Source organism: Dryas octopetala, chromosome 9, assembly GCF_963921425.1.
Source record: "Dryas octopetala chromosome 9, drDryOcto1.1, whole genome shotgun sequence".
Taxonomy (NCBI): domain Eukaryota; kingdom Viridiplantae; phylum Streptophyta; class Magnoliopsida; order Rosales; family Rosaceae; genus Dryas; species Dryas octopetala.
The window spans coordinates 5,436,894-5,508,982 of NC_141374.1; the positions used below are offsets into that span (position 1 = coordinate 5,436,894).

Consider the following 72,089-nt stretch of genomic DNA (forward strand, 5'->3'; position numbering starts at 1 on the left):
GCCGACACGAAACTGAGTTTGTGTTTACTTGTGATAATACAAGCAAAATCATGGTGATCTACCAAACAAACAGTGGTTGCTACGCCATCAAGTCACACAAGAATTTTCCGCCTTCCACAAAACAAGCCAAGAATAATGTTGCATGCACTACTCAAAATCAAAGGAGGCTTTATCAATGTTTTACCACTAGAATAATCGTGTACACAAGAAATTCATAAAGTAACAAAGTCAATTAAACAAAGTTGTTCTAGTGATTATTTTGTGGACCTATGATACCAGAAGATGATCTATGATATTCATTTTCCCTTGCCTTGCTAACATTTAGATTGAAGCTTGCAGTTATCAGGGGGAGACATTCACGAGGGGGAGCATCTAGCTATATCACACATATATGCACAGTACTCTTTTTCCTTCGACTAGGTTTTTGTCCCACATGGTTTTTCCTAACAAGGTTTTAACGGGGCATCATTATGCACGTCCAACACCATATTAGTCATTTATAAATGTTGTACTCTAAAAGATTGTGTAGATAATATACAGAGAGTTTCAATCCCATATAAAATAGGAAACTTTGGGAGCATAATCCTAGTCATCCTAGCTAGTACTTATAAATATAGGCCTTATGTTAATGAAAAGATAGAATATGAATTCTATCATCTCTCCCTTATTTTATCCTCTGTCTTTTTTCCTCTCCCTTATCCCCTGTCTTATTTTCTCACTCACCTTATTTTTACATTCACTATTAAATTTGAAAAATATATAAAAACATTATTCCTATAATAACCTTTAATATACCAATTCAAACACCCACCTACTAAATAATACTCTTCCCACCCTCCTTAACTATTATCCCACCCACCCATTTTTTTTTTCCATAATGAAGGCTAACTTATACACCCTAAATTAACCCACCAAGAAGCAGCACACAAAAAACCTAGCCCATAGGGGCTTGATTACACAGATAGCCCTACGCCTAGCCACACATGCTAGGTCATCCACTAACATAACTAAAATAACAGAAGGAGGAGGATATGTACTCAAGGATATAGGAGCCCCAAGATCAAAGTTGAAACTAAGCTTAATTGGCTAGGCTGTCAGCAAAACATATATATTATATGTTTCTCTCTCCCTGTAAATGTGAACCAAATTATATTAATCAACCCTTTCAAAGTGTTGATTCAGAAGGCATATATGTAATCTTTAATCTATAATCAAGCATATATATACAATTAATCTTTCATTAATCAAACATGAATCATTAAGACAATGACCTAGGGGTGTGTTTCGGCCAGATCGGATCGGAAATAAGGTGTTCCAATTCCAATCCAAAAAATTTTGGAATGGAATTTATGTTCCAATTTCCATTCCAAAAAATCGGAATTTCAACATCTCATTCCGATTTGGAATTTTTCGGATTTCTCGGAATTTTTCGAAATATAACATTTTCGGAACTTTCGGATAAACATTTGAAATTTTTGAATAAAAAATCAGAATTTTCACATTTTCATAATATTTTTTAGAACATGTTCGGATTTTTTTCATAATAGTTTGGTCTCCCAAAGCGCATCAACGAAACTCTCTGCCGACAAAATTCTACATTTTGTCGGTTTAACTCACTTGTTAGAAAAAAGCTTTCGTCGGCCACCTCAATCGGCTATTAGCTATTGTATCTTTTCGTCGGCATCAAATTTTTAGGCGTGAACTAATCCCATTAATGTATGGTATATATTATGTATGTTATAAGAGAAATATATTATGTATGTTATAAGCGAAATAAATTATGTATGGTATATATTATGTATGTTATAAGAGAAATAAATTATGTATGATATATATTGTGTATGTTTAATGGTATATATTATATATTATAACACACATAATATATAAGAGAAATAAATGTCACTATGAATGTATAATAGGCTTAATAGCACATATCTTAGAGGTGGGGGATTAATCTTTGGACCTCATCCAACATTGTTAGAATAAATGTCACTAGTAGATATATGTTACTCATATATATATCATGTTTGAAATTTTGAATATAATAAGCTTAAATATTTAGTAATTAGTAATTACAATTGGTGGGATATACCAGTTGGAACAACTGTAGAATTGTCCCATATCTTCAATTCCCCTCCCTAATAAAAAAAAATAGTAATTACATGTACGGAAAAATGTGGGTGTTTGTGTTACCAACTTACCATTTATGTTATTATGATACACATATATTTATAATGTACATATATTTATATTAATAGTATTAGTCATCTTTTTAAAAATATATGTTATATGTATCATACTAAATTAATGATAAAATATATAATATTAATATAAATATGAAATAAATTGGCATAATTTCGGAAATATCGGATCGGAATGCCTTCGGAACATTTCGGAATATTTCGGATCGGAATTAGAATTTACATAAACATTCCAATTCCAATCCAATTTTTTTCGAAATTTTTGGATTTCGGCATTTTCGGATTTGGAATAAAATTGGAAATTTTTGGATAGGAATCAGTCGGATTCGGATTTTCCAATCCAAATCACACCCCTACAATGACCTGATGAACAAATTAATTTTAGAAGCAATGGGAACTGAGAGTTGTTGCTTACATGAAATTAAACTAGCTGCAGCCTGCGGATCATAATTAAACAAAGCAAATCTATCTGATGATGATGATGAAGATGAATGGGTGGAATGATAATTAAGGAGGTGAGAAGAGTGTTTCGTAGGTGAATGTTTGAGTTGGTATATCAAAAGGTATTATACAAATAATTGGAGGTAGGAAGAATTTTTTAATATTTTTTTTCAAATTTAATAGAGGGTGTAAAAATATAAGGTGGGTAGAGAAATATGACATGAATGAAAATATAAATGCTCTTTTATAACAATATTTTGTTTTTTGTTTTTGTTTTTTCTATGAATTGATGTTCGTGATAATAAAGAGGGTGTATTCAATCCCAACTTTTAAAAACTTTAAAAGACTTTTGTTGAATTAAAAAGTCTGGGGTATTCAATCATGTATTCAATCAAGACTTTTATAGACTTTTAAAAAGTCAGGGTGTATTCAAAATGCCAATGATGATATAGACTTTTGTAAACTTTTAGCTGTGAAGTATAAGAGAAAAAAGTCATTATTTCTCTCTCATTCCCTCCAAAGACTTTTGTAGACTTTCATAAAAGAAAAAAAATGAACAGACTTTTCCTCCTTCTCTCTCTCTCTCTCTCCCCACTTGTACGACCCTCTGAAGTCTCTCAAAGTATATATATATATTTTTTCTTTTGATTAATCTTTCATATATGTATATATATATATATATATATATTTATGGATGGATTTAGCAAAGTTCTCTCTTCCTCACTAAGAGCATGTACACAATGACTTTTTGTTATATGCTATGCTATATGTTATATTTAGCATGATTTTTAGTATTTAGCAATAGTTTTTGTGTTTTTTGCTCCAATGGCACAAAAGCTATAGAGCTATATGTTAGTATGTTCATACTCACCAAAAAAATTTGTCTAAACCCCCACCCATCTAGAAACTCTTTCAAAACCCCCTAAAACTTATAATCCTAAATTACCCTTCTGACGCATGCTGACGCGCGCTGACGCATGCTGACGTCATTGTAACTGTATTTTGGTGAAACAGTTTTTTTTTTTTTTTTTGAATTGAAGTTTTTGCTAAAACTCAATATTTCACTAAAACTAAAATCAAACACTGAAATTGAATTTCATTACACTAAAACTGAATTTCAAAAATTCAGTTACACTGAAATTGAATTTCAAGAATTCAGTTACACTGAAACTGAATTTCAAGAATTCAGTTACACTGAAACTGAATTTCAGAAATTCAGTTGCACTAAATTGAAGAATTCAGTTATGAATTCACTTACTGAAACTGAATTAAGTGATGAAACAATTACACATCGACTAAAATGCAGTTACACCTTAATTAAAAAACAATTACACCTTTACTAAAACAATTACACTTCACTAAAACAGTTACACCTTTACTGAATTCTGTTTCACTAAAAAGAACACAGCAACCTTATCAAAAAAAAAACCAACAATACAACAAGTCATTGAGATGAGAGGAGTAGCCAACAATACAACGTCGTCCGATCACCTCACGCGCGACGAGTACACGACAGCCGCCACTGCCTCGATCTGTTTCTACCTACAAATTTGATTCATCATATTTCAGAACCATAATTTCATTCAAAATTCATGTTTCACGAACTGAAACTGTTTCACGAACTGAAACTGTTTCACGAAATGAAACTGTTTCACGAACTGAAACTGTTTAATCAATAAATGAAGTAAATTTGTATATACTTATAAATCAATTAAAAACCACATTTCTATCTGATTTATAACAAATTCAAGTAAAACAGATTCACAAATTATACATTTCACAGACAGATTCACAAATCAATTTCAAATTAGGGTTTTCAAATCATGGCTTTTGAAATTCAATGCAATTGAACCAAAATTTGTATACCAATAGAGAGAGACTGTCAAAGGGAGAAGAATGAGACCGGAACCACTTCAATCCGCCACCGGAATCGCCGGCAACGGCGGCGATAAGTCTCAGACTTTCTCGGCGTCGATTCGCCGTCCACGGTGGTCAGTTGGAGAATCAGAGACCACCATCACACTCACCACGTCGAGAGGAAGCTTCTGGAAGTGGAGAGAGGCTGCGACGTCGCCGGAATCTCGAAGTCACCGCCGGAGATGACGATCGGACTTCGGGCTATATTTGGGTTTCTGTGGATTTTATGGGAAAGAAAAGGCCATGGATAGATAGAGGAAGAAGAGGCGAGAAGAACCCAACCAGTCCGACACCTCGTCGTCGTCGGAATTGATGGATCGCCGGTGAGGGAGCTCGGGTTTGCCTAGACCGATCCGGCGTCGATGTTATGTTTCGTGGAGAGTGGAGGGCAAGGAGAGGAAGAGGAAGGAGAGGCGAGTGTGATGGGACCGGTCTCGCCGGCAACCGTCGCCAGACGATGGCGCACGCGCTGGCGACAGCAGCGGGGAGAAAGAGAACGCAGAGGGGAAGAGAGGCATCTGATGGGAGAGAGAGAGTGAGAGAGAGAGAGCACCCATAAATTGAAAATGAAAATAAATAAAAAGGGTAAAACTGGAAAATTAAAAGATGGGGAGTCAAACTTGACTGGGTATTAGTTGACTAGGGGGTTTAGGAAAATATTAAGTATAAGATTGGGGGTTATAGGAGAGGTAGATTTTGGATGGAGGTTATAAAAGATTTTATCTCTAACTAGGGGGTTTATAATTATTAACATTTATATTTTTAATATATTCATATATATCCTTATAAATTAAATTAAATTTAATATATTAAATTATTTTAATAATTATATCATTGTAAATATTTTAATGAGATTTTTAATATGAGCTCAATATTAAATATATTTAAATATTATTATTTTAATACCCAAATTAATATTTTAGTATTTTTCATGTCAAAGTCAAATTTATGAATTGTAAAATTTGAATACATAGCCAATCAACCCATGAGAGCTGTCCATCCTCATGTCTCTTGCTACAACATTTTCTATCCATGTGAATATCATTTTCTCTCTCTCTCTCTCTCTCCTCGTAGGACCCATCACTTTTTTTCATTTGGTTTTTTATTCTTTCTTTACCCATACTTTTTAGATGATGGACCAACTTTTTTTTTGAGTTTCTCAATAGTAATTGTTAAATTTTCTGCTATATATAGCAGAAAATAGTAGAACTCAATAGCTATATATAGCAGTCACTTTCTTTATCCATGTTTTGGGTTTATCGTTTACCAAAGCATAACAGCAGTAAAGGATCAATGAAATCTTGTACAAAAAAAAAAAAAAAAATCCAACACAAAATCTGTACCATAATAAGATTATTGGTTAGAACGGCCTTGCAAAATGGTTGGGGATTAGAAGTTTTCCCTTGATTTGTTTGATTTAAATTTAAAATAAAAGTGAGTTGCTGACATCTTTCTAGGAAAATAGAAAAAATTGTAGTGCAAATAAACGTTTGTGGTATACTGGTATATATAAAAAAAAGATATTATAAGAAAAAAATTTGTTGTTGACATTTTTTTGTACTCTATGACAACCATGTAAGTTTATCATAATTCTGTAAACTTTATGAAAATTTATAAAGTGCATAAAAATCTGTCATTTAAAAAATTCTTTAATAAAATGAATAGGGACCCTAAGTATATGTTTTTTTGCCAGATACAGTTAATAAGGTCAAAAGACTCAAAACCCTAGAATATATCCCCCTCCTCCCTAAAACCCTTCGGCCTCGGTTCGCTAACTTCGCTTTGCTTCCGCAGTTATCAGCTCAGTAGAGCTCTGTTCGGCTTCAACAATGGGTCGAAAGCTCAAAGAACCCTCAACTGTCAACGAAGCGGAAGCCCAAGAAACCCAAACCCACCACGAAGCCAAAGCTGAGAAGAAGAAAAAGAAGCAGAAAAACAAAGACAAAGACCCCAATAGCCATCAACGAGAAGAATGCCAACAAACCCAATTCAGTCCCAAGAGAAAGCTGGAAGAGATTGCACTTCAAGAAGAACACTCAGATTCTAATAAGAAGAAGAAGAAGCACAAAAAATCGAAAGGGAAGGAGCAAGGAAGCGAAAACAATGAAGCAATACAGGAGCTAAAGAGAAATGGTGATGTCGGAGAAAGTGAATCGGGAGATGGGGTTGTGGTGGTTACTGGGAAAGATGCGAAGGAAGCCAAATACAAGCCATTGACGTCCTTTTCGGAATCGAAGCTTCCCAAAGAGGTTTTACAGTGCTGTGAGAATTTCAAGAGCCCTTCTCCGATTCAATCTCGGGCGTGGCCGTTCTTATTGGAAGGCCGCGATTTTATTGGGATTGCAAAAACTGGGTCAGGTACTTAATGTGATTTGGATTATGGGAATTGGAGTATGGTTTGTTTTGTGATCTGTTTTGTTTGTTCGAGCTAATTCTGTGGTTTTTTGTGCAGGTAAGACTTTGGCGTTTGGTGTACCAGCCATTATGCAAGTTTTAAATAAGAGGAAGGGTAAGTTTTCGAAGGGGCGGAATCCTCTTTGCCTTGTACTGTCACCTACGAGGGAGCTAGCTCAACAAGTATGTGCTTATTGACCCAAGTTGCATTGTTGGAGTTGAATTACCATTTTTATTTTTGTGTATGGGTCATAGAATTGAAATTGTGTGCTATATGGTGAATTTTATCTCTGAGGTGGAGTACGAGAAAGGAATATAAGAGAAGGAATATAAGAGAGATCCGGTCACTCTAGCCTTTGGCATCAATAAAAATTCCAGGCCTTCACACTGAAGTGACTTGGAATCTCTCCAGGTCAACTCATGCTTCACACCCGAGCGGAAACTTTAATTCCTTTCACCAGTAACTTAATTTCAAAGTTTACAAAGCAGCTGTTCTCTTTTATATAGCCGTTGGTACATAAATCATTGAAAAGACCCAAATTAATACACTTAAATCCTAAAAGACATAGTCATGTCACCTAATGCATTCATCATGTGACATAGAGAGAACTTAAAGACAATGAATATATGACTTTAAAGCAATGAACCTAAAATACATGTGTAAATTTCATTTATTCTAGAAAATGGCTCAAAGACTATGGTGCTTGGTACTTGGATGGGTTATTTATTATACTTTGAGTTTGGCTCCTGCATCACATTTATTATCATGAATATGTTGGTGATTCGACGAAGAATTTGGAACTTCACTACCAAGTTCCTCTCCCCCCTAAATGGGTTCAGAAGAAAAGGAAAGGTGTTGAGTAATGCCTATTTATTGGTATAGTAGTCTTTGATAGGTCCTATGATGGAAGGCCATGTGATTGGTATAGGAAAAATTTGTTTCTATCTCCTATTGGCTGTTGGAGTTGTAGAGTTGTGATACTGAGGTTTATATCCAATGCTGATGGGCTGTTTTGCAATCACACTCGACCTAAAGCAAACCTTACAAAATAGAAAATTTGAAAACTGAGATATCATTATGTTATAACTTCAAAGAAAAAGATAGATTATGTGACAATATATGATCAAGTCTCTCAAATGTCTTAAGAATTTCATTACATAAATTAGAATACTTTCCAATAAGAGTGAAATGGGGGGGAGGGGAATATTGCTCACATACATGGGGAGTATGCAGCATTGATTTTCACTTTATGTTTTGGGTATTTGGTCATGTATTTCATTATAATAGTCAATATATCAGTTTTTAACAAAGTTACTGCAAATAGCACCTTTACTTACCAGAAAATAGAATGAAGAAGTGAACCATTCTTTTGGATTGTTGCTTATGAAGAACCAATAAGAGTGATAATGCTATTCTTATATTCACATTTTTAGGTCAAACCTGGAAGGAAAAGAAAAAAAGAGAGCAATGTAAAACTCTAAAACTATACAAGTGCTTGCAATTTTGTTCCGTATTAATTTAGAAGGTACAGTTCACTTAAACAGAGCCTATGATCTATGGACATTGACACAGGTGTCATCCCTCACCACAGATGTGGGGTGTCTAGCACGGAATCCTCCAAAAGACTTGACATGAGGACTCTAAGACACAGTAATTTGCATGTGTATTTATTGATTTACATGGACATCTATCTAGTTTGATTGGACAAGAACCATGTACAAAAGATTATGAAAATGGTAATCATGTGTACGTCTCTTGACAAAGATGCACAATACGTTGATAGTTCTGCACTCAGTAAATGAAAAGTGAATTCTTTTTTAGCATACAAAGGAGACTTTGACATGGGTGGACAAAAGTATCATGCCCTTATGTGTCAAACACCCCAAATTTTTTATGTATGAAGTGTGTCTACAAATAATAGAACAAAATCATTTTGGTTGTACAGATGTTTTTGTTGTTTTTGCATGCATTCCTCTTTCACCTGCTGCTTGGGTGGTGTATGTTTTGTCCCTTGGATTATTTGAAGCTTATCTCTTGAAAAGATAACCAACCATTGGCTTTATCTTCTGATGGCAGATTTCAGATGTTCTGTTTGATGCTGGGAAACCGTGTGGTGTAATATCAGTTTGTTTGTATGGAGGAACATCTAAAGGACCTCAAATATCTTCTCTGAAGTCTGGTGTTGTAAGATATTCCATTATTTATTATCATTATATATTGCACAAATTTGATTTAATTTTATCCTTTAATTTTTTCTTCCTTCCCTTTTACTATTTAGACTTCACATTGTTCTACAATTGGCACTATGGTAGCTTGTTTTGCGGGAATAAGGATTGGGCAATGGGTATGAGACTCTCATTCCCATCTTTGGTATGCACATTTTGGGAATATGTCACCTTTTAGATGAGAATGAGATGCCATGAAATGGGGGAATGTGAAATCCATGATCCCTTGGGTTTGCCATTCCCATTATCCAGAAGGCCTTTATCATGAATTTTATGACTAGATTACCCTTTTAATAAAATTGAAATACTATTTATGTCATAAAAAATATTTTGCAAGTACAGAGTAATTTTAATATATTCAATAGATAAGGGTATTATTAGAAAACTGAACAAATTTTGATTCGTATTACTATACAAACCAAACATAGGAATGAGAAGAAACATTGTGTACTGATTACCATTTTCAGCATTTCCAAACAATGGGGTGGGAATCATTGATTCCCGTTTCCCTGAAATAGGACGGGGAATGACATTTTTATAAAGAACCCATTCTGCAGGAGCTTAGAATTCATTTTGCCTTCCATTTCAGGTCAAAACACTGGGACAAACAGCTCCATTGCCTCTACCCCTCCTTCCCCTTCCCCCTGTCAACCTCTGTTGCCTGCCATGTCTCTCCATAGTCCTCAACCAAACAATTCTCCGATAATCACCATAAACCTATCACATAGTTGTAACCCAATTCCTATTTGCGACACTAAGAACCTTATCCGTCGTCTTTATGCCATAACCATTTCTGTCAGATTGATAACAGAGATCCAGTGAGTTTGGGCCAGTTGGTGTGGAGCAGTTTGGGTGTTTTTTGTTTGAACAATACTTGCAAATCAAGTAAACCCAAATCTGAAAACCAGATCTCCAAAATCACCACAAACCCATATATGACTAGTTTGCAATCCCACATTTTCATACCTTCACAAGCATAAATTGGAATCAATATTTATATTTAGATCAAAGAAGGAGACCCAATTGCTGTTTTTCTCCTAGTTGGTGTATCATGTGCAAGATGAAGGGGAGACTGCGGATCACTTGTTCGTTCATTGCCCGTTAATAATTCAACTGTGGCACATTCTGTTTAAAGAAGCTGGAGTGAGTTGGGAGATTTCAGCTGGCTGCTATTATTTCTTAGCGAAAAACATGCTGCTTTTGGTAGAGGATAGAAAGCCAAAGTTCTTTGGGGCTGCTGCATTCTGGTTGTTCTTTGGGTGGTTTGGACGGAAAGGAATAGAAGAATTTTTGATAATTATAAAGGGTGGGATTGGTGGATCTTTGGGAAAGGGTGAGCTGTTTGTCCTCTCTTTGGGCCCCGGTCTCAACAGAGTTCAAGGATCTATCCCTTTCAACTATTTTGCTTGATGGGAAAGCAATTCTTAGATAATTTCTAAGTTGCTGGTGTTTAGCTCAACTATTATGTAGTTAGTTTTTTCCTTTCTTTCAGTGGACTTCTTGCCTTCTGCTGGTGTACCTTTTGTTTGTTTGATCAATAAATTATGTTTCTTTTCAAAAAAAAAAAAGACCCAAGAGATTTGAGGAAAGCTCTTGAATTCACTAAACCTCTCTCTGTCTCTCATTTGTTGGGTGGGTGACCAAGAGATAGGACTTGATAACATATTAGCATTTTGATATATTTTCCGACGTACTTAGTTCATATAACGGTATTAGCAAAAATAAGATATAACAGATTTGTTTGTAAATGTAGAAATACAGTAGGGAGGAGGTGGGTATAGTCAACAAGCTGCCATGGCTTCAAGAGCTTTTAAATTGGTGACTTTTTTTCTTAATATTTGTGTTTTGAGCCTTTATATTTATGAGCTGATAGTGACTAGTTTTGCAGAGATTCCCACTTTTTTGTATAGTATAGCTAAATATGCATGTATGAATTTAGGATTATATTTTTCAATGGTTTTATAATATCTATGCATTCTGCCTGTTTGCATCTATTTATTCTGCAGAGATAATATGTTTGCATTGGTTTTGTGATTAGTTTTCATATAATTGGTTCTCATTCAGTTTTCTGTGTGCTCTTAGGACATCGTAATTGGAACTCCTGGTCGTCTGAAGGATCTCATCCAAATGGGTGTGTGTTGCCTCAAGGAAGTATGTTTTACGGTAAGTAGACAAATCCCCAGCAAAACCTGTTTCTTAACTATCATGTCTTGCTTTTGACAACTAGGGACTGCTTCTTGTTGATTCAATCATATTCCTATTCCTTTTCTTATGTTGATTAATGTTGCTGGAATGTCATGAAATTGAATTTGGCTTTATAATTGCACAACCCTTTGGAAGGGAACCAATTTGTTGAAATCAGGCTGTCCAGTGTCCACTATAAGAATTTATTTAAACATCTTGGAATGTTTTCAATGTCTCTTGGTATGAAAGCTCTGGAGATGATCATAATAGTAAACCTATTGTCCCCAATGCCCCATCTTAGATTGATGGACCTGAACTATTTAAATCAACCCCTGCAGCATCAGGAATGAAGTGACTGTCTGCTAATGCCATCTAATTAGAAGTGTAGCGATAAAGCCAAGCATGAAGTGACTATCTTCTGATGCACTCTATTTTAGAGGTCTAGTGAAAAAGCTGTGACATTGTTGGGGTGGCAATTTATCATATGACTGTGAACACAACTTGAAACCAAACTGATCCACTATCAGAAGAGTGAGTCATGATGGTGCAATGGATTTGGAGATTTTATTCTCAGTTTGTCCTGTCATAATGATTATCTTGACATCCAGAATGAGGACGATTAAATGCTTCTCTTATGGCTGCAATCTTGAGGCTTCAAAATTCTGGGCTTGTACAATTGTCTTTTACCATTCTTCTAAAATGTGATTACACTAGTGCTCTAGTACATCATTTTATTTTACTTTGTTTTATTTCTACTATGAGACACTAGTACATTGATTTTGATGCTTTACTTGCAATTTTTCTTTTAATTTCTATTTTTGTATTGTTTCTTCGCAAGATTTCATTGTATACTTTAGATTGGATGTGAAATTTTTGATAAATTGTATATTGTAGTAGCATTAGAGATCTCAGGAAAAAGAAATGAGCAGTAATTTTCTGTAGGTCCTTGATGAAGCAGATCGAATGCTTGACATGGGATTTGAACCAGAAGTTCGCTTTATATTGGGCCAAACATGCTTGGGTATGTCATATATTATCAATAGTTACCTCTTTATCATCTTTCTCTGTGTAATATATATGCATTGGATCTCTCTTTGCGGGATTTGTTGTCATTTGAATGACCTTTATAATTTTTTTTTTTGTTTTGTTTAAGGCTTAGAGTTTAGGGCTTTGTCATCATAACCAAGTTCTACAATTTAAGCTCACTTTGCTTGTTCTGTAATGTTTTTGTTTTTGGTTTTCAGCTTTCTTCTTTTTTCAGTTAAAGAAATAGAGAGGAAAGATAAGGAAAAAATGAAAGAGAATATATAAAACTAAAACTTACAAAATAAACTCTTTGAAGTTGTTTATAGTTTTTGGTTTTTGGTTTTTAGCTCTTCAATCTCTATATATTTTCACTTATCTCCTTCACATCATCTCCTCACTTTTCTCTCTTTTTGAATCTCAATGTTTAATTAAAGACTAAAAAAAAACGTTACCCAACCGAGCCCTTAATTATTCCTACTTTATTTTCTTCCATTTCAATATATAGTAAAACTTTCTTTTTGGCCTGACAACGGAAAAAGAACTTCTGGAATTGAAACCTTTATTAGAGTGAGGAGCCCTATGGATGACTAGTACTCTATCTTTAAATTTGATTCAAATGTATCATGATTTTGGGTACGAGTTTGGCTGAATAGGATATCTTTCTACTTTCAACTCCTGTTATTTGTTTGATAGGACTCTATTAGAAACACAATTTTTTTTTATAAGAGACACAATTTTATTAGAAACAGAGTGAACTACAAACAACACGGACGATAATTTTGTTACAAACATTTGCTTGTTAAAATAATTTATTAACCAATATTTCTTTTGGATACTGTTGATTGCAATTGCATAATCATATGGAGAAATTACGTGCAGAGTTATTTTTTTTTTTCAGTATATGTTACTTAGATTGTTTCTTCACTTTTGTGGAAACGACCACTGACCTCTACTTATTAAGTAGTACTGACTATTGAGTAGTACCTGTGCATAGAGAGATCAATGCCATTGATTTTGACTTTCAGCCTTCTATAAGATAAATGTTTTTATAAGAGAAATTATATAACTTAAAATGAAGTTAAATTAAAGTGGCCTGGAGGTTGGCAAGAGACCTATTGATTTGGCTTTAATAGATGTTTTCAAGCAATAGATTACGGGGGAAAAGATGTTAGGTCGTTGATAGTGTATGGAAATCTAAACTTTTACTTATCTAAAAGTGAAATAAGAAGCAATGCCTTATTCCCCCAGCCTGTTCTTGGGAGTTGTCACGTAAATGGAGTATCATGAGTAGTTAGAGTCCATGGCATGATTATTTTGGAAAATCAAAACTCTAGACTACAAAGTAGGGGAATGCACTTAAGTTCTCTGCTAGGATTTTGGGTGATGTGGGGACTCCCACACTTAAATCTTTATACTTCAATATGTTCAGATCTTTTTAATTGGCTGGGTAAGTTTTAGTGGATTATTTTAGTCTGCTGATATATATCTCTTGAATCTGTGCAGCTCGCCAAATGGTAATGTTCAGTGCTACATGGCCTCTATCAGTTCATCAATTAGCTCAGGAGTTCATGGATCCTAATCCAGTTAAGGTATGAATTCTCAATTATCGTGACCTTTAAACAATTTCTTATTCACCTTCTTTCGAAAACTAATAACATTGTTTCAGGTAGTTGTTGGTTCAGAAGATTTAGCTGCCAACCATGATGTTATGCAGATAGTTGAGGTATAAGTTCTCAACACCAATGAAGCCTATGTGACCATCAGATGTTAATTTTTGGGGATTTCTGGGTATCAAAAAATGAATTAAAATAAAGAGAATTGTTAATTAAAGTATATGCTTACTGCAATTAACACCTTCTCTTTCATGTTCATAGGTCATGGATGATCATTCACGTGATGGGCGTTTGGTTGCTTTGCTAGAAAAGTACCACAAGTCCCAAGAGTAAGTGTTGGTACATTATTCCCATTATTATATTTCTAAGTTGTTCCTTAGCAAAGTCCTGGAGGATTGCATTGCCAGAAAATACCACAAATCCCAAGGGTATATGATGTCGGTTTATTTAGGACCCATTATTATATATCTAAATCTTTGCCTTGTCCAAACCCTGGAGTATTATTTCCGACCTAGTGTTGTGTGTGTGTGTGTGTGTGTATGTATGCCCGGGCGCCAGTGTTTATTGCTTTCTGGAAGATGCTGACTCTTGGTATTGTCTAGGAGTCTTTATCTCTGCAGAAGTTGCATTTTCATTTGCATTTGTAATTTCAATATCTAATTTGCAAGTCAATGCTACTTTTGTGTGGTTGGATGGCTACCACTTGGTGTACCTGTATGTATCAATGTTTTTGTCACACAATGGAGCCCCTTGAATGCTTATTTAGTTTATTGATGATATATTTTGATATCTGGTAGTGCTGTACCCTGCTAATCCTAAGGTTATTCTATTGACCAGGAATAGAGTGTTGGTTTTTGTCTTGTACAAAATGGAAGCTACTCGCGTGGAAAATATGCTGCAGAAAGGGTAAAATCCTGATCTTTCATAAATAAGTAATTTGATGGGTTAGCATAGTCAACAATTCTGGCTTTGGCTGTAAGCTTCAGAAGATAAATCAGGAAAGCTACTGATGGTATATGGATTGCTGTTTATAGGGGTTGGAAGGTTGTCTCTATACATGGTGATAAAGCACAAAGTGAGCGTACAAAGGCACTATCTCTATTCAAGAAGGGAAGCTGTCCCTTGATGGTATGTTATTGTAGATAAGTGAACTATTTTATTTGAGCACACTTGAGGATACTAAGAAACTTGATAGTTAACACTCTGGCGAATCCCCTCCCTTTGCATTTTTTAAGATTTTAAGTCTTTATTTTTTCCAAATTTCAGCATGAAATTCTTTCTGTACTCTCTGCTTTGTTTCTGATAGTTGGATTTGTACTCCTTGTATTTTTCTTTTTCCTCGCATACACATTCCAATGGATATCTGGTAGTGCTACGCCCTGCTAATCCTAAACTATTTTTCAGAAGAGATATTTTAATCTAGTTGGGGACAGTACTTATTATTAAAAAAAAAAAAATAGTTGGCAACAGTACTAAAATGCGGTGTATTTTATCTTAAACATATAAATGCAGATAGCTACTGATGTCGCTGCTCGAGGATTGGATATTCCAGATGTTGAAGTAGTGATCAACTATAGTTTTCCCCTCACTACTGAGGATTATGTCCACAGAATTGGGCGGACTGGGCGGGCTGGTAAGAAGGGTGTTGCTCATACGTTTTTCACACATCACAACAAGGTAACACTAAATATGCAAATATATTTTCTATATTTTTTTTTTTTTGATTATTTTTAGCAAACAATTCTAAGTCAAACTACTATCTTATTATGTATTAGCCAGGTCATTTTAATTATTGATGGGACTATTTCAGGGACTTGCTGGGGAGCTGGTCAATGTTCTCAGAGAAGCCGGGCAAATTGTTCCAGAGTCCTTATTGAAATTTGGCACTCACGTTAAGAAAAAGGCATGTCTTTGTTTCTCTTTCATGCTGCATTTAGTCTGCCTTCATGTGCGTGCATTTAAGTGTCTTCATGTAGCAGAGATTCAATAAAATATCATCATTTTGCCTAAAAAAGGAAGTGTTTTCATGTAGCATGCTTGCATGGCATTTTGAACATTTGTTTGTTTTTCTCTTTTTGATTATTGGGTATTAAAATACAGGAGTCCAAACTTTATGGGGCTCACTTCAGAGAAATTCCTGCCGATGCTCCAAAGTCTAAGAAAATCACATTTAACAACTCCGACGATGATGATTAATTCACATTGCAACCTGAAACCCTTCCTTGATCAGGAAGTAGTGAAAGATATAAAGTTGGTTCTGGAAATTAGTCTACTTCTCCTGACTGCAGCAAGGTTGAGGCTGAATGTGCATTAATCTGCTGATTGGTGAGTGGTGACAAGTTTGGCATCCTTTATGTTATTCTTGTTGCCACATTTATATGTAATATATGCATTATTTTGGTTGTTTTCCTTCCAATTTTGTTTTGTTTTGTTTTTTTTTTTTTTTTTCTTCTTTCAATTCATCTTATGGATGCTCAATGAGTATTTGATTATGATTTTTGTAAAGACCTTGAAACATGTAGCAGTTTACCTCATAATTGAAACGATTACTTGGCAAGCTTGAATTGAATATGACCTAGATTTCAGAAACATTTATATGCGAATAAGGTCTGGATATCTGTAGCATTCACTTGGCAAGGTCTGGATATTTGTGACGCGGTGGCAAGTTTCCTTTCTTTTGCTTTGAGTTGCTTTGCACTTGTCCTGTGGCAGCTTCAATTATATTAGGTTGGATCTTACCATATCCAGTACCTTTAGGCTTATGATTTCTAATTCAACGAAATTGGTTTCTTTATCGTTTTTTAGCATAAAGAGGAAGGGACAAAAGTACAAATCAAGCAATATGGAAAAGGGATTAATACTATTTTGCTCTCTAAACTATTACATTTGTATCAGTTTGCTCCCCAGACTTCTAATTTGGAAAATTAAGGACTCTGACTTTTTTAATTTTGCCAATTGAGGTTCTTTTGTCAATTTATACATTTTTTATCCAAATCTTTGAGGGCGAAATGGTCCCTTCCAATTAGATCTTATCATTTTTTCCTCATGCATCATTTTTCCTCTTTTATTTCTTGCTAAATTTTGCTTGATCATCTCGATATTTTAGATGAAAAATATATAAATTGACGGAATAATTTTAATTGGCAAAATTGAAAAAGTCAGGGTCCTTAATTTTCCAAATTAGAAGTCTGGAGAGCAAACTGATACATGTGTAATAGTCTGGGGAGCAAAATGACATTAATCCCTATGAAAAATGATCAAGTTTGCTTGCACGTCAATCCTCTTAGATTGAAGCCAATTGAAATTGGTACTAATTTTTGGGAATTATTGTCCATTAATTATGATATTCGTTAGACGGTAATGGGAATTATTTTCTATACTTTCTATGGATTTAGAACTTTTCCCCTCGTTTTTTTTTTTTTTTTTTTTTTTTTTTTTTTTTTTTTTTTTTTTTTTTTTGCAACTTAATACATGGTGGTATCTAATTTGTGTTTGGAATACAACCCTTCAAGGTTTGATTTGGTCAGTTTAATTTTGAGGTAAATATTTATAAGAGCTTCAGATATTTTTAATTTATTTACAAATTTTAAGAAAATATTGTAAAGTATCATCGAGGACAATTATTCGCACGTTACAAGTATCATTGTCTCGTTATGTTATTCAATTGCCCTAGAAAATACTCTCTTTTTCTCTGACTGGTTTAGCCCTCAAAGTCTTGTGAGTTATAGACGGCAATATAATATCTTGAATTAGTGACGGAATAATTAAGTGAATCTCCATATTCATATGTGGTGTACAAACCAGGTCCATTTTTTTATCCACAGCCACAAAGAAGGTCCCATTTTATTAAAAATTATATATTCATGCGATGGGTCATGTTTTCCTCCTACTATATATTTGTTATGTTATAGTGTAAATACTGTCCGACTTCAGTCTCTTAATTTGAAAAAATTATTCTGTATAACTGATATATTGACATGTGCTATAACCAGTCTATATGTTATAATATAAATAGATGTTATTAATACTATATTCTATTAATATAAACATATCGTCCAATAATACCATTACACGTTGGATTAGTTATACCACGTTACGGTATAACGGTTATACCCTATAATTTTTTATCAATTTGGTGTTGCATATTAATCTACTTATCAATAATCTAAATTAATATGTACTTATCAATGATCTAAATTGAACAGTTAATCAGTATGGTTTCTGCAACTTATAGATATAAAAATTGCAGACGGCAGACTAGCACCAGCTGTATATTCTAATGCTTAATTAGCTAAATGCGAAGATGCTAGGAAATATACAATACTCGTTTACTTTCAGAATCTGCTATTATATGCGGCGACAAGTCGGTTTACCAGTCACGGCCGGAACTGATTGGACAATTTAAACCTATTATATTTATTGACTTATTTATTTATGTATTTGTTTATTTTGCTTCAAGACTGGGGAATGTAAGACCAGTTGTGAATCCAATTGCCTGGTAGTTTACAAACGAAGGAAAAAAACAAGAATGAGGAAGTTACAAGGTAATGACAAACAAGTTAAATCTGAGAAGAAGCATATTACAGATAGGGAAGAAGTCAAATATTTCTGTGGTGGTACAAGTAGTACTGTACAAGTAGAAGACCATTTTTCTGGTAACGTGCAGCAGCACTAGTTGAACAAGCATCCCAGTTGATCCCGATGGTAGATGACTGACTTCATGGTTTCCTCATAACCTTTAAAAGGGAAGCTAGGCAGGTTAGAGAAGGCTACCCATGAATTACATCATATATCAGTCAACAATATAAAACTCAAAAATCATACAAATTCAAAACTTTTCTTCGTCTCCAAGCAATAATATTATTTTTGTTGGGTTTTCAGTTTCAGAAACACAAATCAAAGCCTAGCTGTAGCAGGGGAAAGATCAAAATGGCAGAAAGTGTAGTAAGCTTTTTACTTGGCAGGCTCACGTCCTTAGTCGAAGAAGAGGTGACACTGTTGTCAGGGATCCGAGCACAGGTGGAGGATATCATTGATGAATTAGAGCGGATGAAGGCCTTCTTAAGGGTTGCTGATGCAAAGGAAGATACTGACCCTCAGATCAAAGTGTGGGTTAAACAAGTCAGAGATGCGGCTCATGAGATTGAAGATGCTCTTGATAAATTCAGGCTTTGCCATTCAAATGATCACCACCGCGGATTCCATGCTTCCCTTCATAAGCTTTCTTGCATCATCAAGAAACTGAAAGCTCGCCATCGAATTGGTACTGATATTCAAGGCATAAAATCAAAACTCAAAAGTCTCTCAGAGGGACATGAGAAGTACAAACTCAATGTTGACCCTGGCTCAAGCACTACTCGTCTGATTGATCAGAATCATCGGTCCAGCCAAGGGGATGCCCTTCTACTGGAAGAGGCTGATCTTGTGGCAATCGGTGAGCCCAAAAGGCAGCTGATTGGGATGCTTATGAAGGGCGACTCTGGACGCCAAGTGGTGTCAGTGGTTGGGATGGGAGGATTGGGGAAGACCACATTGGTAAAGCAAGTGTATGAGGATGCTAAAGTCAAGAAACGTTTTAAGGTACATGCTTGGATCACTGTTTCTCGATCATTCAAGATAAATCAGCTCCTAAGACACATGGTTCAAAAGATCTTCAACGTTATCAGGAAACCAGTGCCTGAAGATGAAGAAGTTGATAGCATGGACACCGACCAGCTAAGAGAGAGAATCAAAAAATTGCTGCAGCATAGTAGGTACCTCATTGTTTTAGATGATGTATGGCACACAGATGCCTGGGATGTCATCAATCATGCAATGCCTAACAACATTCATGGTAGTCGAGTCATGCTCACCACTCGTAATGCTGCCGTAGCCTCCATCTCTTGCATGGACAACCTTGGTATGGTCTATCATCTAGAGCCCTTATCTCCAGAAGAGTCTTGGACTCTTTTCTGCAGGAAGACGTTTCAGGGAAACTCATGCCTTCCTAATTTGAATGGAATTTGTCAAAGTATCTTAAGAAAATGTGGGGGACTGCCCCTTGCAATTGTGGCAATCAGTGCTGTTCTAGCTACAAAAGACAAGAGAAATGTAGATGAATGGGCAGCCGTTTGTGACAGTATTGGTGCTGAAATTGCAGAAAATGACCAACTTGACAGTATGAAAAAATTACTGTATCTCAGTTATAGTGATCTACCATACCATCTGAAATCTTGTTTCTTGTATCTGAGCATCTTTCCTGATCTCTACAAAATTGACCATATGAGATTAATTCGGTTATGGATGGCTGAAGGATTTGTTATTGAAAGGGAAGGAAAGACACCAGAAGAAGTTGCAGAGAGTTACCTTAAGGAGCTATTGGACAGAAGTTTGATCCAAGCAGCAGAAATATCTACCAATGGGAGGGTTAAATCATATCGCATCCATGATCTTTTACGGGAGATTGTCCTTTTTAAGTCTAGAGAGCAGAACTTTGCAGCAATAGAAAAAGAGCAAGGTACAATACGGCATGACAAAGTTCGACGACTATCAATTTTTAACACGCTGCAGAATGTACAAGGAAAGAGGACTCCTCAACTTCGTTCTTTGCTCATTTTTGGGGTAGAAGATTCACTTACTCATGAGGTTGCCATACCAAAATTGTTTCCTAGAGGTCTTCAGTTGCTTACCGTATTAGACTTGCAAGGTGCACCCATAGAGATGTTTCCAAGAGAGGTTGTCAATCTTGTTCTTCTCAAGTATCTTAGCTTGAGGGGTACCAAGGTGAAAAAAATTCCAAGCTCAATCAAGAAGCTACAAAACCTAGAGACCTTGGATCTTAAACACTCCTATGTCGTTGAATTGCCTGCTGAGATTGTGAGTCTCAAGAAACTTCGCCATCTCCTGGTGTATCGTTACGAAGTTGAATCTTATGCACGCTTTAATTCCAGATATGGAGTTAAGGTTCCTGCAGGAATATGTGGCTTGCAATCACTCCAAAAGCTGTGTTTTATAGAGGCAAATCAAGAAAATAGTGGTTTAATGGCAGACCTTGGGAGAATGAATCAGCTGAGGAGGTTAGGCATTTTCAAGTTGAGAAAAGAAGATGGGATTACCTTATGCTCATCTGTAGAAAAGATGACCAAGCTTCGCTCACTATCTGTATCTTCAGTGGAGAAGGACAAGGTAATCGATCTGAGTCACCTCTCTGGTGCTCCTCAGTTTCTTCAGCGACTATACTTGACAGGGCGCTTAGAAAAGTTACCATGCTGGATTTCTTCTCTTCAGAACCTGGATAGACTGTTTCTAAAATGGAGTCGGCTAAAGGAGGATCCTCTAGTACATCTTCAAGGTTTGCCGAATCTGGTACATCTTGAACTCCTTCAGGTTTATGATGGAGAAAGTTTGCATTTTAAGGCAGGAGGGTTTCCAAGTCTAAAGTTGTTAGGCATTGACAAATTAGATGAGCTGCAATCCATAATCATGGATGATGGAGTAATGCCTTGCCTGGAAAAGCTAATTATCCAGCGCTGCAAACTGTTGAAGAAGGTCCCAACAGGCATCGAACATTTAACCAATTTAAAGTTGCTTGAATTCTTCGACATGCCAAATGAATTAATCACGACACTGCGTCCAGATGGTGGGGAAGATCATTGCAAAGTTGCTCATGTCCCAGCAGTTTATTATTCCTATTGGAGAGGTGGTGGCTGGGATGTCTATTCATTAGAGATCACTCAAGGAGAGACTTCTCATCCAGCTACTTCTGCAATCAGGAGGCTCGAGCCTAATATTCTATGGAAGGTGTAGTTAATTAATTTTACCTTCTGCTTATAAATAACTGTCAATAGATCTGAGGGTTAATTTCTCTAACTTCTTTTATTCTTTTACAACTTCAAATAATTGTCTGCTTTTCTTTTCATCACATGGTTACATTGCAACCTCATGACTAAAATATAATGTTACTTTTATCATCTTTCTTTTCCTCAATGTTTTCACTGGTTTAGGAGGTTTTACTGAAGGAACAACTCATTCATAGATTGTCCCTTTTGGTTTCACCTTATTGACTCCTCATTGAGTGGGACAGTTCAGGGAGTTGCTGAGGAAACCTAGGGAGGTTGACATTCCTTCCAAATTAAAATTACCTCAACAGTTTCTCAAAATTCACTTGTAACAGATTCTCAACTCCACTGGAGGTTAACATTCCTTGCGAAATAATACATCACACTTTAGTTTGGGAAACGAACTCCATTTATATGTAGTTGGGCAAGCAAAAGGAATAGCAAATCATTGGACATGGGCTCCTGATTTATGTGTTAAAAGTGATGAGTTTCAGAGTGTGACAAAGGTGTCTCAAAAGGACACAGAAAAAATGGTTACTGGGAAATTGAAACTTAAATTGATTGAATTAATGCATTATATTACAAGGCTGGTTCTATTTGAACTCCAAATTTGCTCATTTTATCCTCTTCTTTCTTACATTTCTAAACCCAAGTTTACTCTTCAAAATCTTAAATAAATAAAAGAAAAAACTGCCTTTTTGCTTCCTAGAGTATTGCACTTGTAACAATTTGCTCCCTACACTTCCAATTTAAAAAATTAAGGGTGTTTGACTTTTTTAATTTTGTCAATTGAGGTAATTTCGTTAATTTTCTTGGTAAATTCATACAAGTGATGGGCACGTAACTACTATTCTGCCCTAAAAAAGTACCCCACATCACCCATCATGTAAAGTTACGGAGTTTTTGATGGAAAAGTGAGCAAATTGACGAAATTATCTCAATTGTCAAAATTGTCAGGCACTTTAATTTTTCAAATTAAAATCTGATAAACAAATTAATACAAATGTAATAGTTGAGGAGCAAAATAATACTTTTCTCTAAATAAATAAATAACAATTTAAAATTTAAAAAGAAAAGAAGTACTTGCAGCCATGGCATAGCATCACTGTGGCAAAAACCGTACCCATGATAAGCTGAACCTCAAAGCTTCACCTTCCCAACTCCCAGGCAGTTTTTACTCCCTAAGCTTTAGAGCTTCCATTCCCTGATTGCTGGGTATCCCACGATTCACAAAAAGGTAGTTCATAGACTAAGCACTATTAAATCAACCCAAAGCTTTCAATTCCTGCGTGCAGTAGCTAGTACTGATCGTTTCCTCAAGTGGGTCAAGCGACTCAAGCCGAACCGACCTAGTGCTGGAAAATTCATACTATAGGTATAGGATAAATATATTTTGGGTTATTGTAGTTTCGGTCAATTTTCACTAAGGTCCTTAATCCTTATAGATTTAGCTCTATTAATTTTGCTATTATAATTTATAATAGTTGGAATTTAAGAACATATCCTTAATTTTTGTGGTGTTGGGGATCGCACTACTCCACCATGGTCGGTTTTTTATTGCACAAACACCAATATTTTGACAAACGTAATCAGTTTAATAGATAACGAAAAATAAATTTAGGAAAATTAATTAAGAAAAGAGAGGCGGCAAATCAATTCTCATGAGAGGGAAATTAAATTTGGGAAATAGATAACTGACGATTAGATTTAAGCCAAAACGATCTCAGTCATTCGGACCCGAAGATAATTCAAAAACCGTTCTGATTTAGTATATAGAACCGACCATTGGATTTAAGTCAAAACGATGTCAGCCATTCGGACCCGGAGATAATTTAAAAACCATTATGTTTTATTATATAGATAATAAACTCTTAGGTTTTTTTTTTATCTGTATATAAACTCTTAGCTTGCTTCAATGAAATCCACTTTTGCTCAAAAAAAAAAAAAAAACTCCATCAATTTATTCAACAAAAATAGCACATGGTGTACACAAAAAAGAGGAATTTAGAACTTATTATGTGATTTAGCTTCACTAGCTGCTACTATTTAAATATCCACTCATACATGTCGTGCTATTCTCATTGACCAAATTGACGGGTGAATTGCACCATTGAAAAATTGTAGGGGTAAAATTAGTACAATTGAGACTAATGTGACCTTAATGAAATTAGCAAATTACTAATAAGTCAATAAAATATTTGAAAATTTTGATAATAATCAATATACAATTTGAGTTCTCAAAATTGTCACCTGAAAATATATTTCCATTACTTAATAGTCAATGGGCCCAGTCTCTAGGGCGTTTTAATATTGGGTGTGTTAAATTACTATCTTGTCCTTCCTTTAGTTTAATGATTCATTGTCATTTTGTTGTCATTGTTTATGACTCTCTCTCTCTCTCTCTCTACGTGATCGGCTGCTTCAATAATCTATTTGAGAGTTTATGATTTCCGCTCTTGATTAGGTTTGAATTTCATATTAAGCTCTGTTTGGTTGCCAAGAAACCATAGGAAAAGAAAAGAAAAGAAAATGAAAATTAGGGCTCAATTTTTCGTTTTCTCTTTCTATTATTTCTCATAAAACAATCAGAGTTCTAGATTTAGCGAGGGCTTGATCTTCATCTTCAGCGAGGGTTTAATTTCTTGTTTTGGCTTAATTTCTAGATTTAGAGCTCAATTTCAATTTATTTGGTTATGTTTTTCAATTGATGACCTTATAACAAACAAATTATGTATGTTTTTTTTTGTGTGCCTAATTTGGTGGATTTAGTGATGGTTTTTCTATGTATGTGATTGTTAGAGTTAGTTTTAGAATGAGCTTCACAATTCATAATCTCTATGATTGATCACTTAGACAGACACTGTTCGACAATGTCTGTTTTAAATTGTTTAACCGTTTGTGATTGTACGTTTGACAATGTCTATTTTATTTAGTTTACAATTTTGATTGAATTTTTTTTGTTATTTTGATTTTAAGTTCAGTTTATCTTGGTTTTGAGTTTGTAAGGGTTTAGGATTTAAATGTGGGATTTAGGGCATAAAATTGGGTTTAGGGTTATAAATTTGTTTTTTGGGAGCTTTTGGTTAAGGTTTTGCCAAAAACCTGAGAGCTAAACCCTAATTCAAAGTGACAAACCAGATAATCTTGCACAGTCACATATTCAAAAACTTATAGCGGTCTTAAATTCAGTCATTGTCATACAGTTGATTTTAATATTCTTATTTTGAAATTGAATTTGTATTTGTATTTGTTAATTTTCATTTTGATACATTATAGGAACTAATGACAATATCAACAAATTAAATAACAAGCAGAAACATTATTTTTAAAATTGAAATCTATAACCATTGTCATTTAAATGCAAACTTAAATTCAGTCACTGTATTGCATTCATTGTTTTGGGTTTTCATTTCTTTGGCATCTAAACAAAAGCCAAAATTAAGGATTAAAACATAGTCATTTTAGCCAATGGGGGTTGATATTCTTGGAATTGAAAAATACTAGATTGAAGTTTTATGTGTAAATATATTATATTTTCACATATTGTCACACAATCACAGATTGATTTTGTTGTTTTCGTATACTATCATACATTCATGGCTTGTTGTTAATGTTTTTGAAGTTGGTGTGCTATTTTGTTGGTTTTGGACACTATGATACAGGTACATTTGGAAAATATGAGTACATAATTGTGATTGTCGGACAATGTTAGTTTTATTTAGTTTGTAATTTATAATTAATTTGTTTCTTTCTTTTGCTTCTGAGTTTAGCTTATCTTCATTTTGAGTTTATAAGGGTTTTAGGGGTGGTTGTAGATTGTGTAGTGTGTTGAATATGCATGTTGGAGCTTATGGATTAGGTTTTAGGTGAAACACACACTTAGTACTGTTTTGACACAAAACATGCTCGGCCACATGGAAGGCTGAGCATCTAGTCCAAACACGCCTCGCCGTGGGTGAGGCGAGGTTTCCTACCTTACGCATGGATGCAGGCGTGCCACTAATTAGCTTGGAATAGCTGATTAGAAAAAGATAATATTTAATGTGAAAAATAAAAATGAAATTAAATGCGCCAAATTAAAAATCTAACTTCTAATAACATTTGTGTGATAGAAAAGGAACAGGAAAAACCTATCTAGGTTCTTTTCTTGCCTAAATCGACTGTAACTTTGAAAATGAACAACAAAAATGTAAATAAAAGAACAACATGAATTTAAAAGAGAGCTTAATGTAAAATATCATTAAAATAAATTCAAAAAACAAGAGGTGTGAAAAACCCAAAATACAAGGAAATTAGTGTAAGCATAATGAAATACAATTAAAAGGGCCTTGAAAGGCTATACAAATGAAAATGAAGAGAACTTTGAGAAATAAAAGCCACTGGGCTAATTTGGAAGCAAAAAACTTGCTGGGAAATTCACATTGTTGTGAGTTTTTGGGGGTTGTGTGTGTTGGAAAAAGATTTCATTTTGATCTTTGTAGCTCCCTTTTCATAGTCAGCCATTTACTTTGACCCCAAGTTTTGTAGTCACGTGTGTGGCTTAGAATGACTTACTTTTTGAGTAGGTAGATAGTTGTAAATGAGCTAAGAGTGAGCTGGCCGAGTTACTTTTGGGCTGCAAACATGTTCAACCGAGAGTCATGCAATATGGCCAGCTAAGAATTTGGATTAATACTTGATGGCCCTCTTTTCATTTCAACTTGCTTGCATCCTGCAAGTGTTGAATTTAGCAACATTCTAAGGCCCCACAACAAGCTCTCTTTGAACTAAAAAATATTCACGTGGGCCATGACCAATTTTGAGAGGTATAAACAAGTACAAATTTAAATGTCTCTTTAGAATTTGGGTTGAAGGTTAATTTAGAAGTGAGGTTTAAGTTTTAGAAATGAGATTTATGGTTTAGAAATGAGGTTTAGGGCATAAATTGGTGTTATGGAGCTTATGACTTAGAGTTTAGGTCTCGGGAGCCCAAAACCCGGGAGCTAAACCCTAAGCCATTTTGTTGCATAGCAGTTAAAAACAAACTTATCTTTTGATTTTCCATGTATTGTGAATGTTGGACATTATCTATTTTTTTTATAAGCCAATTTTTTTAGTGCTTTGTGTTTCTTTTTGTGTTATTATGTTTTTTTTAAGGTTATAAATTTGTTTTTGGGGAGCTTTTGGTTTAGGGTTTAGCTCAACTATGGGCTAATTTAAAAGTTATAAAAAAGATACTGTTGCACAGTCACAAATTCGTATTGGTTTCTTAACAATGTTATTTTGGATTCTGGATTTTATTTGAAATAGAATTGGTTGGTTTCTTCTCTTTTTATTTTGATAATATAGTATGCTTCAATTTTCATTTTAAATTTGTTTTATGTTTACATAGTTTAAGATTTTTTCGTAGAGTGGCCAATTGAGTTTATATTTGAAAATGATTCTTTTCTAGGTTTTTCAACTTTGTGTCCATTTTTTGTATTTTTGTTGTTTCGTATACTATCTTATAGTTACTGTTTTTCTTTTTATTTTTTTATTTTTTTTTATGTAGTCATAGCTTATATGATTTGAAATTTTTTGTCTCGATCTGAATAGTACAAATTTTCATTTGGTTATGGTATAGTTGTTCTATGGATTGAGTCTGCTCCATATTTTTTTGTGAAAATTTGAGGGTTTTGAATTTTATTTGAGTTTTTTTTTTTTTAGAATTATTATTGGTTGTGTCGTCAAATGTACCAAACCATCAAACAAAAACAATATGTACTAAACTACGAATTGATAAAATCAAAATGTACCAACACACATATTGGTACGTACAATTGAAATATTCCAACTCACGTTCTGGTATAATTAAAATGTATCAATGCACGTATGGAACAATTAGAATGTACCAACCCATACTTTAAAGTGACAAACTAGTTGTATATTTAGGGTTAGGTTTCAGGTTCAGGTCATAGGTTTAGGGTTTAGGATATATATACATTTTAAATGTTCAATCGCACGTATTGATACAATAGTTAAAATGTACTGACCCATTGTTTTTGTTTCCAAGTCTTTGATTAATTTTTCCATTTCATAGACTGATGTAATTTTATTTGAGTTTTTGCAGGTGAATATTTTATGAGATTTCTACGTACAATTAAAATCCAAAAAATTGTGGGATTTAAATCCGTTAAATCCATCAAATTGTGGGATTTAAATATCATAATTGGTGAGATTTAAATCTGATTAATTTTAGGAGAATATTAAGGGAAATTTTGAAATGGAACATGACAACTGGATAAATTTTTGGGTGACGCTATTCGGACCCAACTTTTTTATTTCTATCTCCAACAATTTAATAAAAATATAATTTTCAATTCACCCTAATGTAAATTGACCTTCAAGGACTTAAAAATTTATTCAAATTAAATTAAATTAACTTGAACCAATATCCAACATTTCTCAATACCCAACATCAATTCTCCACTCATATCGTATCTCAACTCTCTATCAAAACTCTAAACACTCTATAACACTCTTCATATTGAGGCAAACAAGTATAATATTAACTAATGGATGGTTAAATTGTGGTTTGAGAGTCTTTAAATGAAGTATTTTCATCCTTCCTTTGAGTTTTAATAGACTAAATGCTTATTTTCAAAAACAGAAATCGCAACATGTTCGGCTCACACCGAACATAGTGTTTTCCATTCAGCCATAAACTACCGAACACCTCTAAAAAATTTAGAAAAAAAGGTGTTCGATGGTTGCCAACCGAACATCCTTCTAATCGTTCGGTTATGTGTCGCCGAACATCTTTCTACCCCTTCGGTTGTTCGCCGCCGAACATCCTTATACTTGTTCGGTTAAGTAATGCTGAACAAAATCCGAATTTTCTTTTTCTTTCAAATCTCTTCCCTTTGTGTTCAAGTTCAACATTAAACAACTAGGATTCAAACTATTGTAGTCCAAAAATAAAATTTTTGATGTAAAAGGGAATGGGTGGTGGTGGGTGGTGGTGATGGTATTGGGTGTGTTGTTGGATATAAAGAGCAAGAATATGTTAAGAATATGTTAGGTTTGTTTGTTGGGTTTTAGTAAAGGTATTTTTGAAAAAAAAAAAATTTAGATCTATAAGTCAATTCTTATAGACTAATGTGGTATTAGTCTAAAAGTTGTCTATAAATAAACCGGCCTCTAAAATCATTCATACTGCACTTTCAAAAATGTCCAAATATAAAAAGAAAATAAGTAGCCCTAAACACAATAACTGCCTCACTTTAGGACAAGTCATTTATAACCACTTAGAAAAGGCCAAAAAAAAAAAATAATAATAATAAAAAAGAAGAAGAGAAAATTGTAATCAGATCCCTCTAGTTAATTACTCTTTTGAAATAATTGGTTTTGTTGGGAATATGAAAAGAAATAAAAATTATAAAGAGTGTCTTTATTTGTTCAAAGTCATTAAGATTGACGTAAATATTATGAATTTATCTAAATTATAATATATGTATAATCAGGGCCGTTCAAATGAAGTATACCTCAATTAACAATAATGATATATGGTTTTTGGGATACATTATGCATTGTATTATGATAATTGGAGTCATTTATTTTTAAATTTATATTCAATGATCATCCATGCAAAAAATTAAATAAATAAAAAACCGTTCAACTATTCGATTAGGTTGTCATATATCATTTCAAGTATTTGTCGAAATCACTATATTCATTTATTTATGGGAGGTGATTTTCGCACTCCTCTTTTCTTCGTTTGCACTCCATCTTTTTTTTTAATGTATTTTGTATATTTTTATTATATATATATTTTTTTCCAAATCTACCCTTTATGGTTGTTGAATTTTTATTTTAATTATCTTTCAATAATGATTATTTTTTCCTAAATTCTCTTCCCCTCATTGTACCTTCTTCATATTGCATCTCTTTGCCCTCTAAGCCCCTTTTTTTTTTTTTTTTTTTTTTGTGAATTAGTCTTGTTCGTGCTTTCAATCATCATTCTATAGTTTCATTAGGAAAATATTTAGCCTGTCATATTTTTTTTTTTTTCGTTTTCTTTATGAGGGTCATAATTTATGTGAACCAGTCTTGTACGTGCTTAATTTCAATCATCATTCTATAGTTTCATTAGGAAAATATTTAGCCTGTCATATTTTTTTTTTTCATTTTTTTCATGAAGGTCATGATTTATGTATTTTCTTCTTCTTTTGATGGTGAGTTTTGTGTTATGAAATTAATTGGGGTTTTCAATTAGTCCACTCTCTCATTTTTTGGTCTTTTGACACTGCCAAGAAAAATGTTCCCATAGCAACCACTACTAATTTGTAGCATATTTGATTTTTTAAAAAAATGAATGTCACATGATAGCTTAATAATAAAAGAGAGCTAGATGTACTATATATCAAGAAGACGAACATAAGTATAGAAAATTACATAAGTTTTTCTTCCTTTTTAAAAGAGAGTTATAGAAATAGATATATTATTATGACAATTTTAAAAAATTAAATGTGTAGGATTTAATGTTAAATAGGTGACATTCTATAATTAAAAGCTAAAGGATATATGTGAAAAATAAATAATAAAAATATATACAAACATTTTAAAAAATAAGAATGAGTGTAAATAGAGAAAAAAGGAGAGCAAAAATTACCTCTCTTATTTATTTGATCACAAATAAATATCTTAATGAATTTTGATTTATCTAATTTTTTGATAGGTTGATAATACGAAATAAGTTCTACAAGTCTACAAGTTGGACAAAGATCCCCTACCCATTTTCTCTACCATGCTTGGTACAAGGCTAAAATCTTAGCCATTGAAGAGAGAGTAGAAAGAGAAAAAGAAGGGAGAGAAAGATGAGTTCAATGGCTAAGATTTTAGCCTTGTACCAAACATGGTAGGAAAATGGGTAGAGGATCCTTGTCCCTACAAGTTATATCTTTTTAGATAAGATGAGGTATGCATCATTTGGCGGGCCCTCTATGTATAATTAATTATTAATATTAAAATTGTAATTGTAATTTTTTTTTAAATAAATTTGTAACAGTCACACAAAAAAACTTTTCATTTTTGAAAGATAAACCGGTGAGGGAGTCAGTTAGCCAAAAGCGTTTGGTTTTTTCAAAAAGAGTACTAATTAATTATGTGAGCCAGGAAGATGGCTTAAATGTCACAACATAAAGCTAAAATCTTGAAGTGTACAACAGCAACTTAAAGCTGTTGCATGGCTCCAGACCATTTACATTCTTTCTGCAGCTCTTCCTCCGTTTGGGTTTTTGCATGCACACGGTTTGTAGTGAGTTCCATTTTTTGCTAACTTCTTTTTCTCTTTTCAAAATTTCTACCTTGCTTTTGTGTCAGTTGGAACAAACATGTCTTGCTTTGTGAGATTTACAGAATTTTGGGTCGTTGGAGGAACTTGGTTGCTTAAGACTTTAGATTTTGATGAGCTATTTTGGTTTTCTTTGTTATAGTTTCTTCAATTAGATAATAAACCCATTTATTATGTTGGGTTTTTGAGATATAAGGATGATGCTGACACTCCGGCCAAGTAGACTAAATACGTTTTCAAGAGTCAAATGTTAGGTTTCAGTTATGTTGCTCTAAATGAAGAGAATGCAGCTAGAAGAAGTGGAAATTTGAAATCTTTTTCAACACAACAGCCAAATGAATTGTAAACTATGACTTTGGAGGTGAGAAAATGAATTGTGAACTGAAAATTATGTTTTTGGTGTTAGATAAACCAAAGGAGGACCAAGCTATGAAGGGCAAGTTAGTGAGTCCCTTGGACAATTAGACCCCATCTGTGCTAGCTCCTTGAGATAGGGAGATTTTTTTATTTTGTTTATAACATGTTTTAATGTTTCTATGAGTATGATATTACTTTCAAGAAATGAGCATGGTTAATTTAAAATAATGAACATGCATGCATACTGTTTCTTCAGTGAAATTACATACAAATCTCATCTTGTTTGTTGAGCATCGGTTTGGGGTCAATTATGTATACCTGTTAAAAAAAGTAATGCACATTTGTGAAATTATCTACACTATTCACACCAACTAGAAATTTCTAGAAAATTCTTTTAAAGCCCATGACAAATTATGCTAGAGAAGTCTACATAATTCTACATAAAAGAAGAGTTTAGAATAAGCTTATATAAGAATGTACTAGAATATAATTAAAAGTGTAGTATCTAGAACCTACTAGTAGCATGTGGCTAATAGATGTTCTAGAGAAGTCAAGTAGGTTCATTTACTTTCTATATATATAGCATGTACCCATATCTAAGTGTAAGCAAGAGGCAATACTAAAAGCCACTACTCCCAAGTCCTATTGTCTTAGACATCTACTAAAGCCTTGTATTCCTCCTCTACTTCTAGATAAAATTGTCCTATTTCTAACTAAGGTCTTCACTCCACTCTAATACTTTTCACCCAAGTTTCTCATACCAAGCATAAGTAGCTAATAGAAGCTTACACAAGCCATTAGCTACAAGTATCCTAAACACCCTCTAAATTTCTAACAGTGGTATCATAGCTTTCTTACTAGGCGTAGGGTCATACTAATTTACCACCATGTCTAATAACTCCAGCCAAAACTCTGTCCCTCTTCCAATATTCTCTGGTGAAAACTATGATTTTTGGAGCATCAAGATGAGAACCTATTTTATGTCTCAAGACTTATGGGACATTGTTACTAGTGGGTTCTCTGTTCCAGAAAGACCCACCGCTGAGCAACGAAAGCAGGCGAAGAAGGACGAGCAGAGAGATGCAAAGGCTCTTTACGCTCTACAACAAGCTTTGGATGACATGATATTTCCAAGGATCATGGGAGCTACAACTTCAAAGGAGGCTTGGGATACTTTGAAAGAAGAGTTTCAAGAAAATGAAAAGGTATGTAGTGTCAAACTACAAACTCTAAGGAGAGATTTAGAAAATCTTAAAATGAAAGATTCTGAGACCGCTAAAGATTACTATTCCAAAGTAAATGAAATAGTAAATCAATTGAGAGCTTATGGTGAAAAGATAACTGAAACAAAATTTGTAGAAAAAATATTTATTAGTCTTACTGATAAGTATGACCCTATTGTAACTGCCATTGAAGAGTCAAAAGATATAACGGCTCTTTCAGTGACAAAACTAATGGGTTCTCTAGAAGCATATGAACAAAGACTGAGTAGGCGAAATGAAAGTTCACTAGAAAGTGGCTTCTAGTCAAAAGTCAATTTAAAGTCTCAGAAATCTAGAGGAAACTGGAAATCAAAAGAAAATTCTAGACGAGGAGATAAACCCAATAACTGGGAAAATAAAAATGAAAACGAGAAGAAAAACTTCCCTCCATGTGGAACATGTAAAAAGACAAGCCACCTATTGAGGCGTGGAGTAACCAGAAGCCATCAGCAAAGCATCTCAAAGTCTTTGGTTGTGTATATTATGTGCACATTCCGGCCCCAAAAAGACATAAGCTAGAAGAAAAATCAGAAATTGGCATATTTATGGGATACAGTTCCCAATCTAAAGGCTATCGCGTCTACAATCCAAGAACCAAGAAGCTCGTTATCAGCCGAGATGTCGAGTTCGATGAATCTGCATCCTGGAATTGGGATGAAGGAAAAATAGAGAAGAAAGGTGTTGTCCTGTCAGAAGAACCAGAGACAACCCCAACACAACAGCCTGAAGAAGACACACATGAAAGGGAAATTTTAGAAACGCCAGGTACGCCTCTTGCATCTTCTTTAACTCCTTCATCAATAGAAGATGAATCTTCCTTTGAGTCATCACCTAGAAGAGTAAAATCACTCAGAGATATATATGAAACATGCAACTTCATAACTTTAGAACCTGAAAGTTTTGAAGTTGCAGTAAAACAAGAAGTATGGAGGAAGACTATGGAAGAAGAAATTAAAACAATTAAGAAAAATGAAACATGGGAGCTTGTAGCTAGAATGCCCACTAAATAAAGAAATCATTGGCGTGAAATGGGTCTATAAGACCAAAATTAATCCTGATGGCTCAATACAAAAACATAAAGCAAGATTAGTAGCTAAAGGCTACTCACAACAGCCAGGAATAGACTATAATGAAACTTTTGCGCCAGTGGCAAGACTTGATACAATAAGAGCACTTATAGCTCTTGCAGCTCAAAAGAAGTGGAAACTCTACCAACTTGATGTAAAATCAGCATTTCTAAATGGAGAGCTCGAAGAAGAAATCTATGTGGAGCAATCACAAGGATTCATCGAGGAAGGAGGAGAAGACAAAGTCCTAAGACTAAAGAAAGCCTTATATGGACTTAAACAAGCACTAAGAGCGTGGAACAGCCGCATCGACAAATACTTCATCAATGCTGGATTCAAGAGAAGCAAAAGCGAGCCAACACTTTATACCAAAACTCAAGGTAACTCCATTCTTATTGTCTTTCTATATGTTGATGATCTTATATGTACAGGAGACAATGAAAAATTAATTCAAGAATTTAAAGAAGATATGATGAAGACATTTGAGATGAGTGACCTCGGTAAATTGCATTAGTTTCTTGGCATTGAGATAATCCAAGAAGAAAATGGAATCTTCGTATGTCAAAAGAAGTATACTGAAAATCTCTTGAAGAAGTTCAAGATGTCTGGGTGCAAGACCGTGGCTACACCGCTCATCACCAATGAAAAGCTAAGAAATAACGATGGATTCGGAAAGGCAGAAGCATCAAAGTACAGAAGTCTCATTGGAAGCCTACTTCATCTAACAACAACTCGACCAGACATTATGTATGCGACCAGCCTACTTTCAAGGTTTATGCAAACTCCAAGTCAGATACACTATGGAGCAGCAAAAAGAATATTAAGGTACTTGCAAGGAACTATTGACTATGGCATATGGTATAGACCTTCTACAGATACAAGGCTATTCGGATTCACAGATAGCGACTGGGCTAGAGCGGACGACTTCAAAAGTACATTAGGCTATGCATTCACAATTGAGTCTGGCATATTCTCATGGTCTTCAAGAAAACAAGAGACAGTGGCACAATCATCAGCCGAAGTGGAGTATGTGAGTAGCATATGTTATGTGGACTTGGAGGAGCTTAACTTATGGATTATGTATGAGCACAATGACCCTAAAGGTCCCTTATGTGGGCGCGCAATTGTGATGATGATATTTGTGTGCACTGTAGGATTGATGATCAGTGTTGTGTCTTCTCAGATACTAAGATGGAAGTTGACAAGAGAACCCCATTGTTAAGAGTAAGGGACTTTCTACAAGATGACGAGCAAATTGGAATGCTGCGCACACGCTGTGTCAAACATGGTCGCTGTGTTAGCTTATGTCTCCAGACCATTTTTGATAAACTGGTCTCACTCTACATTCCTCTCTTTCAGTGTTAGTGGCAACATTTTAAATGTCTCAAGAAAAAGTCTGCCCCTCCATTGGGCGTACCTCCATGGATTCATGCCACGAGAGCCTACATCTCTGCGTGGATTCATGATCTATACATCCCAAATCGCAAGGCTGTCCAGACACTCTCTTACTTTGCTTTTCATCGATCAATACTACTGATCACACGAAGGTGTATATTACTCACACGAAGGAGTATATTAAATCGCAAAACTATACAATGGATGACGTTTCTATTGCCTGTACTCCAAATCTTGGACCCAGAGATGTTGACGATTGGCAAAACAAAATTGTGCATGAAAACTCCAATCCTCTGGACTATGATCGTGCTGTAGACCGACGTTTTTATAGTGCTTATGAGGTCAGGACTGTTGAGAGTAATGTGGAGCAATGTCCCATATCGGAAATCTAGAGCTTAGCATATGTGCTTATAAGTCTTGGGCCTCTCCACCCATAGCCAATTGGTTTTGGGTTAGATGCTCTAATTCTATCAAGGACTGTTGAACGTAGACAAACTTTCCTAACAGCCATTGAGGAAACAGTCCAAGGCCCTCCAACCAAAGGGAAGAAGACTGCCACAGAGTCTATGACTGACACTTCAAAGGCAGCTAGCAACATGAAGCAACAAGATGCCCAACAGCTGATGGTTAGGCAGTTCCAATTGATAGATTGGACTTACTATAGCCTTGTTATTCTGAACTTGGAACCCCGTACAAGGTCCCGTGCGCTGTGGTTGATGGTTCAAAATTCGGTTTTCTATTTTTAATTATGGTTGGCAAATGTTATGCTGCTGAAAAATCAATTAAGTGATCGATGCACTTGTTAACATATGATCTATGTTACGTAATGGTTGCATTTGCATGTTTTGGAATGCCATTTTGAGTTGCCATTTTGAGAATGCAGGATAAATGAAACTATGAAATATTATTTCTCAACAAAAATCATAGCACTCAAGTGGGTCTTCTCTCATGAGCACTCAAGTTGTGAGGATTTGGTATGGGTGCAGATAGTATACGGTGATAAATGATGCACATCTTATACTAGAACGTCTAGCGATATATGATGACCATATTATAGGAGAACGTTTTTATGCATGTATCAGATAGACATCATGTATCGCCTTATAAGGATGCTCTGGTATAAGATGGGCATGAAGTATCGTTGTATAGTATTTGGGTTCAAACTGGATCCTCACGACCCGGGTGCTCATGTGAGAATTTTCGAATATTCTAGTATTGAGGAATGAAAAATAATACCCATATGAATGTAATTTGTTTCTCTAATGGTCCATAGCAGTGGCTTTTGTTAAATGATCTGTTTGCTATAATAATTGGAATCTGAATTTGATCCAAATGTGTTGAGGGCCAAGCGTATAGGAAGTTTGTATATAACTTGGCTGTGGGAAAATTTGGGGAAAACTAGAAATTATGGACAATAGCAAAGACCTTGCTATTGTTTTGATGTGTTATTTGACGGCTAAGGGTTGCAAAATCTATGTGGAGTTTTAGGATTTTTGCATCCACATGTGGTCCGTACAGCAATCCTATATGCACTTTTATACAAGAGCATGTTATCCTATCGGGCAACAAGGTCCATAGTTAGCATCGTCTTCCCTTAACCATATAAGTGCATATAGGATTTTCGTATAATATTACATGGTAGTGACCACCTATGAATGACCCAAACATAGATTTGATAATCACTCATGGAGGATCAAGCATGTTTCTTCTACGTTAATTTTGGTTGGGGAGTTGAGATTAGAACCAAGAATAGACTTTATTAGAAAAATGATCAATGCACACTCTGATTTAGGAAATAGAATATGAATTGAAAATTTTGTTTGTGGTGTTTTGTGGAAATATGGGTCTCAAAAGCCATTTCAATGTCATATTAAATGCTATCAATTTTCCTGGACCATTCATAAAAGGTAGGAAAACTTTCATGCTATCAATTTTCTTGGACCATTAATGTATAGCATATATATACCTAGAGGTGTACAATGGGCCGGGTCGGCCTGAATCCGGCACCAACCCGGCCCATTTAAAGTGGGCTTGGCCCAACCCGGCCCGTTAATAAGTGGGCCGGGTTGAGCCTGGCTCATACGTATAGGCTGGGGCTAGGCCAATGTTTTCTATCTCGTTGGGCCGGCCTGGCCCGAGCTCGTTTTGTGTTGGGCCGGCCAGAGCCCGTTCTGGATTTGGACCGGCCCGTTTATACTAGTAATTTTTAATTTTTTTTTTAAAATTTACTATTAGCTTTGTTTCAATTTTTAATTTTGATTTTGGTGGTGAAATTTGATAGATTGAAATAAAAGTAGTAGAAAATTAAAAAATTTGATAGAAAATGGAATAACATAAAAAACTATTTGATTTATTAAATAATAATAGAAATTTAAAATAATTAATCAGGCCGGCCTGACTCGATACGAGCCCGGTACGACCAATTATTAGGTGGGCCATGAACCGAACTGGGCTTAAGTTTTAAATAATTGAGCCAGCCCGGTCTGACTTAATTATTAAATAAGCCAATTCAAATACGACCAGAAGCACGAATGAGCCAACTTTAAATGGTCTGGCTCGTTATACACCTCTAATATAGCAAGTTAAATATGTGGACTGAGATTCCAATCTGCCCGGCCCGGCCGTTGTATACCTCTAATTTAGCAAGTTAAATATGTGGACTGAGATTCCAATCTCACTATTTCCATCAGCAGCCTCCTAAAGTTGCTATAAATAAGTCCAAAAACATCTATTCTGTCCTATTCCTGAGTTGAAAAGTATGCAAAACAACTGCATAAAACGTTAAGCTTGTATTAGATGTGTCCACATTTGGGATGATAATTGCTTACGTTTTCTAGTACATAAAAGTCAAATTCTAGAAACCTGAGTCAGAAATCGAATTAAGCAACCAAGTTATTATATAGACGACATAAAATGATAAATTTTATTCAATAATTCTTTTAAATATCTCTTTTTTGACCTCTTATTCTCAAAATTAACAATAATAACCCTTTTATATTTTTTCAGACTAAAATACCCTTTTATATATAAAACTGTCACTACAGTCTACCATGTGTCAGGCCAAAAATTTGACAAGTTGCTGCACTTTCTTCCTGCAGCAGCCAAACTCTCCTCCACCGTCTTCCTGCAGCAACCATGGAGAGCAACCTCCCTCACCGGCCAACGACCTATCATCTCCTCTCTCTATCTCTCTCCTCTTTCTCCCAACTCAAATTGAAAAAAAAAACAAAAAAAAATTTGGTTGGAAGGGAAGGAGAAAGAGAAAGACATAGATGAGAGGTCGGTGGAGGATGGTGGTGGGCATCGGCCATCGACCCATCATCTTTTCTCTCCCCTTCTCTCTTAACCCAAATCTGAAAAAAAAATAAATAATAAATAATAAATAATTTGAAAACTCAGATTTGGTGCAATGTGCAATAGCCATAAGAGCAGAAAAGATGGTCGAATTTGTGGTCGCCACATGGTTGACACACAAAAATTCCACAAAAGGGTCATGTCAACCGCACTATCCACTAAGTGCGGATATGATGGGTGTTGGTCGGTGATGGAGTTCGCTCTCCATGGTTGCTGCAAGAAGAAGATGAAGGAAAGTTTGGCTGCTACAGTAACTCGACACAGGGTATTTGTATAAGGGTATTTTGGTATGCAAAAATGAAAAAGGGTCATAAAAAGTAGGATTTGGGGCTAGGGGGTCAAAATAGTTTAGGGAGTATTAAAAGGGGTTATTGAATAAAATTTCTCAAAGGCTTTCAGCATATTTTTTCCACTATTTTTAACATCAGCATCAGCCACTAGGATGTAATCATGTAAGTGAAGATCAGAAGATATTGGGTGATTGGCATGAATCCACATTGTTAAACTACCGTGATACCTACGGTCAGGTTGACTAATACTAGAGCGATCATACTTTCGGACTATTAATTAACATGACGTGACAGTGGATATGTTAATTAACAGCTTATCAGAGATTCATAATAGTTATAATAGGTACACACATCAAATTTTCATGTGATCAGCTAATTTCATAAATTTTTTGTCCTTTTAGCATTTTCCATTCTTGTTGGCATCCTGATTGACTTTAGCACAACCACTTATAGGCACTCCACACGTAACTGGGAATATTTGAAAAAGAAAAAGGAATATTTTAATTCATTTATCTTTCTGGCAAACTTGTTAGAAACAACCTCTCTTGTGAATTCGCACTCTTAAGCATTCATATTTTATGTCTTAAAATTTTGAGCCAAACTTCCATATACTTGCCATTAATGGTTCAGATGGTGTTTTCTAATTCATTTCCCATGTAGTCTGGATTTATTGTCATTCTTACACTTATTGTTCAGTTTCTTGGTCTGATGAAATTGGAAGAATTCATGTGTAATTTCCATATCATATTTTGATTTACATACTAGTTGTTTATCATATTCACGTGTAATATATACTAGATGTTTGCTATGAAAATTCCTGGGTGACCAAAAAGGTCTGATCACTACATTATATATGTATATACGTAGATATAGTTATTTTTATCCCTCATAACTTGTTGATGAAGCATTTGCAAAGTCAGTTGTTACTTGTTGAAAATTGTTGCTTGCCCAAAAAGGCAACGCGGAGGACTTGTTACCTATATAAAGGAGAGTGTCATTCTACCGAAAGTCCTTTGGACTGCCAAGGAATAAAAGGAGTAACTTTGTGAGAGAATGGCAGAAAGTGCAGTCAACTTTTTACTCAACAAGATTTCACCTTTCTTTGAGAATGGGGTTCAACTGGTCAGTGGGGCTCCAGAAGAACTTCTGTACCTAAAAGGGGAATTGGAGCCAATGAGGGCCTTATTGAGGGACGCAGATAAAATGGAAGAAAGTGATGAGGAACTCAAAGTATGGGTGAAGCAAGTACGTGATGTTGCTCATGATGCAGAAGATGCTATGGATGAACTTACACTTCTCCAAGCACATAACAATCATGGCCAGCAACACATGTATAGCCCTTTCTATAGGCTTTGCGACTGCGTTAAGAACTTGAAAGCTAAATACCGCGTTGCTTTGGAATTACGGAGCATCAACACCCGAATTAGACATATTTTTGCAGTTCATAAAAGACTCCTTCCTAAGCTTAAAATTGCTGCAAACGGTTCAATGTTTACCGATTCAGGTATTTAATCATACTTTCACTACCATGCAACTTGGCTTTTTCTTTTGTTTTTCTTGAAAAGAAGAATAGTTCAACCTTAGATTAATATTGTTCTAGCTAGGAGCTCAATAGTGATCTTCTTTGTGGTGTTTCTTTTGTCCTCTCTAGATTGTTCAAGCTTTTAGTATAGATGGATTTCAATGTTCAATTAAGATTATCCACTCATCTTATTTACTCATAGCATCTAAATTAAGATTATCCAATCATCTTATTGAAATGATTGTTCAATAGTCTTACTAGAAAGGTGTAGGAGGAGGGGTTGAAATCAACCTGCTATAGCATTTTCATTGTACCAACAGGGAATTGTTTAGAGTAGGACAGAAAAATGATTGATGTAATATATTACGCATAATCTTACACTCTTTGAACATGAAACATATGACTCTCTGCTATAGGGTATAGCATTATATTTACTAAATGACTCATGAGATATCCAAAATGCTAAGTTGGTATACAATGTTCTTTTCTTCATTCTTCGATTTGCAACAGGTGACACGTGGCATGATCGGCGAGAGGATGCTCTTCTTTTAGACAACAGTGATGTTGTTGGCATCGACAAGCCTAAAAAGAAACTGGTGGGGTGGTTGGTGAAGGGTAGCTCTGGACGTGAAGTAATTTCAGTGACTGGAATGGGAGGTATGGGGAAAACCACCTTGGTGAAGAAAGTCTATGACGACCTAGAAGTGAAGAAACAATTCAGAACCCGTGCTTGGGTCACGGTTTCTCAATCTTTTCAGGTAGAGGATCTCCTTAAAGACATTATTCATAAACTCTTTTATGCAATCAGGAGGCCAGTTCCAGAAGGTGTGGATGACATGAATAGCAATGAATTGAAAGCAAGAATTAAGAACTTGCTGCAAAAAAGGAGGTACCTGATTGTTCTTGATGATGTGTGGCACGCTAACAAATGGGAAACTGTCAAATATGCTTTGCCTACCGGGAAATTTGGCAGCAGAATCATCCTCACTACACGTAACGCTGATGTAGCATTCACCTCTTGCTCAGAATCCGAAGGTAAAAAGGTTTATGACTTGAGGCCCTTGCCTGCAGATGAGTCTTGGAATCTGTTCAGTAGGAAGGCATTTCAGGGGAAGCAATGCCCTCCTTATCTGTTCAAAATCTGTAAATGTATTCTGAAAAAGTGTGAGGGTCTACCCCTTGCAATTGTGGCAATAAGTGGTGTTCTGGCTACAAAAGACAAGCGCAGGATAGATGAGTGGGATGTCATCTGTCATAGTCTTGGAGCTGAAATTCATGGCAATGACAAACTCGAAGATTTGAAGAAAGTACTTTGTCTCAGTTTCAATGACTTGCCCTATTATCTGAAAGCTTGTTTCTTGTACTTGAGCATCTTTCCTGAGGGCCATCTGATTCGGCGTATGAGACTGATTCGCTTATGGATAGCAGAAGGATTTGTTGAAGCTATAGAAGGAAGAACTCTGGAGGAAGTAGCTGAGGACTACCTCAAGGAGCTCTTGAACAGAAATTTGATGCTTGTGGGAGACATAACAAGTGATGGGCGGGTCAAAACTTATCGCATCCATGACCTTTGGCGAGAGATCATTATTTCAAAGTCAAGGGATCAGAACTTTGCAGCCATAATGAAGGAACAGAACACAATCTGGCCTGATAGAGTTCGCCGCCTGTCCATACATAATGCATTGCAAACTGTCCAAGAAAACAGGTCAGTTCCTCAACTTCGTTCCTTGTTTGTGTTTGGGGCGGTTGGGAGGTCATCCATGCGTAAATGTTTTCCCAATGGCTTTAGGCTGCTTAGGCTGTTAGACTTGGAAGCTGCACCTATAAAGACATTTCCAAGAGAAATCTTGGACCTGTTTTATTTAAGTTATCTAAGCTTGAGGAAAACCCGGGTGAAAGTCATTCCAAGAAGCATAGGGAATCTTCTAAACCTGGAGACATTGGATCTTAAAAAGACCCGTGTCACTGAATTGCCTCTTGAGATACTGAAGCTTCGAAAGCTTCGCCATCTCCTGGTTTATCATCTTAAGATTGAATCTTATGCACACTTTTATTCTAAGTTTGGGTTTAAAGCCCTTACAAAAATAGGAGATTTGCAGTCCTTGCAAAAACTGTGTTTTATTGAGGCAAATCATGAAGGTTGTGGCATGACAATGAGGGAGTTAGGCAAGCTGAAGCAACTCAGGAGGTTAGGCATTATGAAATTGAGAAGACAAGATGGATTGGCTTTGTGCTCGTCGCTTGAAAGATTGACCAAGCTGCGTGCGTTTTCTGTAATATCAACCGGAGAGAGTGAGATAATTGATCTTCAACACCTTTCTTCTCCTCCTCAGTTTCTCGAACGACTATACCTGACAGGACGTTTGGAAGAGTTGCCAAATTGGATACCTTCACTTTGTAGCTTGGTCAAATTATTTTTGAAATGGAGCCGGTTAGAAGATGATCAGCTTGTACGTCTTCAGGACTTGCCCAATCTTGTTCATCTTGAACTGCTTCATGCTTGTGATAGTGACATGTTGTCTTTTAAGGGTGGGGGATTTAAAAAGCTCAAGGTTTTGGGGCTTGACAAATTTGACAATCTCAAATGTGTGAAGGTGGAGAAGGGAGCAATGCCATGCCTTGAAAAGCTGACAATCCAACGGTGTAAGTTGTTGAAGAGGGTACCATCAGGAGTCAAGCACCTCACCAAACTGAAATTGCTTGAATTCTTTGAAATGCCGAATGAATTGATCTTGAAACTGCAGCCTCATGGAGGTGAAGATTATGGGGAAGTTGCACATGTGCCGGAAGTTTATTCAGCCAATTGGAGGGATAATGGTTGGGATGTGTATTCAATAGAGAGTTTCAAGGAGATAGAGAATGCTCCCTCACCATTTGGCATTGTTAGGAGAAGCCATGGACTTCGTCCTCTATGGAAGGTTTAGATCTGATATCTACTTGTATATATGCATGTACATAGTCATAGTAACTTGTTAGTTGAATTTGTACAGATGAACCATGAATGTATATAGTCATAAGATGTAACTTACTCAAGAATAAGGTGTAGTATTTGTATTTGTTCACGTACGATTAATGTACTCCATATACAAGTGTATATAGAAATAATTGGAGAGACTACTTGTACATAATCCACACAAGACTGAGGGTTCTATTTGTTCACTCTGTCACTCATCATTATATTGTACAGGAATATGATTCATCATCACTATAATTTGTAAACTATTACTCAACAACACTTTGCTTTACTCTTAGCCTGAGCCCAAGAGTTCTCCTTTATATATATCACCCTTTTAACACCTTGGAGTTAATAATTCTTGTCTTCTTATTGGCCCAATCTTAATTATTTAAACAAAGTTGATTGTGTGAAACTTTTTTATGACCTTTTATGGCATAAAATGTCTCTACCACAACACGCCTCGCTGTAGGCGAAAACCACGACCTTTGGGGTGTGAGTGTGTGGGCGTGCCACTATTCGGCTTTGAGTAGCCAAATAAAAAAAGAGATAGTATTCGAATAAAAAGGAAATTAAATGCACCAAATTTGAGATTTGACTTCTAACAACGATTATGCAATAGAAAAGGAACGAGAAAAATCTATCTTGGTCTTTTCTTGCCTAGATTGACTAGGACTTTGAGAATGAACAACCAAAATGTAAATAAAATGACAATATAATTTTAATAGAGAGCTTGACGGAAAATATCATTAAAATAAAATTTAAAGACCAAGAAGTGTTCCTGAGAAATCCGAAATACAAGGAAATTGTATAAACACAAGCAAATACAATAAAAAAGGCCTTAAAAGGCTATGCAAAAAATAAAAGAGATATGAGAAAATAAAAGCCGCTGGGCTGAATTTGAGAGCAAAAGTTGCTGGGAGATTCACATTGTTTGTGAGTTTTATGGGGTTGTGTGGGTATTTGAGAGAGCCTTTGAAATTGCATGTAGCTTTCTTTTATAATCAGTCTTTTACTTTGAACCCAAGTTCTTTCTAGCTATGTGTGTGACTGTGAATGAAATGTTTTTGGGAGTAGGTAGACAGCTGTAAATGAGCTACTTGAGTGGATAAGGATGATGAGAAAAGCTGAGTCACTCTTTGATTACTTCATGCCCAAAGCCGAAAGGCTTTGGGCGAAAAAATGTTACTTGACCATGAGCTTCATAAACTCATTCTCATGTTCTGTCCTCTCCTCTTATAATATTCATTTCTAATGAACAAATGATGATGGAGTGTGGGCCCACTAAGAGAACACTTCATGATGCATTTCATTCCTTCCCAAAAAATGCTTCCATTCACATAATACATGCTTATTATATATATATATATATATATATATATGAGGAGTGCTCTAAAGCTAACCAGTTAGCAAGATAATATGAAACTAACCATGTTTTTGGGCCCACCACATCACTAATCTCATAATCCGAACCATCAATTATTTAGGCCATATTTCAAAGATCATCGTTGCAAAAAATCAACTAAATCGAAAATCATATAGTCATCTAATTGAGATCAAATAAATAGACGATCAGTATTTTCAATAAAAGCATAGAAATAGTTGTTATTATAATTAAATGGCTAAATGACTTCTGATTTTAGAGATTTTTTACATGAATGATCTTTGAAGTAGGGCCTAAAAGATAAATGGTTCGGATTTTGAGATTACATTGTGCAGTGGACCCAACATGGTGGTTAGCTTTGTATTAACTTACTAACTAGTTAGTTTTAGAGCATTTTTGTATATATATATCCAAATATATTAATCCTTCAAAGGATATTGGTATTTTTCAAAATTTGCAGATGCTGATACAGTATCGACATGGGATAGATAGTGTGTCAACACGAAATTTCAAAACTTGCTGCAACACATTATTTGTGTCGACACACTATCTATCTCATGTCAGCACTCGTAAATTTTGAAAAATGCAGACATATTCTCTAGAGAAAATCCCTCCAAATATATATGTAAACCTTGTTTCAATCACCCTCCAAAGCCACGTGAAAAACACCTTTGTACCCACCAAATTCTTGTATTTTAATCACTTGCCAAGGCCATGTAGCCAAAGCCTTTGCCCAGACCAAAGCCTTCGCCCAGCCAATTTTGTCCAATTGTTCCTTTCATGACCATCATATCTCCAAATTAATTCTGGGAGGGGTAAAAACAGGTATAAACATGACCCAATCTAAATTATCTAAAGCAATAATCAATCCAAAACTATAATTTAAATAGTTAGGCAGTCACTAATACAGTAATACCAAGGCATTCATTTTTATTTAGGAGGCTTTCAAGGAAAGCTCGCTTGTGCTTTGACTTTATTAGGCTATATAATCTCTAATATACAGAGACAAGTGAAATGATCCTGTCTGGGATTGGCTGCAGAAGCAACCACAACAGCGACTGCTTACTTACCAGCAAATTAGAGATCAAAGAAGTGTAACTGTGTAAGTGAAGTTGTTGGAGTTTACATGATGACGATGTATAAAAAAAAATGCGTTGGAAAATAAAAATGTTTTTGTCACCACATGTGGAAAAAAAAATGTTTTTGTCACCACAGGTACATGACATGACCAAATGTTAACTACTATGCTATTCCCCTTGTCTCTAAAAAAATAAAATAGAAAAGAAGTCCCAATAATTTGAAGGATCCATTTGAGTTGATGATGTTGTAAAAGTATGTAGAAATCTAGGGTTTGTGAAAGAGAGGAGGCAGAGAGAATATGATCAGTCACTCTTATTCATGTTATAAATATCCTTATATAGAAGTAGGGTTTACTAGGTTTTGTATATTTACTAGTATGCCCCTACAACTAATTACAGGGATAGCCACATATAACAATATATTTACAACACTCCCCCTTGGATCACTAGAACAGAAAAGGGCTTTTATAGCACTCAAAAAACGCTATAAAAACCCTTTTATAGCGTTATTGAAAACGCTATGTCAGCCGACGTTATAATAGACCCAAGGTCTTTTATAGCATTTTTGGAACGCTATTAAAAAAAACCTTTCTATAGCATTTTTAAAATGCTATAAAAGATATATATAATAGCGTGATCGAAATGCTATAGAAATATATACCATAGCAATTTTAAAATGCTATTATTGTGGCTTTTAATAGCATATGTGTTGCTAGTGTTTAGAATACTATTATAGTTCTTTTTATACCTTTTCCATAGCATTTTTTCCATGTCATTTTTTTGTTGCTTTCAAGAGTAAATTATATAATGCTGTCAATAGTAAATGGTAAGACACATCTCATTAAATGACCTCAAAAGAATCAATTAAGTGTATTACATAAGGCTCAATAAGTACAATAATGTCTCATGTTTTCCCTATATAACAGTAATGCATATATTAGGCCCTATAGAAACAAACACAACTAAATCAATTTGCTACTTCCTATAAGCAAGCATCCAATTCCAATAGCTGAGTGTCCCTAAGCTGCCAAAAGAAAATACCAATTATAAGAAACTAATAAAACAAAATTACACTTATAAAAAATCAAAATGAGTACTTGAGCTAGCATACAAGAAGAACACCATAAGTCAAGTACTTGAGCTATTAAATCAAAACAAGTGCTTGAGCTAGCTAAATCAACACATGTTATATCAATTCACATATCCCTCCATATTAGCATATCTAGATATTGTGCAGGAAATCAAAACTAAACAAATGAACTGTGTTGGCCCATATCTACTTCATATTTAATTAACTATATAATAGAATATTTTTCCAATTTGGCCAAGCTTCAATTTCATACACAAGGTTCACCAACTGATAAATATATATATATATATATAACATATTTGGAAGACATTCAAATGACAAATGTACTTTCTAAGGTAGATAAAACAACCCATTATTTTTTTCCCATAAAAAAAATGCATTGAAAAGTCAGATTCGACAAGGTAGCAGTCAAACAAGGCACAATATATAGGTCACCCCAGGGTGCACCTCCATATCCACCCCAAGACATTATAGGACATATTATTAGAGTAAAGCTAGAGAATAATACAGTAAACATAAAACACAGCTACTCTTTGTTTTTCATTAATCCATCCAATTGTCATAATCTGTTAAGTAAAAAAATAAGTTTTAGAGTACAGGTATTTTTTACTTAATAATCATCACAGTATTTGGTAACTTAAATAAATACCTTAAAAACTTTGGTGAGTAGAAAGCATAAGACAGAGGAGAAGACCATGTGAAGTAGAGTCAATCCAAGAGGATAAGGAAAGTTTATTTCCTTGGACGACAAAACCCGCTGCATTCCAAAGTTCAAACAAAAACCTTATGTTATATATTCTTGTAAAACAACCTCTTACAAAATTGTATCTCCACTTACTCATATTAGACAACAATGTAAAAATAGGTACTAAGAAAATATTTGCCACATGCATATTGTAATAAAGGTTTAGAACATCTAAAATTACTTTTATGTCTAATATAAAGAAGTATTACCCTACACCCAGCCATCAATGCTATTAAATGATTCAAATTAATTTGTCAGATAACAGCCTGCCATGAGATCCATATACATAGATTTTCTGCCCACAGATTAATTATATCATATAATATATGCCCCTCAAATAATTAATTAAGTCTACCTAGCTTTGAAAAAGGTATGCTCAACTCCAAGTCTGCATGTAGACAGCGACAGAGACACTTATATACAGAACTATATAACATATTACATATGAGAGAATAATATATGCAATAACTCTTCCTCAGACATATGAGAGAATTAATGATTGTTCATTTGTTAAACACTTAAACATGTTTATTTACTTGTTTCTGCTCAAGTTAAAATGTTAATGAAAAAAGCTTGGTAAGGCTAGCTATATATATATATATAATAACACTAGCTAACTACTTGAGCTGTGTCTTAATTTGTGGGACTTGAGACCCACTAGTAGCAGAGAGGGGACCTTTGAAACCCATGAAGATTGAAGATCGACTTAATTAATTAGCACAAAAAAGAAAAAATTAATTAATTAACAAAGATTTTCAACCAAAGATTAAGGAAATGGAATCAATAAATATAAGTAGAACGTACTTTCAATATATATGCATGCAAATTGCAATGTGATAATGAATGAATGTATACCTGGGAGGACCAAGGCTCACATCTCTTGAGGTCAACCTCTGCAATGTGGAGTTGAAGGACGATAAACAAAGAATGCCATTGCTGCTTTGTCCCTCTCACACTTAAATAAGCATGTCTGCAAAATAGGAATGGAGAAGAAAAAAAAGGAAGAAAATAAAACGAAACAAAACAAAGCCAACCAATATAGGAAGCAGAACCTGGAAATCACAGATAGAATTAAGAAAACTGAACAATTCGAAGTTTAAGTGGAAACCCAGATCAAATTGACACTCCTATAAGCACCATTGCAATCACTAATTCTTAAACAGATTAGCTCTTTGTGATGCAGAAAAAAATTTCATTAAATGTACAATTGTTTTCCATTATTCCATAAGCTTATACTAATAACAAAGGTAGAAATGAAGCCAGTTCATTCCCAAAATTCCACTGATAAAAATCTGTAAATCATTTTAGAATTAACGTACTCATTTAAGTTTTGAGGCTTTAACACGCAACACACAGGGGCACAACTTCTTTTTAATGGGTTTATCAAATTCACATTATAAATAAAACCCAACAATTAGAAATTCAAAAGAAACACAAACGACTCTTTACTCCGGCCAACAATCAAAGTCATACACATGAAAAATCAAATGTTCATGAAGGGTAAGCAACATAAGTATATGATACCCTTTTCTACAAGCTTATGTCCCAACTGCATTTTCAGAAAATAAAAGTCCAAGAATCAATCGTTTGCTAGTTAAACCTAACAAGTACATCACTAGGTATAAACTTTCATAAATTGAAAACAAATGGCAGACTGAGATGTGCAGGTTTCATACTTTGGTTTCAAACTCAAGCTAAAAACACCAACATTTAAATTTCAAAATCACAAACCATGTACGAGTTCATAAATTTCTAATCTAAATATAATGTCAAAAACACAAGTCTGAATTCTGAACCTTACAATCTAGTGAGTTTGAATCCCTCACTCGAGATACCCAAAATCACAACTCTGAAAAACCCAAAGCTAATCCACCAGGATTGTACTGCTGGAACAATTTGTGAAAGTCTGCAAAAATTATAAATAAATAAAAAAAGAGTAAACCCATGAGGAGGAAATTGAAAGAGACCCACATCCACATATGAACGCATATAGATTTATAGAAGAAGAAAGAGACAAACCAATGTCAATTAGATGAAAGAGACCCACATCCCTGAAGTCACTGAAAACTTCTTCCCTAACCCAAAACTGAAATACATAGAGAAATTAATTAGAGGCATAGAGAAATTGATTGATCAAAAATCCCTAACCCTAACCCAAAATTGAAATACCCATGAAAGAGAAATAGGGAGGAGGAAGAGGAAGAGGATAGGCAAGACAAATAGAAGAAGTAAATATGCTTACCCATGGCTGAAGGAGAAGGAGAGTAAAACCATCGTGTGTCATACTGGAGAAATCGTCACTTTCTCAAAGAAGGAGAGTAAAACGAAGAGAGGGAATTCACTTTCCTTTACTTTCCTCAGCCCGAGCCTTTACTTTCCTTTGCCGCTCGTGTATAATTTAGATGGGCTTGTTATAATAGATGGGCTTGTTTCTGTAGCGTTTTTTTTCAAATGATGCTATTATTATATTGTATATAATAGCACAATTGAAAAAATGCTATAATTAAATGCTATCATAGCCCTCTTTTGTTGTAGTGGATATTCCATGTCATTAGTGTTGTCTCTGCTATGCGCTTCTAAGTTGCCTCGTTAAAACCTTGCCAAGTAATAAAAACCCTGTGGGAACAAAAACAACCCTGGTCGAAGGAAAAAGAGTGCAACGCGCGTGAGTGTGGAGTAGTCGCATCAGAACCTCGAAAGTAGGTGAAGTCATATCTTCTGGATCATAGGCAAATAGTATGTCAATGGGAGCGGGGTGCATTAGAGTTGCTACACCAAAACCTTGCCCGGTAAACCCAATGGGAAAAACCCGTGGTCGAAGGGAAAAGATGAGCAAATGCATATGTATCAGATCAACACATCTTCAGGATGTAGTATGAGTAGGGTGACCATGCCAAGATGTGCCTCATTAAAACCTTGCCAGGTAACAAAACCCAGTGGGACAAAATAACCCTGGACGAAGGACAAAAGAGTACACGATGGTCAAGCGAGTATGCTTCAGGATACTCCCCCTAATGTCGACTCCCCCTGAAGACTACATACTAGGTAAATCAGCCAATCTACGCAACCCAATACCTCGAACATGCATCAAGAACGTGGACTTTGGCAGTGACTTGGTAAAGAGGTCTGCATGGTTGTCTTGAGATCGGATCTGCTTGACTTCAATCATCTGATGCTCTTTTTGCTGTTGATCGAAGAAGAACTTCGGTACTATATGCTTGGTGTTGTCTCCTTTGATGAAATCTGTCTTCATCTGCTGGATGCAAGCGGCATTATCCTCATAGATAATCGTTGGTTCATCAGTGATGGAATTCAGCCCACACGTAGTTCGAACATGCTTGGAAACTGCTCTTAGCCATATACATTCACGAACTGCTTTGTGAAGGGCTAGAATCTCAGCATGATTCGAAGAGGTAGCAACAAGGGTCTGTTTCGTAGACCTCCAAGATATTGTTGTATTCCCAATGGTAAAGACATAACCAGTTTGAGAACGCGCCTTATGCGGGTCTGATAGATACCCTGCGTCAGCATATCCAAAAGGCGGGCATCATTCCGAGGATCGAGGGGGTTCGATCCATTCCTTGATGCGTAGTTAGGGATAAAATAAGCCCATATCCGTCGTACCTTTAAGGTGGCGGAAAATATCTTTTATGCCATTCCAGTGGCGGCGTGTTGGCGCAGAGCTATATCTAGCTAACAAGTTCACAGCGAATGAGATGTCTGGTCTAATACATTGAGCCAAGTACAATAATGCGCCTATTGTACTTAGATATGAGACTTCTGGTGCCAATATCTCTTCGTTATCATCTGCGGGACGAAACGGATCCTTCTTACGATCTAGACTACAGACGATCATGGGCGTGCTAGAAGGCTTCGCTTTATCCTCATTAAAGCGCCTTAACATCTTCTGGATGTAATTCGATTGATGGACCAAAATTCCATCTGCACGGTGCTCGAGCTCCAGGCCGAGACAGAAGTTCGTTCTCCCAAGATCTTTCATCTCGAATTTCAACTTCAGGTGTTTAGCAGTTTCCTTGATCTCTTCAGGAGTACCAATTAGATTCATGTCATCGACATAAACAACTACAATAGCAAAACCAGAACTTGTTCTTAATAAACACGCAAGGGCATAGAACATTATTCACATATCCCATCCCGATCAAATACTCACTTTAGACGGTTATACCACCTCCGTCCGGATTGTTTCAATCCATAAAGTGAACGCCTCAAACTAATGGAGAGCGTGTTCCGTGGTCTGGAACTATTTGCATCGGGTGTCTTAAGTCCTTCGGGAACTTTCATATATATCTCTGTATCAAGATCCCCATAGAGATAAGCAGTGACCACATCCATAAGCTGCATACTCAGTTTTTTCGGAAACTACCAAACTGATAAGGTAGTGGAACGTTTATGACGTCCATTACGGGGGAATACTCTTCCTCGTAATCAATCCCAGGGCGTTGAGAAAATCCTTGCGCCACTAGACGAGCCTTGTATCTCACAATCTCGTTTTTCTCATTACGCTTCCTTACAAATACCCATTTAAATTCTACAGGTTTAACATGGGGAAGGTGTAGGAACGACAGGCCCAAACACCTTTCTCTTTGTCAAGAAATCTAATTCGACCTGGATTGCTTCTTTCCATTTTGGTCAGTTGTCTCGACGTTGACATTCATCAACGGAGTGAGGTTCGATGTCATCGCTAGTTATGATTTCGGTAGCTACCGCGAATACAAATATATCATCGATGATAATCTCTTTTCGATTCCAGAGCTCACTTAAGCATGCATAATTTATAGAGATCTCTATGTTCTCGGGAGTGGGTTCTAACGTTGGAGCGTCCCCCAACGCCGTCTCTTCTGGGACGGACCTATAATCCAGAACTATTTCGTGAGATGGATTGATTGAGATCGCGATGTCAAGGGGACTCATTTGTGCCAAATGTATCCTCTTCTGGGGATAAGAGTCCATCGAACCTAGTGGTCAACCTCACTTCTGGGCAGGGACATATGACTGGTTAGCCACTATTGTTGTACCTCGTCCATCTGGAACGACACGTCCTCCTGGGACGACACGTCCTTCGGGGACGGATATCCTTGCAGGCACATTTGCAGCAGGTATATGTGATCTCGTCACTTTAGCTAGATCAGAGAATGCGTCTGGCATATTATGAGTTATACTCTGTAGATCTAGAATTCTCCGCACTTCACTATCACATTGTGCGGTTCGGGGATCGAGATGAGACATAGTGGGGACATTCCACGTCAATTCACGTCGTTCTTCAGGAACGGTGACGTTCATATCTCCCCCTAACGGCGGGAAGACTGTCTCATCAAAGTGACAATCCGCAAATCTAGCGGTAAAGAGATCGCCTGTCAAGGGCTCTAAAAAGCGTATAATGGATGGGGATTCATAATCGACATATATGCCCATCGTTCGTTGAGGACCCATTTTGGTACGTTGTGGCGGCGCAACTGGCACGTAAACTGCATACCCAAATACGCGTAAGTACGAAACGTCAGGTTCGTACCCAGTCACCAGCTGTAACGCGGAGTAAGGTTGGGTAGCAGTGAACCTCAACCGGACCAACATGGCTGCATGCAAGATTGCATAGCCCCACGCAGAAATTGGAAGCTTGGTGCGCATAACCAAGGTTCGTGCGATCATTTGTAATCTTTTAATGAACGCTTATGCGAGACCATTCTGGGTGTGAACATGGGGAACTCGATGTTCAACATTAATCCCAAGGGACATGCAATAATCATCGAAAGTTTTCGATGTAAACTCTCCGGCATTATCAAATCTTCTGGAATTTATAGGATAATCCGTGTGGTGAGCCTTCTAGGCGAGAAGTTTAGCAAAAGCAGCGTTTCTTGTGGACAATAGTGTAACATGTGATCACTTTGTCGATGCATCAACCAAAACCATGAAATATTTAAATTGTCCGCATGGTGGTTGGATAAGTCCACAAATATTCCCTTGTATCATTTGCAGGAAAAAGGATGGAGTCTTTACTAGTCTTTGCATATGATGGTCTAGTATTCAACTTTCTGAGCGAGCAAGTTTGGCATAATGTGTCACTAAACACAAGATCCTTATTAGTAAGGGGATGCCCGTGTGATGAATTGAGGATACGGCGCATCATACTTTGACCTGGGTATCCCAACCGGTCATGCCATAGAAAGAAACTGCTCGAATTGATTAACTTCTGGTTAACTATGTGATTGGCCTCAATCGATCTAATGGTGGTCATGTAAGACCGCTCGAGAGACATTTCGATTTCTCCAATGTACGCTTCTTGCCATACAAATTGGAGGTTATGCAAAGATATTCCACTCCATTTTCCTCAGTGGTTTCAACGTGATAACCGTTGGCTCGAATATCCTTATAACTCAACAACGTTCTTCTGGAACTTGGAGAATATAAGGCCTCATTAATGGTAATTCAGTACCATTGGACAACATAAAAATGGGCTTTGCCATGGCCCTCTATCAGGTTGGATTGGCCTGATATGGTTGTCACAGAGGTATGAGTAAGCAATAAGTTTGAAAAATACTTCCGATCTTGAAGTATGGTGTGCGTAGTAGCACTGTCTGCCAGACAACAAACTTCCCCACTAAACATGCTTATTCATAAATTTAATTCAATAGATCACATGTATGAAAATAACTTAATTGAATTAAATAATATTCGAGCATAACCAAATTTCCAAAACAAATAATCCAAATCATAAATCACCAAAATAATCTGAATAAGAAAAACATTATTCAGAAAATAAATACGGCACAAGCGCCGATCATATCCATGTCATCGAGTTTCTAGTCCTCGAAGTGTCCAGATTCAGTCTGGAAATCAGTGACCTCTAGGGTGGTATCCGTAGGAAATGATCCCTCAATGAGGTTGGTCTCTCGAGTTCCGCGACTGGCGTGATACTCATTTACAGCTTGCGCTGATGCACGGCAGGTGCGGGACCAGTGATCAGTTCCTCCACATCGGTAACAGAGATCATTCTGATTCTGATTCTGGTGGCGACGGGCCGGACCAGTGTTCCTCTCATTTCGAGTTCTTAGGGCCAAGGGACCGTGGTTCCTACCATGTGGGCTATGGCCACGTTGGCCTCGGTCATACAGGTCATTCCTCTGAGAACCTTTCCTTCCATATCTCGGGCGGTCAGACTTTGTGCCCTTTCCATGACCTCGGTATCCTCTTTCGCGGTTTGAATCGCGATAAGCAACAGCGTTTGCTTCAGGCAATGGTGCTGCTTTAGTACCGACAGGTCGGGCTTGATCATTTCTCATTAATAAGTTGTTGTTCTTTTCAGCGAGCAACAGAGTGGTGATCAATGCCGAGAACTTGGTAAAATTCTTCTCCCTGTATTGTTGCTGCAGGACCAAACAGGAGGCAGGGAAGGTGGAGAAAGTCTTCTCCAATAGGTCAGCTTCGGTGAGCTCATCCCCACAAAATTTGAGGAGCGACCGAATCCGGCAGATCTCCGAATTATACTTATTCACGGATTTGAAATCCTGGAAACAAATGTTCTGCCAATCATGTCTTGCTTCAGGCAAGAAAATGGTCTCTTGATGGTCAAACCGCTCTTCCAGAGCAACCCAAAGAGCTCGTGGATCCTCTTCAGCGAGGTACTCAACTTGAAGTGCTTCCTCCATATGCTTCCTAATGAAGATCATGGCACTTGCCTTAAGAGATTCTGCGACAACATTGTCTGCATTGATTGTCGATCTCATCTTCTTGGCAGTCAAATGAAGCTTAACATCTTGAGTCCACTTTAGATAGTTTCTTCCGGAAACTTCCAAAGCGACAAAATCAAGCTTGTTGAGATTTGACATTCTTTGGTTGAAAGGAACAAATAATTATAATTAGTGCTTCGGGCAATAACATCGATAAGCAATAAATAAGAACTTCAAGTTCTATAACATGGTATAGACATGTAAAATCTACTGGTTTTATCATGTATGGTGAATTTATGAAGGAAACTTCAGGTTCCTTATACGGCATTATTGAAGCTACAGGTTCAATATTTATGTATGAACTACTGGTTCATTAATTACCTGCAATTTCTACACATATATTCTAGTGCAAAAATTTAAGCAAGTAAAATATTCATATACCCAAGTAGAACAGAAAAATATCACAAAATTATTTGAATAAAAGTTTCTGACATTTAGAGTATATATATTAAATGGTTTGTATACTAACTATAAACCATCAGCAGCACAGTGGTTAAGGTGCACTCTTGGTACCCAAGAGGTCCTGGGTTCAAACCCCAGGCATGACAAGAATTAACATCTCCTTTTTACAAAGTTTCAGGAGACTCGCCATGTGTCAACGTGGGAGTGGCTGCCTGCGTGGCAGCAAGGTGGCTGCCTGCGTGGCAGCAAGGTGGCTGCCTGCGTGGCAGTGGGCCTGCTGGGCCGCTGCGAGGCTGCTGGGCTGCGCTGCTGGGCTGGGCCGCGCTGCACTGCTGGGCTGGGCTGCTCTGCTGGGCTGCGCTGCAGCAAGGCTGGAAGGCAGCGAGGGCTGGCAGCGCGAGGCTGCTGCATCGCAGCAAGGCTGCTGCTGCTGCTGGGAGGCGCTGGCAGCAAGGTGTTGCACGAGGAGGAGCTGCTGCTGGCAGCGAGGCAGCAAGGCTGCAGCGGGGCGAGGCGCACGAGGGGGGTTGCTGCTGCAGGCAGCGATGCGTGACTGCTGCTGGCAGCGCAAGGCAGCGAGGCTGCTGCTGGCAGCACAGGGCAGCGAAGCGCGAGGCAGCAAAGCTGCTGGCCGTGTGCGTGGGGTGGTTTCCGATCACCAAAAAATTATTCCCTTTTTTTATTTTAATCATTCAATCCAAGAAGACATGTAAAATATGTAAACCCAAATAAATCAATCACAAAAATTTAGGGTTCATGCTTCATGGAGGATTTTTCAATCAATCAAAGGTTTTAAAACATAAACATAAAATTGTTTTATAAAACCTACTTGGTTGAAGAACAAATTGAAGGATGATCCTCTTTCGTTTATCGATCCACAATCCACAATCCAAAGAGCTTCTCGTGCTTGATTGATTGAAGAACGGATTGAATGATGATCCTCTTTTGTTTGGCGATCCACAATCCAAAAAGCTTTTCGTGCTGATAACGTGTTGTAAAAGTATGTAGAAATCTAGGGTTTGTGGAAGAGAGGAGGCAGAGAGAATATGATCAGTCACTCTTATTCATGTTATAAATATCCTTATATAGAAGTAGGGTTTACTAGGTTTTGTATATTTACTAGTATGCCCCTACAACTAATTACAGGGATAGCCACATATAACAATATATTTACAACAGATGAATATATATCTCGAAATTTCAGCTTTTGCTATTCCATAAATTTTTGCCACAAACTTTCCCCAAAGGTTTCAAAGCAGTGAGGACTGGTCATTCTACTTGGGTTCATTTTTTATTTATTTTTATATATATTGAATTTTAATAAAAAGACTAGCTCCTAAAAAATATAAGCCATACAATATGCATTCATTTTCATGAGATTTTCAAGGAAAACTAGTTTGTGCTTTGACTAAGACTAAATAATCTCTAATATACAGAGTCAACGGATGAAATGATCCAGCAATTTCTGGGATCTATTGGATGCAGAAGCAACCACGACAGCGACTGCTTGCGATAGGGACACATGCATGCCTACTGAATTACAAAGTAGTAACTAGGAAAATTCGTGTAGAAGGAGATGGAAATAAGTTTCCATTACTAGGAACTTAATAGAGGTCACAAAATTTAACATATTTGAAAGATGGTAGCTGGTGGGAATTTTCATATACTGGCTAAAAGAAATTCTTTACATAATTGTTTTATTTTATGATGTGATTGTTTGCATGTTTGGAAAATGCCAAAATGGTAATCATGCTATTATTTATTTGCAATGGCACACAAAGTGATAAGCATCTTGTCAGCAAACTGATCTTGTGGATGAGCTGATCACAAAGGAAAAGATGATGAAGGTTACAAACTAATTAACAAGTTGGATTTATGAAATTTAAGTCATTTTCCAAGAAAATTCCTTGGATGTCATTGAACTGCATGGAACAATCTGACTTGGAAATTTGTACAATCCTGTCGCTGTTACTTCTTCAATTTGGTTACTTACACAGAAAGGCATCTACATATTCTTTTGAATATTCCAAGTTGCCTTTCAATTATATATAACCCCAGATTTTGATCTCGGAAAATAAGATGAGGAAGAAAGGGTAATAAAAGAGAGTGAGTAAAGAGAGCATTAATGGCAGAGAGTGCAGTAAAGTTTCTGCTGGATAAGCTTGCACCCCTTTTTGAAAATGAATTGCAAGTTTTGAGTGGGGTTAGGGAAGAAATTGTGTATCTGAGAGGAGAACTGGAGCGCATGACTGCTTTCCTGAGGGTTGCTGATGCATTTGAAGAGAGTGATGAGGAACTCAAAGTATGGATTAAGCAACTAAGAGACATTGCTCACGACAGCGAAGATGTTCTTGATGAATTTACACTTCTCCAGGCACATGATCATGGCGAGGGGTTATATGGTTCAATCCATAGGCTGTCTTGTTGTATCAAGAACACAAAAGCTCGATACCGAATAGCATCTGAGCTAAAAGGCATCAACTCGAGAATCAGAAAAATCTCGGAGGTTCATAAGAGACTGTGTCACAAATTCAACATGGCTGAACAAGGTTGGGGCTCAACAAGTGCAGGCAACATGTGGGAGGACCATCGAGGAGATGCTCTACTTTTGGAGAAAACAGATATAGTGGGCATCGATGAGCCTATAAAGCAGCTGGTTGGGTGGCTGGTCAAGGGTGGTTCTGGACGTGAAGTAGTCTCCGTGGCAGGAATGGGAGGAATGGGGAAGTCTACCTTGGCGAAGCAAGTCTACGATGCTGCACAAGTGAAGAAACATTTCAAAGTACGTGCTTGGATCACAGTTACTCAGTCTTTCAAACTAGGGGAACTCCTCAAAGGCATGGTTCAACAACTCCACCAAGCAATCCGAAGGCCAGTTCCACAAGGAATCAATAACATGAGTACCAACCAGCTGAAAACAATAATCAAGGACTTCCTGCAGAAAAGGAGGTATCTCATTGTTTTAGATGATGTATGGCACCTGTACGGATGGGATGCTGTCAAATATGCACTGCCTAACAATACTTGTGGCAGCCGAGTCATACTCACTACTCGAAATGCAGCTGTAGCCTCTACAACCAGTGTAGAATCTGGAGGTAAAGTCTACAATTTGGAGCCCTTGGCCCCAACAGAGTCTTGGGAGCTTCTATGCAAGAAGACATTCCAGGGGAACTCATGCCCTCCACATTTGGAGGATGTCTGTAATTTTATCTTAAAAAAGTGTGAGGGCCTGCCCCTTGCAATTGTGGCGGTCAGTGGTGTTTTGACTACCAAAGACAAGCGCAGGATTGATGAGTGGGAGATGGTTGGCCATAGTCTTGGGGCTGAAATTGAGGGAAATGACAAACTCAAGGACCTGAAAAAAGTACTTTCACTCAGTTTTAACGATTTGCCTTACTATCTAAAATCTTGCTTCTTGTATTTGAGCATCTTTCCTGAAGACCATCTGATTGAGCATATGAGACTTATTCGATTATGGATAGCAGAGGGCTTCATCGAAGCAAAAGAAGGCAAAACACTGGAAGATGTTGCAGAGGACTATGTCAATGAACTTTTGAATAGAGGCATGATACAAGCAGCAGAGACAACTTCTGATAGAAGGGTCAAGAACTTTCGTGTTCATGATCTCTTCCGAGAGATTATCACCTCTAAGATAAGGGATCAGAACTTTGCCACAATAGCTAAAGATCAAAATATAGCGTGGCCTGATAAAGTCCGGCGCCTGTCAATACACAACTCGCTGCAATATGTACAGCAAAACAGGTGTGCTTCACAACTACGTTCTTTGTTTATGTTCAGAGTTGCTGAGAAGCCATTACTTCAAACATCTTTCCAAGGGGGTTTTAGGCTTCTTAATGTTTTGGATTTGCAAAATTCGGCTCTAAATGTTTTCCCAATTGAAGTTGTCAACCTTTTCTTTTTGAAGTATCTGAGCTTGAAAGGTACCAAGGTGAAAACCATTCCAAGTTTTATTGGGAAGCTTCAAAACCTAGAGACTTTGGATCTTAAACACTCTCTGGTTAATGAACTCCCTGTTGAGATCCTGAAACTCCAACATCTACGCCATCTCCTGGTATATCGGTATGAATTTGTACCTTACGGAGATTTTCACTCAAAATATGGTTTTAAGGTTGCTGCAAAAATAGGGGCTTTAACATCTCTTCAAAAGCTTTGTTTCATTAAGGCAAACCAAGATGGTGGTGCCATATTGAGAGAGCTTGGAAAACTAGTTCAGTTGCGAAGGTTAGGCATTGTGCAGCTGAGGAAAAAAGATGGAAAGGCTCTTTGCTCATCCATTGAAAAGCTAACCAAACTTTGCGCATTGTCCATAACTTCAGTAGAAGAGGATGAGATCATTGATTTGCAGCACCTTTCTTCTCCTCCTCTACTGCTTCAGCGGCTCTACTTGCGGGGACGATTGGAGACATTACCTCACTGGATTCCTTCTCTTCATAGCCTTGTCAGGTTATATTTGAAATGGAGTAGGTTGAAGGATGAACCACTTGCATTCCTTCAGTATTTGCCCAATCTAGTACATCTTGAATTATCTCAGGTGTTTGAAGGAGACACACTATGTTTTGGGGCTGGAGGATTTAAGAAGCTCAAACATTTAGGCATCGATGAATTTGACCAACTTAGATGCATAGAGGTGGAGGTGGGAGCATTGCCTTGTATTAAGAAGCTAAGTATCCAGCGCTGTAAATCACTGAAGAAGGTGCCATCAGGAATCGAATACCTGCTGAAACTAAAGGTGCTTGAATTTTTTGATATGCCAGAGACATTAATCAAGACACTGCACCCAGATGAACAAGGCAATAATGATTACTGGAAAGTTGCACATATCCCAGAAGTTTATTTCACCTTCTGGAGAGAGTGTGGGTGGGAGGTCTACCCTTTAGAGGGTTTGAGTGAGGGAGAAAACTTTACTCAACCCAGTTCTGTCATGAAAAGCCATGAACTTGAAACTCGTTGGAAGTAATAATTCAACTATATTTCACTTCAACTTGATATTAATTATGTTGTATGTATGTATGTATGTATGTATGTATGTATGTATATCGTATACCAATTTTTCTCTCTTGCTTGGCTTGCATGTTGTAAATACGTACTCTTCCCTTGCTCAAGTAATACAAGGGGTATCATTGTACAAAGCTAGTTTACAGTTTCTGGTTTGTCGTATTTGTTATCAATTTGTGTGTGAAAGCTATGTTGTGAATGTTGTGCTACTCCGAATTGTAGTTTGATTTTTGTTTTCTGTAATATATATCTCATCTTTTTTTAAAAAATAAAGTGCTGCCATCTTGCGACCACACTGTAAAATGGAAGGCTGATTGTGCTTCCAATACTCAAGTTTAATTGAAAGTGATTCAATGTAAATGCATTCGTCATTATACAATGTTAAACTCATGTGTACAACTTATACTTGCAAAATCAACTTACAGGTTAAGGTGTCCATGTGTTTATATACCACATATTCTAAAGGTTCTCCCTCTCAGCTCTAGTCACTAGAGATATGAATAGTCACTAGAGATATGAACCTGACCCATACTTAGGCCAAAAAAACTTCAGCTATTGGAAAACTTATAGTCCATGGAACATTTAAATGGCTATTTTCTAAAAGACTATAAAGCTCTATATTAAATTTTCCATAAAATTCAAAGTACATATATGTGAAAATCAACAAATCTAAAACAAAAATAAAATACAATATAGAAACTGATATGGTATTTTCCTGGCCTAAAGTTTTTTGTTGATAAATATATAATCCAAAAACAAGTTATTTCGCTGAAAGAATACTTCAGGTATATATCAACTTACACAAGTTAATTTAGGTATACATTTGGTGATGTATGGAAAATTACTTATTCTATGTTATCCAATATATGTTCTTTTACCTATTCTTGGGACTTAGAAGGATCCATCACTGATACAAGAAATCAGAATAATCATAACTTATTGCCTATATTTTGTATCAAAATCTATCAAAGCCGCTGAACACCTTTGTTTTTTTTTTTTGGTTCCAAAGTACAGTTTAAAGGATTTATATATATATAAGGCTTATTCGCGTCAATGCCCCCTGAAAGTAACTTCACAATTTGCCCCTGAAACTTCATTCCTCCCACTTTGCCCCTCAAACTTTACAAAATACCATATTCTGTTAAGTTTGTCTATGAGTCCGTCAAACAAGCCTATGTGGTGCTTATGTGAAGGGGGTAATAAACTGCCACATCAACTTATTTGACAGAGCTTGTAGCAGACTTGACGAAATATGATATTTTCTAAAGTTCGGGGGGTAAAGTGGGAGGAATGAAGTTTCAAAGGGCAAATTGAAAATCGAAGTTACTTTTAGGGGGCATTGGCATGAATAAGCCTAAATATAAACATCTAAGATTTGTCTGCTTAAGCTGACTTTTTCAACAAATATACTACTGTTAGTTTCTAGGATTTGATATATTGGGAGAGTTTGTCTTTAGGGGGAGTTAGCATTTAGGGGGAGTTAGTCTTTAGAGGAAGTTTGTCTTTAGGGGGAGTTAGCATTTAGGGGGAGTTAGTCTTTAGGGGGCGTTCGTCTTTGGGGGAGTTCAAATTTCAAGGAAGTTATGGCATTTACTTCAGTTTCTTTTTGACCATATTGCCATTGATTTTTTTTGTATACTTTTCCAACTCTATGTTCTCTTGAACTTCACTCTTATTTTTCTGTGTGCCCTTTTGTCTTTCCATGACAAAAAGGGGGAGAATATATTGGTTTAATCTACATTGCTTGCTGTGTTTAAACTGCATTGGTTGTTGTACTATCATGTTTTGTGTTGTGCAAGTACTTCTTCTTGCAGATACATTTTTTTGGAAGCTTATAACAAAAGTGTTGGGTTGTGTGTTGAGAGTTTTGTGAGGTGAATGGGTTGATGTTTTGTCAAGGAAAGCCAAAGGGGGAGATTGTTAGTTTCTAGGATTTGATATATTGGTTTTTTCTTTGTCAAAATCATTGTATTTAATTTTATTTAATCACTCACAAACTCTAGGCTAGATTAAGGACAAGATCAGTTGTATTGAAGAAGTCAAGAATGAACAAAGACTTAAGGTATACTGCACTTCATTCATTTCATGAAAAATAACAGTTTTTTATTTATTTGACTAGTCATTCACTGAACATAAAGAACAATGTTTTTCACGTACAGTGGCTGATACTTATGTGACAGTCACTGCAGTGGGGCCATTTCGGATTTTGCTTATTAAAGCCCATTTCATTGAAAGCCCATTTTCTGTTTTTCTAAACATGCATGCGCACAGCACATGACTTGCTTTCCCTCACTGAATCAGATCTGATTGCATCTCATCCTTTCACGCCACTCACTCACACACACCTCAGCACTATTCATCATCATCTTCATTTCTGATATTTGCAAAATAAAGCAATATTTGATTTTACAGCTCCTCATTCCTATCCTTAGCAATACTATGATACCTCTCTATGACAAAAGGAATATACCCTTTATTCGTCTCTTGTGGACAGCCATTGATTGGCTTCCACGTGGCTCAGGCAAACATGGGAATGGCGTGTGTTGGTGTACTGGTATATGTGGTATCGGTTCAGACTTTTTTGAGGGTGTTGATGAGCATATTTTCTGTGGGTATTTTCGTGTGTTCATGCTTGGGTATTTTGGGGGAGTGGTCATCCTTTATCAAGTAAGAAAATGCTTTCAATTTTCAAAAATAAAATGATTTTCTTAACTTTTTTTTCATCTAAAATCTGAATGGGTTTGAGTGTTGTTTAAATCTTTTTATATATTTTCAAACACATTCATTTAGATTTTTAGTTGAAAGATTCTTCATTAGCTTTTTCATGTCTCTTGCTTGAGAAGACTGATTTTTATAGAATCCAGATTTGCACATCATTTCTCATCCATATCATTGAATCTACTTGCTTGGGAGCAATCGGTGCCGTGCGTTGAAGAGCCCAAGGAGGAGCTGCCAACGACATGAAAATTGATTGCTAGCTTCAAGGTGTTTGCACAAGGATGCACAATGGTAAGCAGCTGTCACTTAGTACTAGGATTAGAGTGTTTGAGCTTATTGTGTGATTGCTTGTATTGAAACCCTTGATATTGGATTGCTTGGTCAGCTAAAAAAGACCCCCTGTTTTTAACCGTTAGTGGTTTTCTGGGTGAACAATCTTGTGCCTTGTTTGTTGTTTATTTTCATTGTGTTGCTAATTATTAATCTGAAAATTATATCACAAGATCACACACACCACCTTAGCATGTTAACTTATCCTTTGAATGCTAAATGGATGTTTGATAATCTGCCCACACACCACTTTAGTTGTTGATAGCACTGGATTCCTACATTGATGGATCCTTTGAGTGCATAGGTTGTCACTCAATTCTTTGATGTGGTTTGATTTGTGGCATTTACAAAAGTCATTTTGGTTTTACAAGTCAATTTGAGTTTTCAGATTTTAACTGCTGTGTCGTCAGAGTTGTGTTTGCTTGATTAGTTCCTGAATGATCATATAAAACAAAAATTGAGGTCCGATTGCTGACAGTAGATTTAATCAAGTTTATTAAGTAGATAAATCACCTAATACAAATTTTCAACTACTAAAATGTTACATGTGATTATTGTACAGAATACACAACTAGACTCATAAATTCATTTCAGTCACCAAAGGCTTTTTGGTGTTCATTTTCCTGAGACTTTCAAGGAAAGACCATACCTGAATAACAATCTAATACAATTTTGTAACAAGTTAGATGCTTTGACCTTGCTATAGGTTCCTGGTCGCAAGCAGTTGTTTCCATCCATCTGCTACAAATGTAGTTGTCTAGTACTTTCTTTAGCAGCATCACTTCACCTGTCACACTCATATGAAGGGGGAGAGAGAGAGAGAGAGAGAGAGAGAGAGAGAGAGAGAGAGAGAGTAATGTGAGAAAATTTCAACAAAATAGGTGTAGCTGAAATTTAAAATTTTAGAAATATGAAAGACTAAGAAAAGCTAAACTATGAAAAACAACCTAGTAGTTTTGCCAATGGAAATTTGCCATTTGATATATAAAAAAAAAAAGTCTAGTACACTGGCGTTAATTAACTACTACTACTACAGAGGATGGTTATGAAGGTGCTGAAGTTTATCTCTATTATCGTCCATAAACTATCAAACGGACCTCTTTCAATTAGTCTGGTGGTATCAAACGGATCTCTTTTATACATACCTCCCAAAAATGAAATAGAATCTCATCCAAAGCCTGGTTGATAGAAAGGTTACATCAAAGGTGAAAGGACCAAACACATATCACCAAAATTCTTCTATACACATGAACTTCAAAAAGGTTTGTGTCAACTCTATAAGCAGTCAAATTGAAGCATGCAATCATCAGAGGGAGATCCTTGTTAGGGGAAGCATCAACAAGTATACTATTATGGACATATGTGTGTGGTACTCTTTTTCGTTAGACTAGGTTTTTATCCCACCGGATTTTTCCTAACAAGGTTTTAATGAGACCACATAAGCGTGTCCAACACTATATCAATGATTCATAATGTTGTACTCTTTTTCCTTCGCTTTGGTTTTTTCCCACTGGATTTTCCAAGCAAGGTTTTAATGAGGCAATTATCATTGTATGATGAACATCCCTTGGAGTGTTATAAATCATAAGGTTTAATGTGTGGATAACCACCATTACTATATCTTTGAATATCATGTAACCTATGCCTTAATGACGGTTTTGAAACCTATATCCCAATGATGGTGATTAGTGGTATGTAACCTACAATTTATTAGTGGTTAATGATTTGTATTAAGAGTCCTATCATTGTAAGCCTATAAATAGGCATCTCTACCAAAGATGGAATACACAAGCTAATTGAGAAACACTCTTTGTTACTTCAGTTTCCATATTTTCCTTTCAAGTTTATAACACTAACTAAGTATTATCTCTCCTCTCCCTTTTTTTTTTTCCATTTTTATATCAATGGAGAGGGTGCATTTGATTTTAAGACCTCTTCCAACATTGGGGGAAAAGAAATACCACTAGACTTAAAACCAGTGTTTTCAAAGGCGAGCTTCAGGCGCGCCTCAAGGCGCGAGTCATGGCGAGGCGGCGGCCGATTGCGCACGACGTCGCCGGACTGTGAAAAACGACTGAAAGGCGACGGCAAGGCGTTGAAGGCGTACGCCTCTCGACGGCAAGGCGCTGAAGGCGTTGAAGGCGTCGCCTCGCGACCAACTCTGCGGGATTTTTTTCAACCTCTGTTCTAGGTTTTTTGCACCTCTGTTTTGGAGAAGATCGGTTGGAGAAGAACCCACTCTTCCAACCGAGTAAGATCGTGCAAGGCAAAGGTTGACTTGCAGTTATGGTGATGGCCATCAGGCTTTGGTCTTTTTGGAATGAATAAAATCTTCCTGGAGCTATTTATATATGTTTGGGCCATCAGGCTTTGGTCTTACAGCCTAAACAGTCCTAATACTGTTTTTATTTATTTTTTAATTCAAAAACATTTTAAAATATTAATTTTTTTACATGTGCTGAAAAGACAACAATACCCTTGCTTATATATATATTTGGGTCTTATGTTCTATATATATACTTATATATATATTTATCTATTTATATATGTTTATATATATATTTATAATTTTTTTATTATAAAAAATATATACCGAAAAGCTTATGCCTTAACGCGTTGAGGCTTACGCCTCGCCTTGTACGACTAAAACGCCTCGCGTCATGTTTTTGCGTCTAAAAACACTGCTTAAAACTAGTTATCTATAGTTTGGGCCATTTTCTACTCCGTTAGTTTCAATTGTCTCAATTTTGATAACTATAATAGCTAAGATTTGTCTGCTTAAGCTGAGTTTTTCAACAAATGATCTACTTAAAAGGTTATATTAATTTGATTATTGTACAGAATACACAACTAGACTTATAAATTCATTTCAGTCACTATAAGCTTTTTGGTGTCGATTGTCTTGAGACTTTCAAGGAAAGACAATACTTTAATAACAATCCAATACAATTTTGTGACAAGAGAGATGCTTTGACCTTGCTATAGGTCCCGGGTCTCAAGCAGTTGTTTCCATCTGCTTTATATGAAATTGTCCAGCAGTTGCTTTAGCAGCAGCAGTTAAACCTGTCACACTCATTTGAAGGTAGCTTTGGTAAGAGAGAGAGAGAGAGAGAGAGAGAGAGAGAGAGAGAGAGAGAGAGAGTAATGTGACAACTTTCAATGGAATTGGTGTAGCTGAAATTTAAAATTTTACACGCTCAGATATAAAGACAGATTGCATGTGTTCCTGCAATTTAAAACTTTTGAAACATAAGTCATTTTTTAGGTAAATTCCTCATATTTCGTTGAACTGCAAGGCACAGTTTGACTTGGAAATTAGTACAATCTGATTACTTCGCAGAAGGAATTGAAACCAGTCGTTGTTGCTTCTTCAACTTGATTACTTACACAGAAAGGCATGTACATATTTTTTTGAATATTCTAAGTTGCCTTTCAATTATTTATAACCCCAGATTTTGATCTAGGAAAATCAGTTGAGGAAGAAAGGGTAATCAAAGAGTGAGTGAAGAGAGCATTAATGGCAGAGAGTGCAGTAAAGTTTTTACTGGACAAGCTTGCACTCCTTTTTGAAAATGAATTGCAAGTTTTGAGTGGGGTTAGGGAAGAAATTGTGTATCTGAGAGGAGAGCTGGAGCGCATGACGGCTTTCCTGAGGGTTGCTGATGCATTTGAAGAGAGTGATGAGGAACTCAAAGTATGGGTTAAGCAACTAAGAGATGTTGCTCACGACAGTGAAGATGTTGTTGATGAATTTACACTGCTCCAGGCACATGATCATGGCGAGGGGTTATATGGTTCAATCCGTAGACTTTCTTGCTGCATTAAGAACACAAAAGCTCGATACCGAATTGCTTCTGAATTACAAGGCATCAACTCCAGAATCAGAAAAATCTCGGAGGTGCATAAGAGACTCTGCTATAAATTCAATATGGCTGAACAAGGTTCTGGAGCTAACACGTGGGACAACCATCGAGGGGATGCTCTACTTCTTGATAAAAGTGAAGTAGTGGGCATTGAGGAGCCTGTAAAGCACTTGGTTGGGTGGCTGGTCAAGGGTGGTTCTGGACGTGAAGTAGTTTCCTTGGCAGGAATGGGAGGGTTGGGGAAGTCTACCTTGGCGAAGCAAGTCTACAGTGCTGCACAAGTCAAGAAACATTTCAAAGTACGTGCTTGGATCACAGTTACTCAGTCTTTCAAACTAGGGGAACTCCTTAAAGGCATGGTTCAACAACTCCACGAAGCAATCCGAAGGCCAGTTCCACAAGGAATCAATGACATGAGTACCAACCAGCTGAAAACAATAATCAAGGACTTCCTGCAGAAAAGGAGGTATCTCATTGTTTTAGATGATGTATGGCACTTGTACGGATGGGATGCTGTCAAATATGCGTTGCCTAACAATACTTGTGGCAGCCGACTCCTGCTCACTACTCGAAATGCAGATGTAGCCGCTACAACCAGCTTAGAATCTGGAGGCAAAATCTATAATTTGGAGCCTCTGGGCCCAAGAGAGTCTTGGGAGCTTCTATGCAAGAAGACATTCCAGGGGAACTCATGCCCTCCTCATTTAGAGGAAATCTGTAATTATATTTTAAGAAGGTGCGAGGGGCTTCCCCTTGCAATTGTGGCAATCAGTGGTGTTTTGGCTACCAAAGACAAGCGCCGGATTGATGAGTGGGATATGGTTGGTCATAGTCTTGGGGCGGAAATTGAGGGCAATGACAAACTCAAGGACTTGAAACTAGTACTTTCACTCAGTTTCAATGATTTGCCATACTATCTAAAATCTTGCTTCTTGTACCTGAGCATCTTTCCTGAGAATCATCTAATTAAGCATATGAGACTTGTTCGATTATGGATAGCAGAGGGCTTTATCGAAGCAAAAGAAGGCAAAACACTGGAAGATGTTGCAGAGGACTACCTCAATGAACTATTGAATAGAAGCATGATTCAAGCAGCACTGACAACACCTGATGGAAGGGTCAAGAAGTTTCGTATCCATGATCTTTTGCGCGAAATTATCACTTCAAAGACAAGAGATCAGAACTTTGCCACAATAGCTAAAGAGCAGGACATACCATGGCCAGATAAAGTCCGGCGCCTTTCAATACATAACACACTGCAATATGTACAACAAATCAGGTGTGCTCCTCACCTTCGTTCTCTGTTTATGTTCAAAGCTGCTGAGAAGCCATCGCTACAAAAATTCTTCCTTGCAGGCTTTACGCTGCTTAATGTTTTAGATTTGCACAGCACACCTTTAAAAGTTTTTCCAGTTGAACTTGCCAACCTTTACTTTTTAAAGTATCTGAGCTTGAGAAGGACCAGGGTAAAAACCATTCCAAGCCTTATAGGGAAGCTTCAAAACCTGGAGACTTTGGATCTGAAACATTCTCGGGTCACTGAACTCCCAGTTGAAATCTTGAAACTCCAACATCTGCGCCATCTCCTAGTATATCGTTATGAATTTGTTCCTTATGAAGATTTTCACGCAAAATATGGTTTTAAGACCCCTGCAAAAATAGGGGCTTTGACATCCCTTCAAAAGCTCTGTTTCATAGAGGTGAACCAAGATGGTGGTGCCATATTAAGAGAGCTGGGAAAACTAGTTCAGTTGAGAAGGCTGGGCATTGTGAAGATGAGGAAAGAAGATGGAAAGGTTCTTTCATCATCCATTGAAAAGCTGACCAAAATTTGTGCATTGTCTATAACTTCAGTTGAAGAGGACGAGATCATTGATTTGCAGTATGTTTCTTCTCCTCCTCTACTGCTTCAGCGGCTGTATTTGCGAGGACGGTTGGAGACATTACCTCACTGGATACCTTCTCTTCATAGCCTCGTCAAGTTATATTTGAAATGGAGTAGGTTGAAGGATGATCCACTTGTATTCCTTCAGTGTTTGCCCAATCTAGTACATCTTGAGTTATCTCAGGTGTTTGAAGGAGACACATTATGTTTTGGACCTGGAGGTTTCAGAAAGCTCAAGCATTTAGCTCTCGGTAAATCTGACAAACTTAGACACATACAGCTGGAGATGGGAACAATGCCTTGCATTGAAAAGCTAAGTATCCAGCGCTGTAAATCATTGGAGAAGGTCCCATCAGGCATTGAACATCTGATCAAATTGAAGGTACTTCAATTTCTTGATATGCCAGAAAAGTTTATCAAGACACTACTTCCACATGAACAAGGCAACGAATATTGGAAAGTCGCACATATCCCAGAAGTTTATTTCATCTTCTGGAAGGAGTTTGGGAAGGAGGTCTACACATTAGAGGGCTTGAGTGAGGCACAAAACTCTACTCAACCCAGTTCTTTAGTCAAGGGCATTGAAAACTGTTCAAGTGTTCTGTAATACTCGGGGCATCATTCTACAAAGCTAGCTTTTACATTTTCTAGTCTGTATAATTGGTTGGTGATGCCTTGATCATTCATGTACAAAGCTAAGTGGTCAATTTGTGTTACTTAGAAAAGTCGGATCAAATTTTTCTTTAAGATATGATTTTTTGAATTATTCTGGTGTTTGTTGTATATGTTACTCAATATCACTTTGCCGAGTAGTAAACTGATTCTTAGTTTGAATAATCTGCTTTTCCTTTAAAAATGAAGGGTTATCTCTACACCTCCAATCCCAGAGAAAAGAGAGAGGAGGTTGATACCACCGGGAAACATGTGCTTCAAGACTGACAGATGGTATGCCACAGTGTCAATCTGGAATAAGTGAACCCATAAGCAAAATGCAGTAGCAGAGAGTAGCTAACAAACATAGGCAGTTTAAAAGAGAATTCAAATACCGATGAAAAGTAAACAAAACTCACTACCTGCTTCTTGAGCCTTTTTATATTTGCTCTTCTATTTCTTTAAGTTTTTCACCTCAAATCATGCTGGTGGTGTTTGACGGATCAAGTTGGAACCATCTAAGCCATCATCCTAAACCCTAAACCCTCTCCATGCTCACGTCTTTGAACTTTGTTCTAATATTGCACATTTTCAAGTCTGTTTCATTTTCACCTTTTTCTTCCTATGCATATTTGAAAAAAAAACAAACAAAAAATCTTGAACATGATTTTGTTAAGAAAAAGATCATGAACATATGAAACTTGTACGTACCAGAAAGATGTGGCTGGCACTCCGCAGGTGGCAGGTAGCAAATGATTTCGGTAATTCTCCTTTGCAGGCAGCTGGCAGGTAGTACATCATGGCTAAATCTAAGAAACAAACTAGCAGGAGCAGGAAGATTAAATACTTGTTGAAAAAGCATAATTATGGTTATGGATATGCCTTTTATGCACTAATCTGCATGTGTTGAACATCTTTTTCTTGGGTCTCAGTGATCTAATACATAATTAAGTAGATGTTTTCCATGAGGAAGTGTTGCAATGTACAATGGACAATGTAAAGATAAAAATAAGACCATCTTTAAATTTAAGGAAAACATATATATGTAGAACCCTGGATGAAAAAAGAAGTTACAAGAGGCTTAGATTGGCAAACTTTAATTATTGGCAGCAAAGACCTTCAAGGTCAGGAAAAATAGGGAGGTAAATTGAGAACCTTAAAATTACTTTCTCTCTTGTGCCACTGAAATTTAAGTACTAACTGTTTGTGTAAAGACCATGGTTCAGCCTTGTTGTAGTCACATTTTCAAGACTACAGCACACCAATGGTTGAGACAGAGCCTCCAACTTTACTACTCTGTTATTGATATGCAGTAAGATGTATCAACATATGAAAACTAAATCAAATACTCATAACCAATTCAGGATAAACAATGATAAACATGTGTCCACAAGGACCACAACACTATATGAATATATACTTCTCTATCTATTACCCTTTTTATTTTCTTTTTTTAAATTTCCACCATTCCAGAAGAATTATAAATTACTGCCAATGTATATAGTCTGTCTCAAAATCTATCAAAGCCGCAGAACACTTTCTATTTTTCTTGTTCCATAGTGTACAATTTAAGCATAAATATAAATATAATATATAGCTAAGATTTGTCTGCTTAAATTGTCCTTTTCATCAGTTGTTCTACTAATTAAAAGGATCTAATTAATTACTGTAAAGAAATAAGAATACGCAACTACATTTTTTAATTCATTTCAGTCTCTAGGCTTACCGGTGCACTCATTTTCATGAGACTTTCAAGGAAAGCCAATACCGTAACCATCCATACAACCTTCAACAGTTGCTTCCATCTGCTTTAAATGAAATTATCCAGTAATTGCTTTAGCAGCAGCACATA

At 36.4% G+C, this 72,089-nt stretch overlaps 5 protein-coding genes across 5 annotated transcripts; all 5 read left to right on the top strand.

Annotated features, from left to right (window-relative positions):
• The first annotated feature begins 6,272 nt into the window (after positions 1 to 6,272).
• Positions 6,273 to 16,571, top strand: STRS1 (DEA(D/H)-box RNA helicase family protein). Its single transcript, XM_086257190.1, has 13 exons — positions 6,273 to 6,917; positions 7,012 to 7,136; positions 9,031 to 9,138; positions 11,262 to 11,342; positions 12,306 to 12,384; positions 13,893 to 13,978; positions 14,056 to 14,112; positions 14,264 to 14,331; positions 14,840 to 14,908; positions 15,037 to 15,130; positions 15,515 to 15,679; positions 15,813 to 15,905; positions 16,103 to 16,571. The coding sequence occupies exons 1-13, from the start codon at positions 6,389 to 6,391 to the stop codon at positions 16,196 to 16,198; spliced, it is 1,650 nt and encodes a 549-aa protein (XP_086113316.1). The 5' UTR covers positions 6,273 to 6,388; the 3' UTR covers positions 16,199 to 16,571.
• Positions 16,572 to 18,603: 2,032 nt separating this feature from the next.
• On the top strand, positions 18,604 to 21,961 carry LOC147273384 (disease resistance protein RPM1-like). The gene is made up of 2 exons (XM_086255929.1): positions 18,604 to 18,760; positions 18,884 to 21,961. The coding sequence occupies exon 2, from the start codon at positions 18,932 to 18,934 to the stop codon at positions 21,785 to 21,787; it is 2,856 nt and encodes a 951-aa protein (XP_086112055.1). The 5' UTR covers positions 18,604 to 18,760; positions 18,884 to 18,931; the 3' UTR covers positions 21,788 to 21,961.
• Positions 21,962 to 39,188: 17,227 nt separating this feature from the next.
• LOC147273385 (disease resistance protein RPM1-like) lies at positions 39,189 to 43,513 on the top strand. The gene is made up of 2 exons (XM_086255928.1): positions 39,189 to 40,358; positions 40,887 to 43,513. Exons 1-2 carry the CDS (start codon positions 39,908 to 39,910, stop codon positions 43,298 to 43,300), a joined length of 2,865 nt encoding a protein of 954 aa, XP_086112054.1. The 5' UTR covers positions 39,189 to 39,907; the 3' UTR covers positions 43,301 to 43,513.
• Positions 43,514 to 57,844: 14,331 nt separating this feature from the next.
• LOC147273386 (disease resistance protein RPM1-like) lies at positions 57,845 to 60,998 on the top strand. Its single transcript, XM_086227659.1, has one exon. The coding sequence runs from the start codon at positions 57,900 to 57,902 to the stop codon at positions 60,750 to 60,752; it is 2,853 nt and encodes a 950-aa protein (XP_086083785.1). The 5' UTR covers positions 57,845 to 57,899; the 3' UTR covers positions 60,753 to 60,998.
• Positions 60,999 to 67,336: 6,338 nt separating this feature from the next.
• On the top strand, positions 67,337 to 70,309 carry LOC147273387 (disease resistance protein RPM1-like). Its single transcript, XM_086257391.1, has one exon. It carries the CDS (start codon positions 67,356 to 67,358, stop codon positions 70,191 to 70,193), a length of 2,838 nt encoding a protein of 945 aa, XP_086113517.1. The 5' UTR covers positions 67,337 to 67,355; the 3' UTR covers positions 70,194 to 70,309.
• Positions 70,310 to 72,089: the final 1,780 nt, after the last annotated feature.

Bases quoted from the DNA above. Each gene is read 5' to 3' on its own strand.
- LOC147273387 (XM_086257391.1), top strand. From the start codon at position 67,356: ATGGCAGAGAGTGCAGTAAAGTTTTTACTGGACAAGCTTGCACTCCTT.
- LOC147273386 (XM_086227659.1), top strand. From the start codon at position 57,900: ATGGCAGAGAGTGCAGTAAAGTTTCTGCTGGATAAGCTTGCACCCCTT.
- LOC147273384 (XM_086255929.1), top strand. From the start codon at position 18,932: ATGGCAGAAAGTGTAGTAAGCTTTTTACTTGGCAGGCTCACGTCCTTA.
- STRS1 (XM_086257190.1), top strand. From the start codon at position 6,389: ATGGGTCGAAAGCTCAAAGAACCCTCAACTGTCAACGAAGCGGAAGCC. The intron at 9,139-11,261 runs GTAAGATATTCC...GTGTGCTCTTAG, and splicing joins CTTCTCTGAAGTCTGGTGTT to GACATCGTAATTGGAACTCC. The intron at 15,131-15,514 runs GTATGTTATTGT...ATATAAATGCAG, and splicing joins AGGGAAGCTGTCCCTTGATG to ATAGCTACTGATGTCGCTGC.
- LOC147273385 (XM_086255928.1), top strand. From the start codon at position 39,908: ATGGCAGAAAGTGCAGTCAACTTTTTACTCAACAAGATTTCACCTTTC. The intron at 40,359-40,886 runs GTATTTAATCAT...GATTTGCAACAG, and splicing joins TTCAATGTTTACCGATTCAG to GTGACACGTGGCATGATCGG.